The sequence below is a fragment of the Panicum virgatum genome, chromosome 5N, assembly GCF_016808335.1.
Source record: "Panicum virgatum strain AP13 chromosome 5N, P.virgatum_v5, whole genome shotgun sequence".
NCBI lineage: Eukaryota > Viridiplantae > Streptophyta > Magnoliopsida > Poales > Poaceae > Panicum > Panicum virgatum.
The window spans coordinates 18,809,472-18,880,892 of record NC_053149.1 but is presented as its reverse complement, the minus strand read 5'-3'; the positions used below and the strand labels follow the sequence as shown (position 1 = coordinate 18,880,892).

General features: G+C 48.7%; 4 protein-coding genes across 4 annotated transcripts; 2 read left to right on the top strand and 2 right to left on the bottom strand.

The window, feature by feature from the left end:
* Nucleotides 1–5,058: 5,058 nt before the first annotated feature.
* On the bottom strand, nucleotides 5,059–7,216 carry LOC120672142 (pectinesterase-like). Its single transcript, XM_039952441.1, has 2 exons — nucleotides 6,146–7,216; nucleotides 5,059–5,965 (listed from the first exon to the last, which is right to left on the bottom strand). Exons 1-2 carry the CDS (start codon nucleotides 7,140–7,142, stop codon nucleotides 5,268–5,270), a joined length of 1,695 nt encoding a protein of 564 aa, XP_039808375.1. The 5' UTR covers nucleotides 7,143–7,216; the 3' UTR covers nucleotides 5,059–5,267.
* An 8,328-nt stretch (nucleotides 7,217–15,544) lies between these two features.
* Nucleotides 15,545–35,375, top strand: LOC120673784 (pectinesterase-like). Its single transcript, XM_039954788.1, has 2 exons — nucleotides 15,545–16,647; nucleotides 34,376–35,375. The coding sequence occupies exons 1-2, from the start codon at nucleotides 15,645–15,647 to the stop codon at nucleotides 35,065–35,067; spliced, it is 1,695 nt and encodes a 564-aa protein (XP_039810722.1). The 5' UTR covers nucleotides 15,545–15,644; the 3' UTR covers nucleotides 35,068–35,375.
* A 13,178-nt stretch (nucleotides 35,376–48,553) lies between these two features.
* Nucleotides 48,554–50,845, top strand: LOC120673783 (endoglucanase 3). The gene is made up of 2 exons (XM_039954787.1): nucleotides 48,554–49,097; nucleotides 49,385–50,845. The coding sequence occupies exons 1-2, from the start codon at nucleotides 48,666–48,668 to the stop codon at nucleotides 50,450–50,452; spliced, it is 1,500 nt and encodes a 499-aa protein (XP_039810721.1). The 5' UTR covers nucleotides 48,554–48,665; the 3' UTR covers nucleotides 50,453–50,845.
* Nucleotides 50,846–69,506: 18,661 nt separating this feature from the next.
* LOC120674631 (uncharacterized protein DKFZp434B061-like) lies at nucleotides 69,507–70,339 on the bottom strand. Its single transcript, XM_039955782.1, has 2 exons — nucleotides 70,334–70,339; nucleotides 69,507–70,217 (listed from the first exon to the last, which is right to left on the bottom strand). Exons 1-2 carry the CDS (start codon nucleotides 70,337–70,339, stop codon nucleotides 69,507–69,509), a joined length of 717 nt encoding a protein of 238 aa, XP_039811716.1.
* Nucleotides 70,340–71,421: the final 1,082 nt, after the last annotated feature.

Genomic DNA, 71,421 nt, shown 5'->3' with positions numbered 1-71,421 from the left:
GGATTATTCTAGCTATTGGTGCATATTTGATTATGAAATATGGCAGATGGATGTCAAAACAGGTTTCCTTAATGGAAATCTGACCGAGGACGTGTATATGATGCAGCCCGAGGGTTTTGTCGATCTGACCAATGCTGGAAAGATATGCAAGCTTCAAAAATCCATTTATGGATTAAAAGAAGCATCTTGGAGTTGGAATATTCATTTTGATGAAGTAGTCAAAGGGTTTGGCTTCATTAAGAACGAAGAAGAAGCTTGTGTTTACAAGTAGGAAAGTGGGAGCTCTGTTGCATTTCTAATCCTGTTTGTAGATGACATACTACTGATTGAAAATAATATTCCTATGCTTGAGTCCGTGAAGGCTTCACTAAAAAATAGTTTTTCGATGAAGGATTTAGGAGAAGCAGCATACATACTTGGCATCAAGATCTATAGAGATAGATCAAAGAGGCTTATAGGATTAAGCCTAGATACTTACATTGACAAAGTGTTGAAGCGGTTCAACATGGAAGAGGCAAAGAAAGGATTCTTGCCTATGTCACATGGCATACATCTCAGCAAGACTTAGTGTCCTACGACGACTGATGAGCGAGAGCACATGAGCAAAGTTCCATATGCCTCAGCAATTGGATCAAATATGTATGTAATGATAAGTACACGCCCAGATGTTTATTATGCTCTAAGTGTTACAAGCAGGTACCAGTCAGATCCCGGTGAGAGTCACTGGACAGCTGTGAAAAACATCCTCAAGTACTTGAGAAGAACTAAGGATGTGTTTCTAGTCTATGGAGGTGAGGAGGAGGAGGAGCTGAGGTGAGCCGCTCTGCGCCGCTCCATGCGCGCTTGTCGCGCGCGCTGGCCCGAGTGCCTCCTGCGCCGGGGTGGTGGAGTCAGAGTGTCGGGGTTGGCTCCGGCCGGGAGAAGCTCCATGTCGTGACCGTTGCCGATCGCGATGAAGTCGAGGCTCCCGAATCGGAGCACCGTGCCTGCCGGGAGCAGAATGAAAATGAAAGTCAGCAGTGAACCTCTACCTGGTGCGCCAACTGTCGGTGTCCAGACCTCGCGGCCTAGCGCCAACTAGTAATCGATGTTGCATGCCCTCACCCTAGATGGTTGATGCAAGAGGTAACACAGTAATGCAAGGATGTATCCTGGCTCCGGCCGTGAGGCCGTACGTCCAGCAGGGGTGTGCGAGTGCACTGTATTATCTTCACCGAAGTGCCTGTAGTAGGGGGTACAAGCGAGGCGAGAGAGGGAGGGAGGCTCCCAAGTCTCTGCTAAGTGATTGAGGCGAGTGCCAATATTGGGGGAGTGAGTGAGAGTGATCTAAGGGATGAGTTGGTTTTTCCGTGCCGGGGGAGAAGCATGCCTCCTCCTTTTATAGGCACAAGGAGGGGCGGAGTACATATACGAGGAGATCAGAAGTCGTCATCTTCTCCCCGAATCAGGGGGAGCAGTGGATGATCACTGTTGGAAGTACACTGTGGGGCACTGGAGAGCGTGGCGTCGGGCGTGGCAGTTGTCCTGGGCAGCTCCTTGGTCTTGCGGGGATCGCGCCGGCGTCCTGGCGTCTCCTGTGGGCGTCGTGGTGGTCGCTATGGAGGGTACCGTCCTCCATGCTCGACGTGGCGGCGCGTCGAGGGTCCTGCTGGCGGGGGTCTTGCTTTGGTCAAGACCCATACCCCGTTCGAGGGTTGCGCCCATGCCCGTCGAGGGTTCTGTAGAGGAAAAAGTACAAGGAGTAGGCAGCACAATGGCAAGAGCAGTACCAGGCCCGTCTGCACAGGGTGTCGCAGGTTCCCACAGGGTTGCAACAGTGCGGGGTTGGCGGAACAGTGACCGGAGTTGGCGGACAGAACTCCGGTCACAGCTGCTGTGCGGCATGGTGGCCTGACGTCGTCTAACTCCGCACTCCGCGGTGGAGTGGTTGGCATTTAATGCTTATGTCAGACGGGCGGGTGAGCAGATGGGTTGCTAGTTCCGTCTGTCGAGGGGTAGCCTCGAGCGGGGCGGAGTTGGCCCTGCCTTCCGAGGGTAGGTCCTCTACCCTCGAACGAGGCGAAGGTGTGGTGCGCTGTCGAGGGTCTCGGCGGGGAGGTCTCGAGCGAAGCGGAGATTGCTCTGCGAGTTCGAGGGGGGCCTTGGGTGGGTCGTACCGCGGAGCTAGGCCGTGGGTTCAGTGGGGATTGGGCCTCTTTGGGACCTGGAGAGGATCTGGGCGCCGCAGGAGGGTTGCGGATGCTCTATTGTATCCGGGTGTAGAGTGACGACGAAGTTGTCATCATTGGTGGCTTCTTCCTCTCCAAGATCGCCGTAGAGTAGTCCTTCTTCCCCTTCGGATCGGAGGAAGACTATTAGCCTTGATTCTGTGACTGTAGAGTCTGACGAGGTGGCAGGCGCTGTGGGCCCGATGGCCTAATTGTGTTTTGCATTTTTTAGGGCGATTTAGTCCCTGGATTAGGGTGCCCCTAATTATGGTACCCGACAACAGTACCAAATAAAGGGGAACAGCTTCCTCGGATGGTACTAGTTCTCGCCAGCACCGAGTAACGACGACCAGAGTCGTTGAATGTGAACCTGTAAAAATTCTTCCAGAGAACAAGGCCTATATTTCAAATACAACATCACTATCTCTCTTCTAACCATCAAGGTAATACAAGCAAACTAGAGATGAGCTCATCCTAAACGGATAGAAAAAGCTTGACGCGAATGGAAGGAAAGATCAACCATTCGTAAAAGAACTAAAGCTTTCTCTACTAAGCATGCAAAGATCTAGAAGCAATTAGCATGATTAAGTACTAATTAACGTAAACTAACTAAGCATGCAACTGACAATGATTATAAAAAACAAATGCTAATTAATTTTGCCTAAACAGTTGAGTAGGATAGATAAGAAAAGCTCACTGTACTGTTGCGACTGTTTCTTGGCTGCTGAGCCTTGTGCAGAGCTGGGCTGCTTTCTTGCGAGTGAGCTGGCGCACGTGCACCGAGCCTGCTGCGCGTTTTTTTATTTTTATATTTTTCAAAATCGTTTTTTACATAAATATATTTTCAATTTCATAATTTACAGATTTTTACCTTTACCGCCCGGCTGCGGGGCGGTCGGCCCCCTGCCGCCCTCCTGCCGGGCGGTATGGACCTTAATATAAATAAAATTTATTTTTAATCGCATTTTGGCTCTTGGGGGAGGCTGCCGCCCGGCTACCGGGCGGCAGGTACCCGCCGCCCGGTGGCCGGGCGGTAGGCCAACCCGCCGCCCGGCAGGGGGGCGGCAGGCCCCTCCTGTCTCAGCAGCGTTATCCAGGTACGTGAGGATACTTACTGACTTACTACTTTGATAACAACAATTAATTCTCAGTCCATATAGGTGATGGACACCCACCTTATCAACCTCATTGAGGGACCCAGTTTAGTACCATGGCACCAGCTGCAGGGATGTCATTTCAACCAACACAGGCACCACCACGATCTTTCGGTAAACATATAGTCCATATCTTAATTTCAATTAATTTTGGTATGAAATCTAATTCCTTTTGCATTTACATATAGGATCAAAACAGTTATATGATGCGTGACCTTCTTCGTATTACCCTATGGCTACAGCAGAAGGAACGCAAGGTAAATACCTAATCCGTAGCCCAAATTTATCATGTTCTTCTTATTTCTATGAATATTTTAAATAATTTGAACGGTTTACAGGATCGCACCACCAGCTTCCTGATATGGGTCCTTCTTCGTATCCACCAACAACAGGTATGTATGATGAATATGTACACAAATCTATGACTTATAAGACGATGATTAAGATATCTTAATTGCTACTGCATAGGGGCCACACAGGATACCTTTGAGGCGAGCTTCGAAGACTGGAGTCGGTTATTTTCTACACTTAACCAGCAGGCCGATCCTACCTTCCAGACACCTGTGACCACCGGACGTCCAGGTAGAGACGTAGGGCCTCCAGACCGACACACCTACCCTGCAGACCACGTCCACGCACAGTGTAAAAGATGTCGACATGGCCGGGGTGGTTAGGAGGTGCTTCTAGTTGTTTCTGTATTTTTGTTATGGACATGTCGTCATGTTATACTTATTTCGTTCTCATGCATCACCTATTTCGTTCTCAGTTGCGTATGTGCATGAATTGATAAGTTATACTTTTCATATTCATCTACTTTACTAACGGTTTTTATTTCTATCCAAAATATTTAAAACCACATCTAATGCCGCACTGCCACACTGACGGTCAAGATTTAACCTGCGGGAGGGGCCTGCCGCCTCCTGCCGGGCGGCAGGTAGGCCTACCGCCCCGCCACCGGGCGGCAGGTACCTGCCGCCCGGCAGCCGGGCGGCAGCCTCCCCCAGGGTCCAAAATATGATTAAAAATAAATTTTATTTACATTAAGGTCCCTACCGCCCGGCAGGAGGGCGGCAGAGGTATAAATCTGTAAATTATGAAACCGAAAATATATTTATGTAAAAACGATTTTGAAAAATATAAAAAAAACGCGCCTGCTGCAGCTGTCGTGTGAGCAAGCCCTGGCCCAAGCGCAAGCCCTGCCCCAGCAGCGCTTGGGCTGCTTGCTCCGGGCTGGGCCGGCCTCACCCTCCATGCCAGGAACGCCGAGCCTGCTGCGCTAGGCCGGGCTGCTGCCCGCCTCAGCCTGCCCCACACTAGGGCTTGGCTGCTGGCCTGCGTCGCACGTGGGCTTCCTACCTCGTGCGGCGGCCTGCTGCCGCGCCTGGCCAGCAGCTGGCTCCTGTGCTGATGGCGTCGAGGCTGATGGCGAGGCGCTGAGAACTGAGAAGACACCCGCAATGCTGTCGAGTTGAGCAGAGACGCGGATGGAGATTGACTAGGAACAGACAGCTGCCAAGCCCAACAGAAGGAAACACAAGATTAGTTAGACTGTGTAATTAGTTATTTTTTTAAATTATATTTAATATTTTATGCATGTGTTCAAAAATTCGATATGACAGGTCCTGTAGGAAATTTTTTGCAAACTAAACGGGGCCTATGATAAATTTCATCGGAATCTGATACAGCTCGCATTCCAACCTACGTAGCTAATTCGGCTATGAATCGTGGTGTTCTTGCACCATTTTTTATTCTGTTGTATATATTCCTTTTTTTCTGTATACCTACCTAGCTACCACTTGCAAGTTGCAACGAATACAAACATCCACTAATTAAGGTCGACTTTGCACCGACTTGACCGCCCAATTTGCAGCGAACGATCCATCATCATCATCATCTTCATCTCTCCTCAGTTGAGCCCGCTCGTGAACGGCACGCCGGTCTGGGGCAGCCAGAAGTCCCCGAGCACCATGTTCCCGACGGTGAAGTTGCCGGCGTCGGCGGCGCTGCCGAGCACGTGGAACCCCGGCCACGCCACCCGCCTGCTCGAGTCCGCCCCCGGCCCGGTGTTGTTGTACTCGGCGTAGAACAGCGTGGCCAGCGCGAAGTCGCCGTCCCACGGCATCCACCCGGCCGGGTCGACCACCGCGTCCAGCTCCGACTGCATGATCACCGTCCGGGAGTAGGGCTTCCACGGCCGGCCCAGGTAGGTCGCCACGGGGAACGCCGCGTTGGCGGCCAGGTCGGGCGCCGCCACCACGACGCAGCCCTGCAGCGTGGTGCCCGTGCTCTGGTTCGGGTCCGTGCGGCCCTGCGCCGTGACGGTGTTGCTCTGCCCCTGCATCGGCAGCCGGGAGTAGAGGTTGCAGCCCTGGAACACGACGGCGGCGTTGCCGAACACGTAGTCGACGGTGCCGTAGATGTCGCAGGCGCGGTAGAACTGCCGGAGGGAGTGAGCGTACAGCGTGTCCTGGTACGCCTCGAAGCTGCACCGGTAGAACGTCGACAGGTCCGCGCCGGAGCGGAGCGCCACCGCCTGGTGCTTCGCCGGCCCCGCCGTGTTCCGGAACGTCATGTTCGCAGCCACGAACCCTGTCCCCAGAACAGCTGCAGAAAAGGGCCCACAACAACAAGTTAGAGCAAGTGATTTTTTTTTCAGCAGTAAGGTAAATCTCAACTCAAGTTTATCAAAAGAGTCAGCTCACTTTGACTGACTACGAAAATGCTTAATTTTCTGCCACTTGGATAATGTTTCTGCGCACCGACGACGCGCCGGACCAAACTTACCGAACGTTGCAGAGTTGAAGGTTGTCCAGCCGTCGACGACGCTCCGGTTGCCGGTGATGACCGACTGTCCGATGCCGTCGCCGATCATCATGACGTACTTCTTGCTCTTGGGCACTACCACATTCTCCTCGTACACGCCCGCGGCGACGCGTATCACGAAGTACCCGCTGCTCCCGGCGAGGTTGCTCGGCGCCGCCGCCACGGCGTCGCCGACGGTCGTGTAGTTCCCCGCGCCGCTCTGGTCCACGGTCACCTCGCCGACCACCGGCACCGCGGCGGCGGCGCCCTCAAGCGCCATCCGGCGGACCATCTCGTCGTTGGTGGCGTCGAACAGCGCCCTCCCGTGGCCGTGGTGGGGCGGCTTGCCCGCCGACGACCCCCTCGACCTCCTGCGGCCCGCGGCCGGCACCCACGCCCTGGTGAAGAGCGAGAGCGAGACGCTGTAGAGCTTGGTGCTGTTGGCCATGGGCACGGCGAGCCCGTCGCGCACGGACCACGCGGCGGCGGCGGCCTGGAGGCCGTCGGCGCAGGTCTGCTGGTTGGTCAGGATCGCCGACAGCAGCGCCTGCACGTCCTCGGCCTGCGGGTCGAGGAGCGTGCTGTTGGCGGAGGTGTTGAGCGTGGCGCCCGCGGCGGACAGGAAGTCGATGTTGAGGCCGGAGAGGAGCTGGCAGTCCTGCAGCGCGGCGACGGCGCCGGGGGAGAGGCCGCGGCCGCCGCGGGCGAGGTAGCGGTTGACGAGGCCGAGGAACCTGTTGGCGTTGGCGAGGGACCTGGCCACGGAGAAGCGGCCGTAGGTGTAGAGGTTGCTGGTGCCGTTGGACGGGAGCACGGTCCGGCAGAAGCTGGGGTCCGTCGTCCCGTTGCACGCCGTGGACGGCGTCACCGGCGTGGCCGCTGCCGCTGCCGTGTCGGAGCGGGCCCCGACGAACAGCAGGGACAGCGAGAGCACCAGGATGGCAGGGAGCACGGTGGTGGCGCGAATGTCTGCCGCCATGTTTGCTTGGTTAGTGCGAGGCTTGTGGATTAGTAACTTGTTAATGAGTGAGTGTGTTTGTGTACACTTGTTTGAGCTCGAGGTGATGAGATGGAGCCATGGACCGAGCCTTGTCCGATCCTTTTATAATGTGGATCCGAGGGCTTCATGGTAATTTTTTCGAAAAGTTGGCAGGTCAAACGTGGGTTGACTCGTGAGGTCCATGTGGGTGCGTGTTCGTGGAGCCCGGGGTCCCTAGCTTGGGAGGAAGGAAAGCGCGTCTGCCCGACGACGGTGGCGGCGAGAAACCGGGGCGGCACGTCGTCAAACTCTCGAGCTGGAGGGGGGACGAGTTGCATGGGGGAGGCCACATTTGTCTGAGTTGGGTTGGTCGGATTCAAACACACGAGCTGTTGCTCTATTCATTCATTTCCGTTTTGGGGTTAGGATGACGGTAGTACAACACAGCGTTCAAATAGGAGTAGTTGTTTAAGCTGTAAATAGTATAGCTTCAGTGGTCACGCAATTACGTGGTTAGTTCCGATATCATTTCAGTTAGGCTAGCAGCCATTTTTTGCCTCAAGTTCTGCATGCAGAAGACCAAATAATCCAACCTTAGGGCTCCAATTAGAAAGGATTATTTTGTTATGGGTAATATATGGATTGATTGTTACAGAGGTCGGAAACTTTTGCTGATTTCGACTGGTAAAAAGCTGATTGATTTCAGTTGATTCAATTGTGTTCTATAGGAGAGAATAAGGCAGAATAAGCTGAAATAAGCCAAAAGCAGACAAGCTAAAAAGTGATTGTTTTTAACTAATAATAATGCTTCCTTCATCTAAAAAGATAATCTATAGAGAAAATGATTAACTACATTGAGACATAGTTAGTATTACGTATGCAGAGGAAAATAAAGAAAGCAATGCTTTATTTTTTTGAAAGGACGAGAAGATTTTCTGTAAATTTTATTAAAAGGCATGGAAGAAAAACAGAGAAATAATATAGACCACACACAAATGACTAAGGCAACTCGACCGATTTCTTGCATTGCTATACAATGCAAGTTCAAAAATACTAATCGCCATTGATTTTATTTTAAATAATTTTTTAGATAATGTGATAATTAAGTCGTTGACATGTGGTACTTGGTACGGTGCACCATCCTAAAAATGATGTGCGAGTTCAAAAACACCATCGCATGTGTGAGGGTGAAAAGTGGGCCCTGGATCCAGTTTTCAGTGACACGGTACAGTGGTGGTATTTTCTACTTAACTGGCATACATGCGCCAGCATGTTAATTCCCAACGATAGCCTTGACATCGATGGTGCTGAGCAAGTGTCAAGCATTAAGCCAAGCCACCCACGCACCTCTCAAAAGGATGCATTATTATTATATAAAAAAAAGAAGGATGCATCAACCCATGCATGGCTGAGACCAGTAGTACTGGCTAGTGTGTTAGTGATGGAACCATCGGAGTTAATTTATTTTTGTACGTGGTGTGCAGTGTTCCACATTGTTAGGCAACCACTAAGCAGTGTGGTTGACTCCTACTGGATCCATTTATAGACGGCGATTGTTGTGTGTTTGGTGGATGACTGTATTTTCTATATCAAAATATTAGTCGTTTTGGTTTTTCTAAGTGTATGATCAAACGACTAATAATTTTAGAATGGAAAGAGTAGTTCACGACACTCATCGGATGTACAATGCTTGATGAGTTTTTTTTTCTTATCTAATTCTGTTACATGGTTTCTTTTAGAAGAAACATAGTGCGGATGCAAACACTGAGTCACTGACACACGCCCATACCTAAGATTTGATAATTAGTGGGTAGGGTGTGCAATCACCCTCGCTGAACATCAAAGTAAAACTTGATTGGTTCTTCGAAATACATGCACGCTTTACGCTTATTTTCGCGGGTTTGCCCATGCAGTTGTTAGTTCTTAACTTCTTAATGTATATATTTTAAGTTCATATATATGTATATTTTATTATACGCATTTCTAGCGAGCATCCCGCTTCTTCTTTTTCCCAAGCTAGCTAGGACTAGCAAAGCACATGGCATTTGTTTCATTTCAAATTTTAGATGTAGCATTGTCCAGGCGCGGCACGGGCAGCTCCAACCCTAGCGCCGCCACCCCCTTTCACCGCCTCCCCCAGCCGTGCCGCCGTCGAAGCTGGCCGCCGGAAGCCGGTGTGCGGCAGCAAGAATGGCGGCGGCGGGGCTTTTTGTTTGATTTGAGGCTACCTCGCACGAATCTGGCCAGCGGGGGGCGCTCGCCATGCCCCCGCTGCTGTCTCCTCTCGCTGCTGGCCGGAGCTGGGAGGCATGTCGTCGCCGTGGTGTCTAGCCGCTTCACGTGGCGGCCGCTCCGGACACGGCCCCTTCTCAGAGCAGTTCGGCCACACCGCCGTTCCCTCCCAGTGGGGGGGGGGGCTCGTTCGGCGTGGCTCGGCCTTGATGCCAAAGTGACGGCTGGATTGGGAGGCGGCAATGGCATCTGCGGCACACTGGTGGAGATTAGCCTAGGAGACTTGCTGGGCACCGACAGGTGCTCCTGTGGGCGCACGCGTGTAGAGGTGGCTTTGTAGAGCGCATGAAGAAATCTGAGTTCGACCTCACGCCAACTGGCAATGGCGACACTTTTCTTGCGCCGATTTTCTTCTTGGAGGCATTGCCGATGCGCTATCTACACAATTTGATGGATCTCCGGGTGAAAACCCATATTTGGCTTGCTGGATGAGGCGGTGATGGCGTCTTTGATGTTGTATTCTTCTTGGAGCGACATCTTGGAGATCCTTCGATTGACTTAGTTACCTTGGCGGCATCAAACGGTTCAGACATCGAGTTTCCAAGAAGACGAGTGATGTGATGGTTTGGTGCTATTTAAAGATTTTGCAAGGATGGAACATGGACGAAGGGAATGATTGAAGCCTAGTTTTCTTGATTTCTTTCTTTGTTTTACAATTTTCTTTCTTGTGTTTTAAGATCCTCATTCGAGGTCTAGAGCCTAAGAACTCTTGTAAAATTAGGATATAGGCATTCGCTTATGAATGTTTAAGGCTGGGATTATCTTAGAAAAAAAAGATGTAGCATTGTAGCTTGTACTTGATTGAACCTCTTCCGGAGGTGTGACGACATGAGCTTGAACTAGCAATCCTCCAACGAGATCCCACGAGGCAGCGTTGTGGATGTCAAGGCCTAATAATCCTTTCAAGGATCCTACTAGAAGCAGCATGATGACACTAGTGCATGGACCGATAAGCCGATCGTGGCCTTAGTGATAAATATATAAAGCCGGGCAGTGGCGGATCTAGGATTTTACTTGTGGGTAGATATGCCGCTAAAAAATTTCAGCTAACAATACAAAATTTATCGAGAAATTCGATAATAACACACAAAGTCTAGTAAACTCACCAGTTAAGTATAAATATTGCATAAATTAAATATAAATAGTGTAAACATATTAGGTCCAAAATGTACATAAAGATGAAGCGGTGATGGCTTCTTTGATGTTGTATTCTTCTTGGAGCGACATCTTGGAGATCCTTCGATTGACTTAGTTACCTTGGCGGCATCAAACGGTTCAGACATCGAGTTTCCAAGAAGACGAGTGATGTGCTGGTTTGGTGCTATTTAAAGATTTTGCAAGAATGGAACATGGACAAAGGGAATGATTGAAGCCTAGTTTTCTTGATTTCTTTCTTTGTTTTACAATTTTCTTTCTTGTGTTTTAAGATCCTCATTCGAGGTCTAAAGCCTAAGAACTCTTGTAAAATTAGGATATAGGCATTCGCTTATGAATGTTTAAGGCTGGGATTATCTTAGAAAAAAAAAGATGTAGCATTGTAGCTTGTACTTGATTGAACCTCTTCCGGAGGTGTGACGACATGAGCTTGAACTAGCAATCCTCCAACGAGATCCCACGAGGCAGCGTTGTGGATGTCAAGGCCTAATAATCCTTTCAAGGATCCTACTAGAAGCAGCATGATGACACTAGTGCATGGACCGATAAGCCGATCGTGGCCTTAGTGATAAATATATAAAGCCGGGCAGTGGCGGATCTAGGATTTTACTTGTGGGTATATATGCCGCTAAAAAAATTTCAGCTAACAATACAAAATTTATCGAGAAATTCGATAATAACACACAAAGTCTAGTAAACTCACCAGTTAAGTATAAATATTGCATAAATTAAATATAAATAGTGTAAACATATTAGGTCCAAAATGTACATAAAGATGAAGCGGTGATGGCTTCTTTGATGTTGTATTCTTCTTGGAGCGACATCTTGGAGATCCTTCGATTGACTTAGTTACCTTGGAGGCATCAAACGGTTCAGACATCGAGTTTCCAAGAAGACGAGTGATGTGATGGTTTGGTGCTATTTAAAGATTTTGCAAGGATGGAACATGGACGAAGGGAATGATTGAAGCCTAGTTTTCTTGATTTCTTTCTTTGTTTTACAATTTTCTTTCTTGTGTTTTAAGATCCTCATTCGAGGTCTAGAGCCTAAGAACTCTTGTAAAATTAGGATATAGGCATTCGCTTATGAATGTTTAAGGCTGGGATTATCTTAGAAAAAAAAGATGTAGCATTGTAGCTTGTACTTGATTGAACCTCTTCCGGAGGTGTGACGACATGAGCTTGAACTAGCAATCCTCCAACGAGATCCCACGAGGCAGCGTTGTGGATGTCAAGGCCTAATAATCCTTTCAAGGATCCTACTAGAAGCAGCATGATGACACTAGTGCATGGACCGATAAGCCGATCGTGGCCTTAGTGATAAATATATAAAGCTAGGCAGTGGCAGATCTAGGATTTTACTTGTGGGTATATATGCCGCTAAAAAATTTCAGCTAACAATACAAAATTTATCGAGAAATTCGATAATAACACACAAAGTCTAGTAAACTCACCAGTTAAGTATAAATATTGCATAAATTAAATATAAATAGTGTAAACATATTAGGTCCAAAATGTACATAAAAAAGCTCTCTTCTTTTTGTCTGGTCTGCGATATTTAAAGGCCATGAAAGTCTCAATTATATCATCTTCATCCACTTCAGCAAAAATATCCGGCTCAATGAATGTGACTAGCCAGTCATCCAAACGACTACATAGTTTTTGAAAAAGAGATGCAATGTTTTCGTTCCTCTTCATAGTTCAATAAGTCTACAAATAAATGCGCAAGATGTAGCATTAGCTGATGATGATTAATTTTCAAACAATACTACCTAAGTGTATGTATATTCTTCTGTGATTGCATGAACTTACCTATTGGCTATTGGCAATTTGATCGATCAGTGAAATTGCTTGTTCGTCAGGTACTGAGGTTGCTCTAGGAACAAAGGGCATCAATTGTCCAATCATTAAATACAATTTTGTGCCGTTAGATACTTGCATTGTGCTTTAATTTTCCTAGACAATGACATTGCGATCCCTTGCGTGAATAAAATTCACAAGGATTAGATGCAACGTGAAAGGGTCGGGAAGACAAGAACGCACCTGTATCCTGAATGTTTTGGATGACAGCAGCTAGCAGACTGCAGCTGCTGGAGATCGGATCGGAGCTATGGAGGAGCGTGAGCCGTGAGCCTCGCTGCTTGTGCTACGGTGCTGCTGCCGGCCGCCGGCCGCCGCCCGCTGGCCAGATGATGAACGGACGATGCACATAGCAGGGAGGCTTCGGTGACGATTGGATCGAATACAAATCGACGCAAAACTAAATCGTTGCGCTTGGCGCCTCGGTGACGGTAGATGGACTGAAGTCTGAAGTGCTTTTTTCTTTTCCAAATAGTCGACTACTAATACTAGGCTGGGCTGGGTCACAGGGTATGCCGCGGCCCACCCGGCATACCCTGTACTCTTCTTCTATTAAGAAAAAATAAACGTACTCTGACTCTTTTGTCAAGTAGTAGTCTAAAGGTGTATCCCTATTTGTCTGCTTCACAAAATGTGTAAGCATTTGGGGCGTCAGGATTCAGAAACAGGTGAAGGAACGGGCCACACAGTTTGTGCGTGGCCGATCTTAACTTTTTTTTAAAAGCATGTGTATATGGGATCGGCTTTGACGGCCTGACCCGGCGTGATGTGCATGCAGCATGCTGCCGGCCGGCCAGGACAGCAGAGCAAAGTGACGGATCGACCTGACCGGCGTCGAGTTTGGCAGATCCGAGAATGCAATCCACTTGCATGTCTGCCCTCTCCGCTGGGATGATACGCATAGGCATATGCAGCGGCCGATTTGGCCGAGCTGGATGTTTGTCTGTGGCGCTGTGCTGCTGTGCGTTCCGCGCGCGCCGCCCGGCCGGTTAATCCGGTACCGGCGCACCGCGCAGGCCAGCTGGAGGTCCCGGTTATGCTGGGGCGGCTAGGCACGGCCATCATTGACGGGCCTAACCAACCAACTCCTAGCTGGTGGTTGTCTCCGATCCTGCCGCTCTGCGCGGTGGGCCTTCGCGGATTCATCTCAGAGATGGGTTCATGTTCTCATGGATCTTGCAAGTTATGACAAGGCCTGCTTCGATTCGATGTGGTGGTTATGTAGACTAGACGACGGGAGGCGGATTGAAGCCCATCGGGTCCTGCCACTGCCACGAGCATGGCCCAAGAGCAGCCCGCAGCCGCCCCGACGACGACGACGAGGCCAGCGCCAGCAGGCCTGGATCGTGCGTTGCCCAACCCCGGCGCCTCGGTTACGGTCGCCGCCGACCGCCGTCATCACAAGCGTGTACCGACCGACTCGTCAGCGCTGCCGAGCGCGTGCGCCGCGCACTGGGATGGGCGGATGATGCGATCCGGCGACCGGCTTCGCGCGACCGCGGAGTTACTCGCGAACAGCGGAGACAGCGGGATGCGGCGGGGGGAGCCTCGCGATTTCAGCTGGCGCCGCGCGCAGGAATCAAACCATCGCGGCGACCCCGCGACCTCTGTCGCGGCTGTGCGTGGCGATCTGATCTGGTCGCCGCCCCGAACAGCAACAGGTATCGACCGACAGGCGACGGACGCGCGCGCACACACTGTCACACATTTATATGCATTGCATCGCGGCTCAAGGGTGATAATGGTCCAACATGTTAGAATATAGGTGAATTGTCTACTTTTTTCCGTCAGCTTAATTTTTTGGGTTGAACGGCGAGCTTCTGGCATTCTTTGTGATAGGAGAGTGCCACAAAAGTTAAAAGACAAATTCTATAGGACAGCAATTCGTCCGGCGATGTTATACGGTGCTGAATGTTGGCCTACAAAAAGGCGACATGTCCAGCAACTGAGAGTAGCAGAGATGCGGATGTTGCAGTGGTTTTGCGGGCACACAAGTAGGGATAGAGTCCGGAACGAAGATTTCGGGATAGGGTCGGGGTGGCACCAATTGAGGAGAAACTTACCCAGCATCGGCTGAGATAGTTTGGACATGTCCAACGAAGGCCTCCTGAGGTGCCGGTGCGTAATGGAGTTCTTGAGCGGGTCGATCATGTAAAGAGGGGTAGAGGTAGACCTAAACTGACGTGGGATGAGTCGGTTAAGAGAGACTTTAAAGATTGGAATATCTCTAAAGAGATAGCTTTGGATATGAGCACTTGGAGACTAGCTATCAATGTGCCTGAACCTTGAATTTATTTCTTTCGGGTTTCATCTCTAGCCTACTCCAACTTGCTTGGGAAAAAAAACTATATTATTGTTATTGTTGAATTGGTCAGTACATGTAACTTAATATGAGAGATAGACCACAACTGTAACAAATCATTTTACTAATACATATGTTATTCCACACTACACCATCCCAAACCATCATCTTTCAAAACCAAACTAAACCAAACCGCATGTATCATCCAACCAGCTAACTCCAGTCAGGCTTCGTCTGGGCTCATTTCAGGCCTCTGATGTTCACGTTTGCCTGTGCGCGCTGCATGCCTATCCAGCTGCATTAATTGGCTAGAATAGTCGCTCTTAACCAACAATAAACTTGAAAACAAAAGCTCAATTCGTACAAAACTTTTTCATTGTGAAAGAAAAACAAAACCATACCAATAGATGCCAAATAGCAAAACCAAACCATTAAAACTGGATGCACCCAGCCATTAGCAGCTTGAATTGTGGCTGGCTTATTATTACCTGCATCACCGAAATCAATTAATGGTGCGCTAACTACCAATCTAACAGTCTCCCTCATTGTTTCTCACCATGTCAGCAAAATTGATAAAGTGGGATATAATTTAATATCATGAAACTCCAATTAAGACTGGCATAATGTTCCCACACAAAAATATAAAATCTCAATAGAATCTTGTAGGGACCATATATTTTTTCTACTGGAAATCTAGAACCGAGTAGTAGTTGTTTTGGGCGAATGCTACGGATCTCAGCTCCAAGACCAACACTTTCTACCGCACTTCCTCTATATAGCAATCACCCATAAACCCCTCCTGGGAACCCCAATTCCATCACTCCTCAGTACTCACTCTCCAGCTCTCTCAGCAAACACTGCAAGCGAGAGCTAGCTACCACAGACAAGGACACAATGCCACCCTTACCCAAGAGACCCGGGCCTCTCCTCGTCCTCCTCGTTGTCGCATTCGCGGCGGCGACGGCGGCCGCCTCCTCCGACGCCGCCGGCACTGTCCCCTTCTACCCCACCGCGGAGGCCGCCGCGGCCGCGCACTGCGACGGCACGCTCTACCCTGACGTCTGCCTGTCCACGCTGGCCGACATCCCGGACCTGCACAAGAAGACCCTCCCGGATGTCATCTGCGCCGCCGTGAACCGCACCGAGGACGTCGTGACGGCCACCGCCTCCAACTGCTCCTCGTACCTCCGGGAGAGGTCCCTGAGCGCGCGCGACCGCCTCGCCATCAGCGACTGCCTGGAGCTCCTGTCCACCACCATGGACGACCTCCAGGCCACCGTGGCGGACCTGGAGTCCCCCGCCGCCCGCGACAGCGGCTCATCGGCGTCGTCGTCCGCCGCGGGGGCCAGGCGCGTGACGATGGACCACGTGATGACGGTGCTCTCGGCGGCCATCACGAACCAGTACACCTGCCTGGACGGGTTCGCGTACCAGGACGGCGGGCGCGTGCGGCGCTACATCGAGCCGACGCTCCACCACGTCTCCCGCATGGTGAGCAACTCGCTGGCCATGGCGAAGAAGCTGCCCGGCGCGTCGCCGGCGCCGCGGCAGCCGTTCATGGGGTACGGGCAGATGGTGAAGGGGTTCCCGCGGTGGGTGCGGCCCGGGGACCGGCGGCTGCTGCAGGCCCCTGCGTCGGGCGTGGCGGCGGACGCGGTGGTGGCGCAGAACGGGAGCGGGAACTACACGACGGTGTCGGCGGCCGTGGCGGCGGCGCCGACCAACTCGAAGCGGCGGTACGTGATCTACATCAAGGCCGGCGCGTACATGGAGAACGTGGAGGTCGGGAAGAAGCACGTGAACCTGATGTTCGTCGGCGACGGCATCGGGAAGACGGTCATCAAGGCCCGCCGCAACGTCGTCGACGGCTCCACCACCTTCCGCTCCGCCACAGTCGGTGAGTACGCCTGCCGCACGCTTGATTACATTCTGAATGCTTGCTGCTCTGCTCCCCCCCCCCCCCCCCCCCCATTGCTTGCTTCGTGCATTCATCCCGTAGTACCTTGACGACGTCAAATCAGTAGTGGTTCAAAGCAGCAGTTCATCATTGCCAAGTAACAAATAATTCGAATTGTCAAGCAGCGCTGTAGCTTCAGTACCTAGCTTGGTGGTAAATGAAGAAGTAATTATTGATTTGTTAGGGAAGAAAAGTATTGCAGGTGGCTGATAGCTGGTGACGGGTGTTGATTTAGTGTGAGAGAAAAATACTGCTGATTGATTAGCTGACAAATCAAGCGAATACAGTGAATCTAGTAGCCGATTGATTGGATGAGAAACCAAGCGAACGCAGTGAACCTAGTGGCCGCTAGGTGGTAGTTGTACATATTAATTAACGCGTGCGGGATACAGAATTGGGGTTACTGGCCGGCAAAGTACGGGCGGGTCCCACCAACCAGGCATACGATGCAGAATTAAGCGCTGGCGGATGAGAGCATGCAGAGCACGATGGACGCTATCGTTGCCAACTTGCCATTGCTATCCGACCAGATCGGCTGCTGTGCAGAGGCTGAAAAAAATGCTCGGTTCCTGTAGCCAGGAATTAATCGCACCAACTTGGCCAGAAACGCACGCGTGGTCCTGTAGTCCGTGCACATCTTCGAGTGGATCAAATTAAGGCCGCCTCTTGGTTCTAGGCTAATCCCGGCGTACCCATTTTCACCACCGGAAAACAAATTAAATAGAGTGCCGGAAAAAGCTTGTGCCCGTTCACCGTGACAGATATATACGATTCTGAACATCCTCTGGAGTAGTTATTTTGATTAGTGCACTAGTACAGATCGGATCTTTAGTCCCGATCCACAACTCCTTTTAGGTCCATTAGTCCCGGCGATCTGAATGCCTGCCTGGCGATCTGACCTCCGAAATAAAGACCACCAGTGAATGCACTGATCGAGCCAAATAAAAGATCAATAAACCATGCCATGGCATGTGTTATTGTGTGAATTAGATAGATCTCGATCTTTATGGTAAAAAACACGCAGTCAGGTTAGATCAGGGCAACTCCAACGTATAGTGCAGAAAGATGAGCTATTATCTGACACGTCAGGTGGTGTTAGCTTGTCATATTTTACTTCAACATTTAGCAATGTCTAGCACCGCTTTGGATCCACATTAGGAAATAAATGTGGGACCGAAGCCGGCGACCAGAGGGAGGGTGAATGGGAGCCGATCAAAATTTCTTTCGAAATTCAAACCGTCGGCCTATGTCCCGAAAATCACCCAAGCCCTCATGCGTTCTGGCCAAAGTTTAGGATAGCTATTGAAAAGCTAAACCAACACAAAAGGCCTCGAACGAACGAGTGAAATCCCAAAGTAATTCGGAAGCGATTCGGGAAAACAGTTGATCTGAACAGCCAGGACCGGTCTGACCGGTGCGATGGACCGGTCTGACCGGTCGTGTCTGTTCAAAAATGAGCAGACCGGTCTGACCGGTTTGTCCTACCGGTCTGACCGGTAGCACCCAGAAAACCCCCGAGAAATTGGATTCAAACGGTGAATCTTTGAGCAAACGACCACGAAAAGCGGTGAAACTTGGGGGATTGCTTCGCCCCTACCCCGTGAACATATTCCCAAAAGATCTCAACCTAAATATCAACGAATCTAGAGAATTATGGGGGAGATCAAAAGGGATTGGGGTTTTCTCAAATACTCGAAAACTTCAATTCTGAAGAGCTCATGATTCCAGAGTGATTGATACGAAGCTAGAAGCACAGGAATCACTCCAAAGAACCCTACAAACCGTCGCAATCAAGTTCATCAAAACCAAAACGAAAATCCATCAAAAAAGCACAAGAGGGACGGGATTGGTTTGATTCAAAAGCCCAGAGGGCACAAGGAGGATAGGGCCTCCTTTCCCAATCAAATCCAATACAAACTCTCACAAATCCATGGACAAATCTACTTTAAAGAGAGAAACAGAGAGAGGAGAACACAGGGGCGGCGGCCTAGAGAAACAGAGAGTCCACGAACAGATTACAAAAGCCGCTATTAACCTAACACAAGTGAAGGGGTATTTATACCCGCGGGACCGGTCAGACCGGTTGGTTAGACCGGTCAGACCGGTGCCAGGGACCGGTCAGACCGGTTGGCCTGCAGCACCCCCTGTACACGATCTCATCCGACGGCCGAGGTTCTTTCTTCGAAACGAAGTCTTCTCCGCGATGCCGCCGTCTTGATGAAGATCCAGTCCGCGGTTTTGGAGGGTCCGCGAAACCCGGGTAGGTGGCCGGTTTTGAGAAAAACCGCCAAAACCTCACGCGCGGGAAGATTCCCGCCTCCGCGCCGTGGCCCTAGACGCCGTTCCCGCCTCGGCCTTCTGACGGCCCTAGACGCCGCCCGACGCCCGTCACCTCTTCGCCCGCAGCGAGGCCCTAGACGCCGTCGACGCCCGTCGCCTCCGTCAGTCCCAAGACCGACGCCCGTGCCTCCACGACTTGGCGTCTTCAACCGCCGTCCGCCTTCTTGGTTTTGTGGCGCAAAACAAGAAACCCGCCTTCCGTCGTCGCTTGCGCCCTCGATCCAGGAGTGGACGCCACAGCTGCCGCCCGGTCCGAGCTCCGGTCCCGGCTGCCCTTCACCGCCGTCCACTGCACGGTCCATCGGCCACAGCACCTCCACGGCAGCTCCCCGTCGACACTCGACGCCCGTGTACCTGCAATCCAAAGACCAAGCGCACGATCACACCGCACGGTTGACAATTCACTCATCACAAGCAGGATAGAGTACTCAACATTCCTCAATCTCCCCCTTGATAAGTGCATTGTCAACACACCACCTGAAACCAGAGAAGTGATAAAAAGAGAAGCAAGAAAGTGAAGAACTCAAACAAGTGACACAAAGCTCAGAAAGGCAAGAACAGTCACTTACTCAAGCACAGATCGATCCCCTAAGACAAGGGCAACGACTCGACGCAATCGATTAAAAGACAAAACATGACTCCTCAAAGACAGAGGTAACGCTCGACGCAGTCATGCAAGCAGCAGAGGGAAAGCGAGAAAACCAGGAGCCAAAACCAAAACAGAAACTCCCCAAGCAAAGTTTTTCCCTCTCACAAGTGCAACTCTCCCAAAATGATGCACTCACAAAGCCCTGTGCTCAACAAGTTTTTCAAAAATCAAACAACTCTCCCCCTTGTTCGATCACTTCTCTCAAAATTCTCCCCCTTGTTGGCACATGCACACATCAAAGCTACAAAGACCTAAAGCTCCCCCTGAAGCTGAGACTCCCCCTGAACAGATGCTATGCAATGAATGCAATGCAGGAGGTGTAAGTGAAAACATTCAGGGATACAAAGATATGAGCAACATCTAGTCTCAAGCATGTGTGCATCCATAAACAAGACCTGCATCTAGCTCAACAGGGTATATCAAATCAGTCTAGAGCTAGGCAAGTTCAGTTTAGGAGAAATAAAAGCATCACCCATGATCTAGCACTAACAAGTAGGAAATGGAAAGCAGTGCTACTCAAACTCATATAGGTGAGCCAAACCTGCCAAAACATGTTGCGAACATTCATTTTTCAATTAAATTAGTATCAAGCAATTCTTAATGCCAGGGGTTGAAAGCTTGTCATGCTTTACTTAGCAACGAGGCCAAGCTTATGCCAAAAGACAATCAGAAGCTTAAAGCACTCGTTTCAGTCATGCACAGCCTTGCCCGGGTTCTCACAAGTGCAAAGTGAGCCGTCCCGAAGGCTCGATCAGTGCGACAAGCAATCCCACCTGGATCTTTTCAATCCATTTCATGAGCAGTTCAAGCAATTTTTATCAGATTTAGATCATTCCAAGTATGAATTGCTGAACGAAAAGGCACACTAGCATGAATAAGATAGCAAAGCACATCAACACGCCCTAACATGCTAGTAGCCAAAACAGGGTGATCATGTTTTCAGATTTTCAAATCAAAATAGCTTAACTCAGATGATGTCATATACACAATGGAGCAAGCTATACATGATCAAATTTATCAACTCACACTAGCAGGCACTAGAAGATCATAGCAATGTATACAAGAATGCTAGTGCAAGTGAGACAATGCAAAATGCAAACATGTACAATGCATATGCACAATGTAACTACCAAACCTAGAAAAACAAAGAGAAGCAAAACAAAGACCTACCAAGCTAACCAAAACAAAAGTCAGCAATCAAAAGGGGTAACAAACCCCAAGCGAGCAAAGGTGTCCTGCTCTAGCGGTTTGGTTAGTATATCTGCGGTTTGCCTCTCTAAAGGGACATGGATCAGGTCTATATGTCATCTCTCCTCTCTCATGGTTGTCTCGCAGGAAATGGAATCGGATGTCTATGTGCTTGGTTCTGGAGTGTAGGACAGGGTTCTTTGCAATGCTAATGGCTGACATGTTGTCTACAAAGATGGGAACCCTACCGAAACTCAAGCTATAATCCTGCAAGGTTTGTTTCATCCAAAGTATCTGGGAGCAGCAGCTAGCAGCGGCAACATACTCAGCTTCTGTGGAAGAAAGCGCTACACTAGCCTGCTTGCGAGAGGACCAAGACACCAAAGATGTACCGAGAAACTGACAAGTGTCGGATGTCGACTTGCGATCCAACCGACACCCACCGAAATCAGCATCAGAAAAACCCACCAAAACCAAAGAAGAATCCGCAGAATACCAAAGACCAAATTCAGGGGTGAATTTCAGATACCTGAAGATGCGTTTCGCCACCTGCCTGTGGGAGGTGCGCGGAGAAGCCTGGTAGCGCGCACAAAGGCAGACGCCGAACTGGATGTCCGGTCGCGTCGCCGTCAGGTACAGGAGCGAGCCGATCATGCTCCTGTACTCCTTCTGGTCCACCGCCTCACCGTCCAAGTCCTCATCAAGTGTCGTAGATGTGCTGATCGGAATCGGCTGAGGAGACAAGTCACTCATGTCGAACTTCCGCAGCAAGTCTCTAGTGTACTTGGCTTGATGGACAAAAGTGCCCTGAGGAGTTTGCTTGATCTGCAGCCCGAGGAAGAACTGCAACTCACCCATCATGCTCATCTCGAACTCCCTAGACATCTGCTCAAAAAACTTGGACACAAGAGCGTGAGAAGAGCCACCAAAGATAATATCATCCACGTATATCTGAACTAAAAGAAAATCAGTGCCGGATCGCATGAAGAACAAAGTCTTATCAACACATCCCATTTTAAAGCCCTGAGCCAGCAAAAAAGTTTTCAATCTATCATACCAAGCTCTAGGTGCCTGTTTCAAACCGTAAAGAGCTTTCTGAAGTTTATAAACACGGTTTGGAAACTTGGGATTTTCGAAACCAGGGGGTTGCTTTACATAAACCTCTTCTTCGATAAAACCATTCAAGAAGGCAGATTTAACATCCATTTGGAAAACATTGAAACCCTTGGAAGCAGCAAATACAAGAAAGATTCGAATAGCTTCCAAACGAGCAACAGGGGCAAAACTTTCCTCAAAATCAATACCCTCTTTTTGGCAAAACCCCTGGGCAACAAGACGAGATTTGTTTCGAACAACCAAACCATCCTCACCCTGCTTGTTTTTGAAAACCCACTTCGTTCCGATGGGATTACAAGCAGGTGGAGGCTCGACCAAAACCCAAACTTGGTTTTTTTTCAAAATTTTCAAGTTCCTCATGCATGGCATTGACCCAATTAGAATCAGAAAGAGCGTGTCCAATATCTTTGGGCTCAAAAGAGGCAACAAACGCTGAATGAGCAAAGCCAGCGATACTCGTTACCTTGGACCTGGTGACTCGCTCGTTGAGATCACCTAGCATCTGTTGAGGTGGATGGCGACGCTGAATGTGTCGCGGTGCTTCCCGTGTCGAAGTCGCCTCCTCCTCAACCAAAGCTGGTGCCTCCTCAGGTGCAGCTGGTGTAGCCTGAGTCACCTCCTCGAACAGCCCCCGGGAAGTAGACGTAGTCGGGTCGGGGCCGTCGTCATCGTCCGAGCTCGTAGCAGAGATAGCTGGGTCCACAGCACGCGTGGTAGCCTCAGCCTCGCCATCTGCAGCTTCTTCCTCCTCATCTTCAAAGATGGAGGTGCCGAGCTCATCATCTCCTGCAACTTCAAAGACAGAAGAATTACACGGTGCAGTCTCGTCGAAAGTGACTTCACAAGTCTCTCTGACGATGTTAGTATCAATAATCAGCACACGGTATGCTCTAGAGTGAGAAGCATATCCGAGAAAAATACCGTCAGACGAGCGAGACTCAAACTTATCAAGATTTCCATCTTTCAGCACAAAACACCGGCAACCGAAAACTCTGAGATGGTCAACATGGGGCTGGCGTCCAAACCGCAACTCATAAGACGTCCTGTGCATGAAAGCACGCAAGAAGATGCGGTTGGACACGTAACAAGCGGTGTTAACCGCCTCAGCCCAGTATTTGCGAGGAGTCCTATGCTCATCGAGCATCGTCCTCGCCATCTCAACCAGTGTCCGATTCTTCCGTTCTACAACTCCATTCTGCTGTGGAGTGTAGAGAGAAGAATACTGGTGTTCAAGACCTTGATCACTGCAAAAGACATCAAAACGAGCATTTTTGAATTATGTGCCATTGTTAGAGTGGATCGCTCGCATGGCCTGGGGTAGCTCGTTTTTCAATCTCAAGATCAAGTCTCGAACAAACTCGAAAGCCTCATCCTTGGTTCTCATGAAAAAGACCCACGAATAGCGAGAAAAGTCGTCCACAATCACAAGCACGTACCACTTCCCACCAACAGACATCACCCTGGAAGGACCAACAGTGTCCATGTGTAGCAACTCTCCAGGGTGAGAAGTCATCACCTGATTAACAGGCGGATGAGAAGCGGCAATCATTTTCCCGTGACAACACGGATGGCAAACAAGGTTCTTCTCAAACTTCAGTTTGGGCAATCCTCGGATCAGGCCAAGTGAGCTCAATCTCGACAACAAATCGAAACTCAAATGTCCTAGTCTCCTATGCCACTTCCACAAATCAGAAGAAGGACCAGCCATCAAGCAATGAGAAGGGCCAAAAGGAGTTCCAGAGAAGTCAACCAAGAAAACTCGATCGCGAGGTGTAATCTGGCAAACCAAATCTCCCCTGGAATCCAAAACACGCGAACAGCCCTCCTTGAAGCGAACCTCAAACCCCTCATCAAGAAGTTGCAAAACAGAGAGCAAATTAAAACCAAGATTTGAAACCAAAGCAACTTCTCTCAGGGTAAAGCGATCAGAAACTCGAACAGCGCCAAGTCCATGTACCTTTCCTCTTCCATTATCCCCGAACACAATGTACTCTTTTGAGCGCATCGGGGTGAGGCTGGAGAACCATTTGTTATTTCCGGTCATGTGGCGCGAACAACCGGAGTCCATGATCCACCTGTTCTCCAAGCCTCCGACCTGAAAATCAGTAGTGAGACAAAGGGTGAGCAAATGTCTCAACACTGGGGTTAGCAAAGTGAGAAGCAAACCAGTGTCGAGCCATTTGCTCTACAAAAGGGTTAGCAAAACCAGACAAAGCGTATCCCCCGTCCCGTCTACCGCGTGACTGACGAACACCACCGCGAGGAAAGCGTGGAGCCTCAAAACCTCCTCCAAAACCTCGGTCTCGTGGTCCATAGCCGTATTGAAAACGACCAGGAGCACGGCCGGCAAAGCGACCACCTGCTGGAGCATGGTAACCACCACCGTCTCCCTGACCTCCACCTACACGGTGCACCCTAGCATCTCGCCTATCACCACGCCGAGAAGGATCATGCACCCGAACAGAGTACATGTCCGCGTTCAGTCTCTCCTGCTCTCTCCTCACAGCCCGCTTCCTTCTGAAGCAAAACTCCTCCAGGTGACCTTCCCTGTCACAGAACTCGCAGTGGTACCTCACCTCACGCTTGGGAGGTGGAGGCCTAGCCTGCGGACGGGGAGGAGCAGTCCTCTTCTTCTGGGCAACCTGGGCTGTGGCAGCAGGGAGCGTGTCGAGGGAGTTCCTCAGCTCATTGGGCTTTGGAACCCAAACCTGCTTCTGCGGAGGTGCTTTCGGTGGTTCTTTAAGCACACCATCCGCGGGGTCAACAAGCGAAGGCTGCGTACTCGTGCTAGCAGTGTTTCCAGCAGTCTTGCCAATCTTACCATACAATCTATCAAAGTCTGACTTCGTGTATGTGTAACCGACCCTAAACCCATCATCACGCTTGAACTGCTTAATCAGCATGCCCAACTGCGGCTCACTGCTAGAGACCCAACTCAGAATCGCCCTAAGATAGGTATTCTCATTCTCTAAGTTGGCTTTCTCTACCGCAAGACTATCTAAATCAGCAATTAAACCAGGGCAAACAGAGCAGTCAATAGGTGGGCTAGACTCTACGACCTTAGTCTTTCCAAAAGACTTGATCAAAGCGTTCTTCTCCTCTAGCTCCAACCTAAGCGTGGGACAAAGCTTACAAGCGCCAAGCAAAACTGGCCTAGACTTCATCTCCTCTAGCTCGCACACAACAGTAGCAAACTTGGACTGCAACGAAGCTAGATCGGACTTAAAGATAGGACGCTCCTCGCATTCAAGCACATCGCTAACAATAGGAGCATCCTTAACCAGTTCTAGTTCATGCTTGGCCTTAGCGAGCTCATGTGACACGTCGGCAAGCGAAATCTTAGCAACATCTAAGTCCGCGACGTTCTCATCATGCTTGGCACGGAGAGCAACAAGATCGTTCATGTGAGATATGCAGCCAGCTCACTCATCCTCACTAGACTTCTCCCTAGCACAAGCCAGCTCAGCCCTAAGCTTTCTACGCTCTCTGGCTGCTTCCTTAAGCAGCCTCTTCTGGTTGTCGAGAGCGGCGTACAACTCGCTAACCTCTGTATCAAGCAGGTCGATCGTGGAGTTTACCTCTAAATCGCTCTCAGATCCAGGAGAAGAGCCGGAGTGCGTCGGTGTAGCGTGTCCACCTGAAGACGCACGAGCACCATCAGCTTCGCCCGCCATGGTGCAGAAGCTCTTGCGCCGACCGGCCGCCAAGCAAAGGCCGATGAAGCCGGTGGCTTCCTTGTCCCGCTTCTTCTTCTTCTTGTCGTCATCGTCGGAGGTCGGTGAAGAAGAGCTGTCGGTGTCAGAGCTCTTGTCGAGGTCGCTGAGCTGCGCCAGGAAGGCCTTCTCCCGCTTCTTGGCCTTGTACTGGAAGCGCTTCTTGAGCGACTCCTTGTCGAAGCGTCCTCCCCGGTCACGACTGCGGTGCTTGTGGCGCCGACGCTCCTTGTTGGAGCCTCCCTCGTCACGGTCACGGTGGCGGTAGTAGTCGAAGGAGTTGTTCTGGCCACCGCCGGACTTCTTGGGGCAATCGGCGATGAAGTGGTTCAGATCGCCGCAGTTGTAGCACCCGGGGTTCTTCTTCCTCTGCCTGTTGTGGTAGACGCGCTGGAACTTGCTGATGAGGAGGCACAAGTCGTCGTCGCCCAGCGTCTCCAGCTGCTCATCTGAAACAGAAGGCAAAGAGGCAAGAGAAAAGCCAAGAGCAGAGTTAGCGTTAGAGCCCGATCCACCACCTGGGCTGGTCACAAGAGCGACGCTCTTGGAAGGAGCGGCACGATTGAGCTTGGCTCGTGTCTGGTTATCCACCTCCGTGGCCTTGAGCTTGCTGAAAAACTCGTTCACCGTCAGAGTATCATAGCCAGCAGACTCAATGATGGTGTTCACCTTGAGATCCCACACAGAGCGATCAAGTGCGTAAAGCAATTTGAGGGCCTTCTCGTGCTCTGTGTACTCAAGGGCACCAGCAGCTCTGTTCGCATTGACCTTGTTCACAATCGACTGAAAACGACTGAAAATCAGGTCAATGCTCTCACCCGGCTCCTGTGTGAAGTTCTCGTACTCACGCCGGTGAGTCTCGAACAGTCTGGCCTTCACCTGAGGTGTACCCTCGTGGTAGTTCTCAAGGCACGTCCAAATCTTGTGAGCTTCCTGAAAACAATGGACGCGTGAGAACTCCGCACGAGAAACGCCAGCGAACAAGGCATTGACGGCCTTGGCGTTAGCCTCGTGCTGGGTCACCTGAAGAGGCGTGACCCGAACAGCCAGCACCTCGTAAAGCTGGTTCTTGGTAATCTCCCAGACATCGGCTCCCATGCTCTGCAGGAAGGCTCTCATGCGAACCTTCCAGTAGGCATAGACCTCGCCGGAAAACACCGGGATCTTACCAAGACTCGCCATGGTCGCCGAGTGGTTTTTGAACCGGTTAAGATACTGAAAACCTCAACTAAGCTCTGATACCAATTGTGGGACCGAAGCCGGCGACCAGAGGGGGGGTGAATGGGAGCCGATCAAAATTTCTTTCGAAATTCAAACCGTCGGCCTATATCCCGAAAATCACCCAAGTCCTCAAGCGTTCTGGCCAAAGTTTGGGATAGCTATTGAAAAGCTAAACCAACACAAAAGGCCTCGAACGAACGAGTGAAATCCCAAAGTAATTCGGAAGCGATTCGGGAAAACAGCTGATCTGAACAGCCAGGACCGGTCTGACCGGTGCGATGGACCGGTCTGACTGGTCGTGTCTGTTCAAAAATGAGCAGACCGGTCTGACCGGTTTGTCCTACCGGTCTGACCGGTAGCACCCAGAAAACCCCCGAGAAATTGGATTCAAACGGTGAATCTTGGGGGATTGCTTCGCCCCTACCCCGTGAACATATTCCCAAAAAATCTCAGCCTAAATATCAACAAATCTAGAGAATTATGGGGGAGATCAAAAGGGATTGGGGTTTTCTCAAATACTCGAAAACTTCAATTCTGAAGAGCTCATGATTCCAGAGGGATTGACATGAAGCTAGAAGCACAGGAATCACTCCAAAGAACCCTACAAACCGTCGCATTCAAGTTCATCAAAACCAAAACGAAAATCCATCACAAAAAGCACAAGAGGGACGGGATTGGTTTGATTCAAAAGCCCAGAGGGCACAAGGAGGATAGGGCTTCCTTTTCCAATCAAATCCAATACAAACTCTCACAAATCCATGGACAAATCTACTCTAAAGAGAGAAACAGAGGGAGGAGAACAAAGGGGCGGCGGCCTGGAGAAACAGAGAGTCCACGAACAGATTACAAAAGCCGCTATTAACCTAACACAAGTGAAGGGGTATTTATACCCGCGGGACCGGTCAGACCGGTTGGTTAGACCGGTCAGACCGGTGCCAGGGACCGGTCAGACCGGTTGGCCTGCAGCACCCCCTGTACACGATCTCATCCGACGGCCGAGGTTCTTTCTTCGAAACGAAGTCTTCTCCGCGATGCCGCCGTCTTGATGAAGATCCAGTCCGCGGTTTTGGAGGGTCCGCGAAACCCGGGTAGGTGGCCGGTTTTGAGAAAACCGCCAAAACCTCACGCGCGGGAAGATTCCCGCCTCCGCGCCGTGGCCCTAGACGCCGTTCCCGCCTCGGCCTTCTGACGGCCCTAGACGCCGCCCGACACCCGTCACCTCCTCGCCCGCAGCGAGGCCCTAGACGCCATCGACGCCTGTCGCCTCCGTCAGTCCCGAGACCGATGCTCGTGCCTCCACGACTTGGCGTCTTCAACCGCCGTCCGCCTCCTTGGTTTTGTGGCGCAAACCAAGAAACCCGCCTTCCGTCGCCGCTTGCGCCCTCGATCCAGGAGTGGACGCCACAGCTGCCGTCCGGTCCGAGCTCCGGTCCCGGCTGCCCTTCACCGCCGTCCACCGCACGGTCCATCGGCCACAGCACCTCCACGGCAGCTCCCCGTCGACACTCGACGCCCGTGTACCTGCAATCCAAAGACCAAGCGCACGATCACACCGCACGGTTGACAATTCACTCATCACAAGCAGGATAGAGTACTCAACATTCCTCAATAAAATACTCCCCTACTCAGCTTTTTTCCACGCCATGTGCTGCTCCTCGATGAGAATGAATGATTTTTTAATGTTAGCACCGGGTGCTCAGTTAAACTACCGGTACCAAAGATTTTTAAGCTAGCACCACTGCTCCACCATTTGGCCAAGGTGGCAATGCTTTCTCTCACCTGCTAGCACCTCCTTGGCAACCATGTTGGAGCTACCCTCAGTAACAACGATGCATCATGTTGCAAGTCTTGTCGAGAAAAGAGTAAAATGCATCAGAGGTCCACTAACTTGTAAGAGTATGCCATTTAGGTCCACGAACTCCAAATATGCATTTTTAGGTCCATCAACTTGTAATTTGTGTCACTTAGGTCTATAAACTCGGAAAGTGTATTTTTAGGTTCATGAACTTCATCTATGAGTAATCGTGTGGCTATAGACCCTTAAAGGTCACCCCGATATAGCGTCCATGAATATTTTTCAAGCCCTCACCGAGAACCATTCTAGGTTGATCCAAGTCTAACGTTACCATAAGATTTTTCGCCACAACATATTGCACCGCCATATCTGGCCACCCACACCACGGAGGATAGAATATCCCCTACTATGATACATATGTTGTTGAGTCCCTCTATAACCTTCTCTATCTTTCCAAAGCAATCAACCCCTACTCTTCACCCATATCACAGGGTTATATCTGGATCTAAACTCCAGAACTCACCAATGGCCGTCCGGAAGCCCCCTTTGAATCCCAATACATATCAATAACCTTCAAAATAAATCTTTCATCCCCCTCTCCTCTCCCTATGCACTTGATTTGGAGTTGGGCTCAAATTTTACCATTCTGACGAAACTCCAGCAATGTGTGAGAACTGTGTAGCTAGATTCATGTTGGTGCGATATCAGTGCAGAAGGCTAGGTGGAGGGGTATGGACTTAGGTGATATAAATTACAAGTTTATGGATCTAGAAATGAACTTTCAGAGTTCGTGGACCTAAGTGACACAAATTATAAGTTTGTGGACCCAGAAATACAATTTTTAAGTTGATGGACCTAAGTGACACCCTCCTATAAGTTGATGGACCTCTGGTGCATTTTACTCTCGAAAAAAATAAGATCGTGTCAGGTACTGCCGGCTGCCGCCATTGCAGTGGGCTACCAGCAAGTAGTATTGACTGTGTTTAGATCCCTGAAAAAGTAGGAGAAAAAGCAACATCGGATACTGCAGCACACTGTATCACTTTTCGTTTATTTGTGGTAAATATTGTCCTACCATGATCTAACTAGGCTCAAAAGATTCGTCTCGCAACGTGCATTAAAACTATGCAATTAGTTTTTTATTTACCTATATTTAGTACTCCATGCATTAGTCATTTGCTATATTTAATGTTTCGATGTGATGGAAAGTTTGGATTTGGAGGGTTTGGGGATCTAAACACACCCACTGTGTTGTTCGTAGGGACCTCGAAAACCTTGTAGCTGTAGCGCGTGCAATTGGACCCCGGTGCATGCATGCAGTCACGCAGGACAGAGGAATCGAGCTGTCCAAAGTCCAATCTATCATTCCCTTCCTTTCCGGCCCTGTGCCGGCACCACCACGGCACCACCACCGTCTACGACTTGCCCCACCGCTGCCAGTACCGTACCGGTAGCTAGCTCTGCGCAGATACAACCAGGGAGCAGGAGTACAATGAGATGCAGTCACCAGTCACCAACCAACTACTCTCCCGGTCTCACCTCGCATGCGTACTCGCATGTACAAGGTCCGAGATCTACGGTGGTTAAGTTTACAAGAATTTACTAGCCGCGTACGCACGCTGTAGGCACGATCGACTCGGTCACTCGGGGCCCTGAACATCTGCAGGTAAATACGCATGCAGTAAACCTAGCCGTACATACGGGCCCTTTTTAACTACATTAACTCGACTCGGTTGACGTGGGGTTGCTAGCTTGCAGACAAGAGGGTCGGCACCCGTGACTCTCCTTTTTATTCCTTGAAAAAAAACACAATGTGAGCGCGCGCGCATAGCTCTACTACTGTTTTGCCACGGTACGTAAACATGTAACCACGTACTTCCTCTATTCTCTTTTGATAGTTCTATTTTAAAAACTAAAATATTTTAAAAACTAAAATATTTTCAAATAATAGTCCTATTTACTATTGGCATGGACTATAACAATAAATAGCACTTGTAACGAGAAATTTCCAGATAAAACATTGGTTGATCAACTAAGAAGTCTTTGTTGTATTTATTATATAATAAGTAATGTTGTTTTCCTTGGTTATTGTATTAAGGTGAAATAAATCTATCAAAAGAGAATGAAGGGAGTAATATTTTAGAGCCTGTACGGTAATAAGGCTTGGTGTAGCAATTTTTTGAAATCGAGTTTGAAAAACGTTCTGGCAAAATGGTTTCATCTGTTTTTTATGAATGGATTGAAAAGAAGGAACCGGCTGGAGCTACATTTTGTGATTCCACCATCACAATGTTCTGGCTTCACTAAAATCTTCTTGTATGGAGCCACTACATGACCACCCGTGATTCCACCATCACAATGTTCTGGCTTCACTAAAATCTTCTTGTATGGAGCCACTACATGACCACCCGTTTGGCAGGGTTTTGGTTGAGCTGTTATTTTAAATCTGTCAAAGGGCTCCTAATATATTTAGAGCTCGTTTAGTTACCAAAAAAATTTTGCCTCCCCTTTTGGACACATGCATGGAACACTAAATATAATTAAAAAACAAAATTAATTGCACAGTTTGGATATACATGACGAAACGAATCTTTTTATCCTAACTAGTGCTTGATTAATCATAAGCGCTACAGTACTAATATATACTAATGATGCGGTCAAAGGCCTCAACAAATTATTCTCGTAGTTTCCAAGTGAGTTCTGAAATTAGTTTTTAATTAGTGTTCGAAAACCACTCTCGACATTTGGTTAAATATTCGATGTGACATCAAAAAAATTTCGTTTCACCAACTAAACACACCCTTATCATTTTAGCTAAGAGGGATGAATCCTTGAACACGAGAGACGGCGGGGAAGTAATATATTTGCGACATAGCACGTGGCGCGCCAATGCTGCAACGCACTCTTCCGGGCGTATGTGCACATGTGACATGCACGTACAGTGGGCTGCTTCGAAGTCAGTGCTGCTTGTCGTGTCACTGGCACCACAAGAGATATCCTCAGCTTTATCTAGCATGCTGACGTGCCTTCGCGTGGACCTAGGTAGCGCGGTCGCCGTCGCCCGCCTCGCGCGCCTGCCTCGTGCCGTCGTGTCGTCGTGCGCGTCCGCAGCCTCGCGTCCCGGGCGGCCGCCTGTGCTTCCCGGAATGGACTGGCATCCAAAATTGAAATACTAGAATCCAACGAAATCAATTGTTTTCAGCACGCAGTCCCCTTCCCTTCAGGCTCCCCTCCCGGCCGCCGCTCGCCGGTGACCCACCCGGACCCGGCGACCATCCCTCGAGATGGAAAGCTCCTGCTCACCATGATCTTGACGAAGTCGTACTTGGAGGAGGCGTTGCGGGAGGGAAGCGCCTGCTTGGCGGAGGCAGCGGTGGCATCACCGCGGTCGGGCGGCGGGTCTAGATGAGCGACTATGGGTGATGGTGTTGGGCCCAACTCCAGCAGCTGCTGCATCGCGTGGGGTTGGGATCGGAGGATTTGGGAGCGATGTGGTGGATCGAGCGGAGAAAAAGAGGGAGGGAGAAAGAGGAAGAATCCTCACTCGGCCGCCAATCCTTCTTTGTGGCCCGCTTGAGTCGACCTCAGGCACAGCCATGGCGAGGGCAGCACAGTGATGCGGCGGGTGTGGTGCTACTCGGCTCCTGTTCATGTGTTCAGGGAAGTCCAATTCATGTTGGATTATCCATTATTTTTGTCCTACGTATCAAGGCCAATGGATTTTCAAATGAGTGGATGTCCAAATCCAATTAAATTCAAATCCAACTGATCCAAGTGCATAAATCCAATTTGGACATTAGATTAGAACCAATCCACTCCTAGGAGTACCCACCTGCATGTGGGCGCAGCTTTCCATGCATGCGGAGCCCTCGTCGCTCTGCTCTGCTGGCTGCTGCTCATTGCTGAACGCGACGGATGAAAAACTTGCGTGCTCTTCCATTTCGCTTGCCAGTATACAAACGATGCCATACTACGGCTGCAGGCACCCACACAAGCCCATAAAGCGCCCTGATTGTTCTCTTGCTCTTACAATCGGTACAAGTAGATTATTTATTTGAAACAAGTCTATTTTACCCCTGAATTTGTTAAGGAATCCGAAAAACCCCCTGAACTCGAAAACCAGACAAACTGCCCCCTCATCTCTTCAAACCGGGCAAACTACCCATTGGAGTGGCTTTCTACTGTGGTCCCCACAGGTCAGCCTCACAGCCCCCATCTCTGTCTCTCCCGAGCTCACCACCGCCGCTGCCGCCGGTTCCTCCTTGCGTGCATCCGGCAACAGAGCGGGCCGGCGCGGCGGACCTCGAGCGCGACCGCGGCGGCAAACCTCGCGAGAGGCGGCAGCGGCGGAACGAGCGGCGGCGATAGACCTCGCGCACGGCCGGCGGCGGAGTGAGCGGTGGAGCAGGTCGGAACCACTCGCGAAACACAGCACCGCTCGCCCCTCGCGTCGCGCCCACATGCGCTGTGCGCGCGACACTGCAAGTCACCTGGCCGCCATTGGAGCCACCGGTCTCGATTCGTCGTCCTCCAGGCATCCCGCTTCGATTCCGCGGGCCATAAGTTCCCTCACCACCTCGCCAAGCTCCTCGGCTCGCCGCCCCAGCCGACCGACCCCCGGAGTCGCCCCAGAGCCGTCCGCAGTGCCGCCACCATACGCCGACGCCGCCGACCCAAGCCTACCGGTGAGGACCACCCTCCGCTCTCCCTTCACGACGATAAACGACATGGGCATGTTGGTCACGATCTCGCCGGGCCGGTGTGCACGCTAGCCCGCCGTGTTCGCCGCTGCCGCCAACTCTCATCACCACGCAGCCGCCTATCCGTAGCCCGCCATCGCTCGTCGCCGCCTAGCTCCACCGTAGAGCCGCCTCCAGCCACCGCTGCGCCGCTCCGTCGCGCACACGAAGTCCACCCTCCGCTGGTAACGAGCTGCAGCGCCGTGAGGCCGGCGGCCAAGTAAACCCTCCGCCATCTCGCGCACTTGCCGCCCCACCTCGCGCCGTGCCCGGCCCGGCTTTGCCCTGCTCCACCACACTCGCTCGCTGGGGAACCACACCCGGCTCCCTCCGACCTGAGCGGCGCGTGGATCCCCGAGCGGCGAGCTCGCACCATGTGGATCCGCGAGAGTCGTGGGTGGCTACTGGCGGAGGGAGGCGTCGGCGGCGACGGGCGGGGAGAGAGAAGAGAGAGGAGGGGCTGACATATAGGGCCCACATGCTGAGACGTGGGGCCTATCGCTAAAACCACCATGAAAACCAGCCTGGGAGGTAGTTTGCCCGGTTTTGAAGAGTTGAGGGGGTGGTTTGCCCAGATTTCGAGTTCAGGGGTGTTTTTCAGATTTCTTGACAAGTTCAGGGGTAAAATGGATTTGTTTCTATTTATTTCCGTGTTTTGATATTTTATATACTCCCTCCTACCGATCAAGTGTTTAATTCATCGTATTTTGATATCTCTGTTTTTTTATATAGTCAATTTTACAGATCTTGGGTTTTTAGAGATCTTGGTGTTCAGTGTTATACATGATGGGCCAGGTCGAAGAGAAACATATGAACTGGGCCAGCCCTCTTCAACAACCATAAATGAATAAACAATTTTTTTTGCCGCTGACGATCTGTTTATATATCCTGGGCCGCATGCATGCAGCTGTCGTGGGCAACAATTTTCTGGCCCGCGACCTGACGATCGAGAACTCTGCTGGCCCGTCGAAGCACCAGGCGGTGGCGCTCCGCGTGGGCGCCGACCTCTCCGCCTTCTACCGCTGCAGCTTCGTGGGGTACCAGGACACCCTGTACACGCACTCCCTCCGCCAGTTCTTCCGCGACTGCGACATCTACGGCACCATCGACTTCGTCTTCGGCAACGCCGCCGTCGTGCTCGAGAGCTGCAACCTCTACGCCCGCCGCCCGCTGCCCAAGCAGAGCAACATCTTCACGGCGCAGGGCCGTGAGGACCCCAACCAGAACACGGGCATCTCCGTCCACCGCTGCAAGGTGGCGGCGGCGGCCGACCTCGCCGGCCGGGAGGCGTCGACGCGCACGTACCTGGGCCGGCCGTGGAAGCAGTACTCCCGCACGGTGTTCCTGCAATCGGAGCTGGACTCCCTCATCGACCCGGCCGGGTGGCTCGAGTGGAGCGGCGACTTCGCGCTCGACACGCTCTACTACGGCGAGTACATGAACACGGGCGCCGGCGCCGGCACGTCCGGGAGGGTGAAGTGGAAGGGGTACCGCGTCATCACCAGCGCGGCGGAGGCCAGCGCCTTCACCGTCGGGTCCTTCATCGACGGCGACGTCTGGCTCGCCGGCACGTCCATCCCCTTCAACACCGGCTTGTGAGCGCTAGCGATGCATCGTCATTATTCAGTGATGCATGCTGATTCACATGCAGTGGGCCGGGGAAGATCCGAAGATGTGTGGCAAACAATAAATGGGTGGTGGCGTGATCAAGTTGCATTGTGAGGTGGAAAGGCACCGATGGTTCGGTCGGTCGTCGTGTTGCGCAGCTGCCGTTGATTCTTTTTGTGTCGTTCCGTCTGTATACATACGTGGCATTGCATGAATGAAACTCGGATCGGTACACGCGTCAATGAATGAACCTAATACTACTCCGTATAGCTACGTTTAAATCTGGTGTACTTTTCTCTCATCGATCTTTTATTGGTGATCGATCGAATGGAGTCTGTGCATCCAAAGGTGGCGGAATCCGGTGCAGCCGGTCAGGGCAAGTATTATGGGTCCTAGTCATCAGGTTAAATAGCTGTCCATGTTACAAATGAAATTCTAGCTAGAATAGAGAGGAAGGAAGTGTAGAGTAGCATAATCGAGGATATGTCTCAGCGCAAAAAGCGAGCAGCATGCATTGGCGAGGTCGTTGGACGGCAGAGCACCAGGACCACCTCGGGTTGTGTGCATGTGAGGGGGGTGGGCGTAGCGAGAGATTTTGCGCTATTCACTGATTAAAAAACTGTTTTGGCTGGCGACATCGCAGACCTTTGGAGGAGGCCTTATATTTGAGGAGGACAGAAGGAGTAATGTATAGCACGAGGGCTTCGAGATAAGCAGACGGAGAGTAGAGTAGCGGAGGAGATGGTGATCGTGCGCGCCCATATGCAACTGCTGGCGCGCCGTACATGGCCCAGGATCCCCGGTCCCGTGCCTTGGCGTCGCCCTCCGGCTGATCTCGAAGCCAGAGAAAGTCCTGGGAATATCTGTTGCGCGGGCGAGGCTCTTGGGATTGGGTTCCCTCCTCGGGGGGTTCCCATGGGCCACGGTCACATGTCCACCACGCACTGCTGGCCCGTCTTTTTTTTTTTTGCTTTTTGGCTCTTTTTTTTAAAGATTTAGGCCGTGTTTAGTTGCGCGTTGTAAAGTTTTTGAAAAGACATCTTTCTACATTTGAAGTACTAAACATAGACTAATTAAAAAATAATTACAGAACTCGTCTGTAAATCGCGAGCCTAATTAATCTGTCATTAGAGGTTATTTACTGTAGCATTACTGTAGCAATTTAGCATCTAATTACAGCCTAATTAGGTTCATTAGATTCGTCTCGCCATTTACAGACAGCAGTCGCAATGTGTTTTTTATTTCGTCTAGATTTAAGTCTCCATGCAGGTGCCGGAAAAAAATTTGGAATTTTGATTTTTGTAACTAAACACGGCCTTACACATTCAGACTTTTTTTTGAAACGATTTGCGTTTTGGACCCTGGACCTCGGTGCCACGGGTCGTGGCGCCAAGGTTACACGTCTCGGTGCCACAGGTCATGGCGCCGAGGTCTCGGCAAAGAACCAGCGTGGCATCCAGTGTGGTTCGATGTGGCAGGGAGATCGGCGCCACAGATTTTGGCGCCGACCTCAGCGCCACAGGTCTTGGCGCCGACCTCGCTGCCATTTACCCTGCGCCCTCTTCCCTTTTCCGAGCGTGCCTCCATTGTTCATCATCCCTTCTCGGTTTTTCTCTCCCTCTCAACTCGCCCAACCATCTGATTCGTCGTATTTGACCGTGAAAACTTCGATTTTATTCGTAGATTGTCAAGAGCAAGGTATTCTCTCTCACCTCCTGAATTTGTGTGTTTTGATTTGGTATATTGTAGATGTATTTTCGAAATGTAGGATCTTAGGGTTTAGGGTTTAATTGTTGTAACATATATTATGCAACTAGGATGTCTGGAAGGGGGAAATCGAAGAAACCGCCGGTACAGACTGGTGATGCTTATGTCCGTTTTCCGCTGCCTAGTGGAGTTTCTATACCGATGTGCTTCTGCGGTGATCCTTGTAAGGTAGATGTGTCCATTAAAGAGGGCACATATAGACAAAGATATTGGATGTGTGCCAACTATACCTTCGATCCAACACCTCGTCAGATCCGCATTGGGTTGCTGGTTAGAATTTTTGTTTGGTCTTCATTTACTTTGACATTATTTGAAATTGTGTGTGAATATTGTGTAACAATGGATTGTTTTGTAGACCCCTCCCCCTCTTTGTGACTTTGAGCAGTGGATTGAAACTGAGATCAAGGAGGAGGACAAGAGGTATATGGAGATGTGCAAGAAGTGGGAAGCAAAGCGGCTGGAGAGGGTGGAGAAGAGACGCCAGGAGGAGGCAACAGAAAAGGAGCGGCAGGAAGAACAGCAAAGGAGGCTGGCAGCTGAGCGTAGGGAGGAGAGGGAGCGGAAGCTTGAGCGTGTTCGCCGTGCCAAAGCCGCAATGGAGGAGAATCCAGATGCTTTGAGGAAGGGGAAGTGGCCTCATTGCACACAGTAGAATGCGAGTTTACCTTGGGCAACTCTAGTAATGAACTATTCTGGTCGACTGTTGTTGTGCTATCATGTAACGAACTATTAGGTGTGCTATTTTTTAATTTAGTTTGAATTATGTGGTCGTCTCTTCTTGTGTTGTGATGTACTAAACTATTCGGTGAGCTATCATGTACTCTAGTTTTAATATATTGTCATCATTGCATGTTTGAGTATACTTTTGTGTTTTTATGGCACTTAAAATGATCATTAGTATGCGAGTTAAATAGTTGACATAATCTGATTGAATTAAAAACATTCAATAGGAGACATTACATAATTAAACATAGACAACACAGGAAGTGGCATGTCTGGTGGTGAACAATATTAGGATGATAAGATTCTGGACTAAACCTGACATGCCTTATTGCACTAAACGGGACAAAAAACATTGCATGTAGCATCGGAATGCTACTAGGGTACTCTAGTAGTGCGGCCACCTAGCATATTATGTTGCACCTTCTCCATAGTATGCTTCCGTTGCATACGGTGGTGGTGGCGGTGATGGCGATGATGGAGGACCCTGGTTCTTGTGACAGGGGCAGCTGCAATTAGGAATAGTGCACCTTTCCTCTGGGGAGACGCCATCATCTTCCTCCTGGGCAGCGGTGCTTACTTCAGCTTCTAACTCAAAGATACGATTCTTTAGGTGTTCGATGTACTCCTGATGCAGATCAATTGGTGCGGGATCGACCCACCTAGTGAACCCACAGTTCTCGGGAGCATCTGAAGACTACAACATAAATCTTATGTAAGTTATAATGGCAGTACAAAGAAAATGTAAATATATTTGATGGTAATAGTTACCCAAGTGCGCGGACATTTCAAGAAATGACGATCTCCATCCATCCCATCGGTGCACATCTGCACTAAGCAGTCCTCACCATGCCTACATTTTGGCCAGTCCTCTTTGCGGTTATCATACTGCCTGAGAGGTGTTTCTCTGGTGAACTCTCTTTTATTCTGAGCTGGGAACTCAAATATCAGTTCCGGAAAGAAGTCTGGACCAAGAGGCCCATCCCACACTACCGGAGGTCCCTTTCTTTCCCCCTTTCCTTTCCCACTGCCGAAACCCTTCTCGCTAGACGACCCTCCAGACATTGCTACTCCAGTGAATGTGAAACTCTTAAAAAGGAATGGGTATATATAGCTGGGGAAAGGTTCATACCGGTGTGTGGATGTGTAAATGTACATCGAAAGTCGGATTGAATTGAGTTGTCACTGGATTCTGAAAAGGCTATTTACTATAACTGAAAAGGCTATATGACAGATCAATTAAAATGCTAGTTTAGATAGCACTGAAAAGGCAAGATTCGACAACTCTGAAAAAGCTAGCTCTAAATAGTCTGAAAAGGCTAGGTTCGATAGCTCTGAAAAGCCTAGGAAAACTAGCTCTGAATCGTCTGAAAAGGCTAGGTTAAATAGATCTGAAAAGCCTAGGTACGATAGCGCTGAAAAGGCTAGGAAAACTAGCCCTGAATAGTCTGAAAAGGCTAGGTTAAATAGCTCTGAAAAGTCTAGTTGCGATAGCGCTGAAAAACCTAGTTTGCAATCATGAATTATGGCAACAAGCCTACGAAGTAGATGTGTGATTCTTGATCTAACCCAAAACCTTAAAAGAAAAAGAACAAGAGCCCGTCACAAACAAGTTTTCCTAGTAGCGACAGATCAGTGTTGTTTTTCACCGGCAAAAACTTTACAGCAAGGTTCACATCACGTTTATAACTCCAACACGGAAATTGACGACTATTCATAACATTATTTCAATTAAATTGTCTTTGCACCACGGAAAAAAATGGCAATAACTTTTCTTGTTTTTCGACGCAGGGACAATGATAACAACATATCACAATTGTAGATTCATGTAATAGACAATAGGACACTAAAAATGAGTAGGACATAGTTAACAACATATCCACACATTAAGTTCATATAGTCCAATGAATCCATACATAGTTCATCACACACAAGCACATTCTATACATAAAATTCATGTTACGTACCATACACAAAAGCATAGTCCATGAAATCCATCTACTCCATGCAGTCACCCTCACTGCTTCCTAGTCTTACCCTTGCCCTTGGCACCAAGAGCGTCGGTGCCTGGAGTGTACTGATCAGGACGACGGCGTCACCTATGTGCTGGAGGCTGTGACGTCTACGTGGAAGGAGCGTCCTACATCTGGGACAGTCCAATCTCCTTGGCATGGTCCCCTGCATCGTCGCTACCGCTCACCAACAAAGTAGACCTTGTAGACAGCGACGATGTGTGGGCACCCGACTATGCACCCTGGCGCGAAGAAGAACCATGGCTAGCACTGGTGTCGTATCGCCGTGTCGATGGCCCCTGTACGTTTGTCCTAGTCATAGTCCTGCAGCCACAACGAGCGACAGCACGACGTAGCCTACGTGCTAGTCGCTGTAGGTCAATGTTAGATCGGTGGATCATTTTGAGTAAATAGATGTGTAATGTAACTGATCACTAAGAACTTACGCCAAGAAAGTTGCTGAGTGTCGGCTCATCCACTCCTGTTCTCGTGAATCGCTCGATGTCAAGCACCGACTGCTTCAGCGCGTTGCCCTACACACAACAAAAGTAAGAAATCATTACCACACTGGTCACAGGCTACTATATGAGATAAGTTTTCTATGTTGGTACAACTTAACTACTATATGAGATAAGTTATGGCTGCTACGACAAGTCGAATTAATACATTTACTGTTTTGATACGTACCACTCGATCCAAGATCGGGGTAGCCTCCACAAGCGTGCCGCTCCTAGTCGCAAGGTCGTACGACCTATCCTCGTCATCGAAAGACTAAATTTCCTCGTAGTCCGCCTGAGTCTACTGGCCCTTGAGCTTAGCCCATATAGCACCCAAGTACCAAGACAGGTACGCTTTAAAGTTGTAGTTCGTATGTGGCTCGTCGGTGAGAATAATGTTCTCGGTGCCAAGGTCCCATTCAGCTATGTACTGGTGGTGAAGGGTTTCGAAGTCAGTTGTCTTTTTCTGCTTCTGACGATCAATCCTGTGCCACAAATGATTCAAATTGTCAACCCATATTCATATGTACGATTAAATCCTACGGCACTATTGAATCAAAGTACAATAAAATATCGTCCATTATAAATGACATGTAAAATACTTACTTGTGCAATTTCACAGACGTAGAGAATGGAGGCGCAGGCCAGTCTTGCCTCAATCCAAACTGCCGTGCAACCCTGTGCGTCAGATGGTACTCCACAACGTAGAAGCAAATCAGCGGGCACGCCATCGTGTACATGTCCTCGTCTGCGAAGCACTCGTTGCTAAGTGCAAGCTGCTGGGCTTAAACCTCCTCATACGGCTCCCAAATAACCTGCAATGGATATGTTTGCATAAGGCTACATTTGATTTCTCAACTTGTGGACAACCACATCCAATTCTGGAATTTCATTGTTCTTAACCATCTTGAAAAACTTCTCCCATTGAACCTCTGGCGCAATTGTGAGCAGCCGCCTAATAGTAAACTTGACCCATTTTACCATACTGAAGAACCCCTTCAATTGAGACTGCTTCCTCATGTGAATTCCATTCAAGCTCATTTCGAACCCTTGCAGTCAGCTCACTAAACGTCGGCTGCGAATCGAATATCAAAGGGATCATTTGCATTCCAATAAAATAGACATTGCTAAACCGATCTAGCTTCACACTTCCTCCATGGTACAAGGTGACTACATTCTCCATCTAGTTAGTATATGCACAACGCAAAAGTTATTATCGTTACGTTATCCAAAACAAGAATGAGCCGACAACTACTTGTACTCAAAACTTGGTGTTCAGATAGACAATATAAATTGCTAAAATTGCTAAAATAATAATAAAGTGGTAGCTACATTTCCTAAATTCATAACTAAATTGGTACCTAGATAACTACATTGCACTAACTACATTTCCTACATTGCTAACTAAATTGCGCTATCTAAATTACCTAAATTGCTAACTATGTTGTACTAACTAAATTTTCTAAATTGCTAACTACATTGCTACCTACCTACCTTAATTTCCTAACTAACATTGTCTAACAAATCCTACCTAATCGAAATTGAGTAAACAAATTGTACCTTCAGATTTGGGGTGGGGGAGGAAGCGACGAGGGCGCTGACGGACGGGCCGGGTGCCGCGGCCGTCCCAAACAACGGCGGCGGGGCCGAGCACCGCGTCAGCACCAAGACCCAGCGGCCGGGCCGAGCGCTGCGGCCGGCCCAAGCCCTGGCGACGGGCACGAGCGCTGGGCCGGCCGGGGGAGCCCCGCGCGCTTTACGATGGTGGCCGGGGCGGCCGGCTGGGCGGGCGGACGGCGAGGGCCCTGCGGCGGCGCGGACCAACGGGGACGGGCGGCGCGGCCGGACAGCGAGAGCGGGGTGGCCGGGCAGCGACGACGCCAAAGAAGCGAGCGGACGGGTGAGCGGATGGTAAGCTGGGCGGGCGCGACAGGACAAAACGAAGGCGGGCCTTTATGAATTGGCCTCTGCGCCCAAATCCATGGCGCCGAGCTCGGCGCCAAGATCTGTGGCGCCGAGCTCCCTGCCACGCTGGAAGCCACGCTGGAAGCCACGCTGGACTGCCAAGACCTCGGCGCCACGGTCTGTGGCGCCGATCCCAAGGGTCTAAAAACACAAATTGTATCAAAAAAGACTTGAATGTGTAAATCTTTAAAAAAAAAAAGACGGCACGGCTGGCTGGGGTTCCCCGCTCTGCTCCCATAGTCGATCTTGCGCTTGCGCCTATGATGGCCAAGGAGGAAGGAACGACCTCCCGGAGCGCTGGAAACTTTGGGGATGGTGGCCATGGACGATGACTGGACGACGCCCCGGCACCGCGCCAACGCTGTAGCACGGGCGGTGCGTGCCCCCGCTCGCGGAGCTCATGCCACGTTCCCCCGCTCCAGCAGGCGCAGCCAATGGGTGGAGCGGGACCCAAGAGGGTTCCTTGTGACAAAATTTCCAGACGGTTTGGTCATGTTGAAAAATACTTCGGGCATAATCATTTCAGAATAACCACCCCAATTCAATGACCTATTCTATGCCTTTTTAGGGGGTTGTAATCTTCTTTTTTTTCTGAAATTTTTGGGATTGTAATCATGTCATTATTTAACCCGACTTATATGTTTTGTTCTCATTTTCTACCGAATTCAACATGTTTCCTTTTTTTTATGGAAACACAACACATGGGCAGATGCTAACGTAATAAGAAAATGCATATTCACCTCTCTAAGAGGCGCACACATAAAATATACCCATGAACGTCTCCAAGAGTAGGGATGAAAACGGTTGGGAACGGTTGGAGAAACCTTCTAGCCACTTTCGTTTTCATATTTTTATCCGGGAACAGAAACAGAATCAGAAAAGCTTGGTTGGAAAAACGAAATCTGTTATACGGGATATCAGAAACGATGCAATTCAATCAGGGACAAATCTATTGCGGTCAGGAAACGATAATTAAAAGCGGAACACACCAACTTGCATAACCATTTCAAACATTTAACTCGATACAATGGATACAAATATATATAGTATGATAGATAAGTAAATAACACTATAAATAAGTTCACAATCGATACAACACTTGTAATTTGTGTTCATGTATAAGTATACTAGGGAAAATGTACGTGCCACAGGCATGTATTTAATTTTTCTTTCATCAGGCAATAATGTTATTTATTTTATTTTCAAAAATAATACACATATTTCTTTTCCTTTCATAAAACAATGATGTCAATTAATATCCTTCCAAAACCATCAAGCAACTATACCATTTATTTTTTTAAAAAAAATAATACACGTCTTTCTTTTCCTTCCATAAACAATTATGTCAATTACTATCCTTCCAAAAAAATAACATGAATTATGGATTAACATATGTGCAAAGAAAAGTATGTGTATACTAAAGGAAAGTAATATGTTAATACACGTCTTTCTTTTCCTTCCATAAACAATGATGTCAATTATTATCCTTCCAAAAGAAAAAATGACGTGAATTATGGGTCAATAAATCTGCAAAGGAAAGTATGTGTGTGCTAAAGGAAAATAATATGTGGGTACAACAGGTGGGTATAGGAAATTGCTGGTGTAAAAAGTAATAGGATTTTTGGTGGAAAACATTGACGAAATCAATCTCCCCTCCCTTTCGTCAAACCTTTTGGCCTGACAAGTGGGGCCTCCGTGAGGGGTACGGTGGGCCTAATGTTGGTGAGAATTGTTTTTAATTGTTTCAATTTTTATAGTGTATATATATATATATATATATATATATATATATATATATATATATGAGTAAATGTTATGTGCCCCTTCACATGGCTTATTCCTATAGAAAATATAAGTGAATTTACTTTATGAATTGTCATGAATATAACATAAAAAGGAGATAATTGTAAAGAAAAAACTGAAATAAGAAAAAGATGAAAAGGGCCAAACCTGCTCAGCTGTTACGTGCTCCTTAGAAGTCATGCGCGCTATAAGCCAGCGTGCCGCGAGCAGCCTAGGCACAGAGCAGGCAGCGGTGTGCAGGACGAGGAAGCAAGCAGTTTTAGAGCTGCTCCATCCCACGGGTAAGTTATAAAGGGGCTGGGTGGGGAAAACCGTTTTGATGGAAATACGGAAATTCTTGATTGAAAACCGGAATTTCTGGCTAAAATACGGGATCCGAGTATATGGTCGGGAAATAGCCTCCTCTGATTTTGCTGAACTTTTCTAGTTTTTTTTCTTGTTTTCTGAATTTCTCGATCGGTTTATTCAGCATATGATATCGGTCGGTAGGGTATTTTTCCGTAATTCCTTTCATCCCTACCTAGAGACAAAGCCGTATGTTTTACTAAGTTGTAAATGACGCATAGATGGCAACCAAGAAACTGCCTACAAACTAAAATGAATAATTACTTTTAAATACAACCAACTATGTTCCCAAAATTAGGAACTATGCACTAGAACCATCACAAGTAGGGCTGGAAACGAGCCGAGCTCGGCTCGGCTCGCTATTTTTGCGAGCCAGAAAATCAGGCTCGGCTCGGCTCGGTGGAGGCTCGCGAGCCGGCTCGAGCCGGCTCGCGAGCCACACTAAACAATGTGAACTAAACTCAAAATAAATTAATTTATTTTTTTAAAATGATAACAATAATTATGTGGCATATATTTCTTATGTACATACGAATTGCTATGTTATGTGTATAAATATTAATTTATACCACTAATGATGAAGAATTAATTCATCAATTATCGTGAAATTATTCTTAAACTGTATTGGGTCGAGCTCACGAGCCGGCTCGCGAGCCTGAACGAGCCGGCTCGGCTCGGCTCGCTATTTTTGCGAGCCAAAAAATCTGGCTCGGCTCGGCTCGTTTGAGGCTCGCGAGCTGCTCCGAGCCGAGCCGAGCCGAGCCGTTCCGAGCCCGAGCCGAGCTACGAGCCACGAGCTATTTTTCCAGCCCTAATCACAAGTAATCTTACCTCATCAATTTATCCTTCTAGTTTATTCAACACGCTGCCTGATTTAGTTTGTTCTTTTCACAGACGATCTGTTATAGTACATAATTGTACAAGAAAGTTGATGTCGTCATACTCATAGTGACAAATATTTACTTTTGATTATACATTTTGCACCTTATAAATAATATGTTAATGTAATATTTTTTGGTGTAGAAGCTTTTAGAAAAGCATAATGATTACTTTGTTTTTAAAGGTTATCACAAGTTTTTTGTGGTGTAACCCCCCATTCAAGTATGGGTCTTTTGCTAGACAGGTGATTGCATTTGAAGCTAATTTAGTTTTCCAATGGGAGACGATGTGCATGTCAGAGATGCACATGCCGTGACTTCGCCAGCACTTTTTTCATTTTTATATTAAAAAAACAAAATTTCAAAAATATATGCCGAATAGGGAAAATTTCAAAATGTGTGCCTGTCGTCCCCCTAATGGGCGACAGAGTGCCTGTCGTCCATCTAGTTGGCGACAGGACCTAAATGTTAAAAAAATTGATATAAAATCATATAAAAATCATAAAAATACAAACTCAAATATTCTGGATTTTGTGAAACAAGATCTACAACTTTTGTTACATAAAGTTTTTTATTTGATTAATGTATCTTGCTCTATTTTAAATACTAGTTTAATACACTTTTATTTAAATCTCAAGATCCATCCTTTGGATGCATGTCATCTTTGGCCAGAGTATTGCATATGGTGAGCATAGGCTTGTACAAAATTGGTAGGCCCAGAAAACATTTCTAGGATAAGTTTCTAAATTAGATCTTGCAATATGTCTAGTTTAAATGGGTTATTTATCCATGCTGCTATGCTGAGTATTATTAGCCATAACTTTTATAATATCATTATTTTATTTCCTAAGAGCTATAAAAAAAGTTTGGTAAATTTTAGATAAGCACAACTAGACCAAATGAATTATTTCAGATTTTTTTTAGGTACAAGAACTATTTTTCTTAATTTAGATACATTGATCAAATGAAAAATTTTATGTAATAAAAGTTGTAGATCTTATTTCATAAAATCCAAAACAGTTGAGTTTGTATTTTTCCGATTTTTCTATGATTTTAAATCAATTTTATAAGTTTACTGTTTAATGCGCCCTGGGTGCCAGGACCTAAATGTAATTTTTTTCTTGTCGCCAACTGGATGGGCGACAGGCACCCATTTTTGAAAATTTCCCTATTTGACATATATTTTTGAAATTTTGTTTTTTAAATATAAAATTGAAAAAAGGCACGTCGCCAATCTCAAATTCTTGTGGCCCAATTTCTCGAAGATATTCATACTGTACCAGTGAGCTAAATGGAAGCTGGGCCGCGCTGAGCCTGTTCACCAGGCCCAAAAAGATAACAGGCCAAGATTTGCTCTTACTCCATACATACTGTACTAGTGACGAAAGAAAGTGTGCATCTTGTGAGGCTCAAAAAAGGGCTAAGAAAAAGATGCTGATCCCGTGGCTTGATTGCCGGCGGTGATCGTTGCACGGTTCCCTCGTCTGATCAGTCATTGCTGCGGCGGCGGTTCAAGCTCATACGGCATGATTCCAACCAGCCCTCCGTTAACCAAATTCGCCTTGGAACCCCAAAACCTGACCGTACATGGCAATTTGCTCCCTCGATCGCACTGCGCTCAAGGAAAAAAATTTTGGAGTAAGGCTGTCCGCAGCGGGGACGGTACCCCGTCCGGTACCGGACCCTGCAATGATAGCGTTGGGCGCCGAAACGGGAAATACAGCGGCGGTGGCGGAGGCCCGGTATCCGCCACGTCGGTCTGCTCCCGCGCCAGGGAAAAAAGAGAGGAGGGAGGGAGGGGAGGGACCGAGGGACCGAGGGAGTGGAGGGAGTGCCGGTGGCGGTGGAGGAGGGCGTGCCGGCGTAGGGAGGGAGGGGAAGAGCTGCCGGAGAAAGGGCGGCCGCCTCGCCATCCCAACCAACAGCGTACGCAAGCCGCGCGCCGCTCTCGCCGGGCCGCCGCGCTCGGCCGACCGCAGAGGGAGCTCACCACGGCCGCAGAGGGAGCTCGTCATCGCCGCGACATCCGGCCGCCGCGGGCTCCGCCGCCGCCCAGATCTGCGGGCACTCCGGCGAGGAGAGCTGGCGGGGGAGGCTCAGGTCTGCAGTCACGCCGCGCAGCGGCCTGGCGCCGCTCCGACCCGCATCGCCGAGCGCCGCCACCCGCCTGGGAGGGAGGCAGCCGCGACCGCTTCCGCTTCCGCTTCCGCTTCCCCGGCGGCGGCACCATGTTCCCCAACGGCGTCGGCGCCTACGTCGATGCCATGCGGGTGCTCATCCCGGGGATGCGCTACGGCACCGTACGCACCGTACTCGACACCGGCTGCGGCGTCGCCAGCTGGGGCGGCGACCTGCTCGCCCGCGGCATCCTCACTGTCTCCCTCGCGCCGCGGGATCCCGCCGGCCGCCACGCCCGCCTGGCCGGAGGCCGCCGCCCCGGCCGGAGCCCGCCCCTGGTCGGATCCCGCCGCGCCGGATCCCACCGGCCGCCACGCCCACCTGGCCGGAGGCCCCCGCACGCGGCTGCCCAGCCCAGGGGCTCTCGCCACTCGCCCTGCGCACGCCAGGGCTAGAGCTTGCCCACGCCGGCACCTCCATCTCCGAGAGAAGGAAGAAGCAGTAGGCCCGCCATGGCCTCCGGCGCGGGGCGCGCGCGAGCGAGCAGGGGAGCGGCCGCGCGCGCAGGGGAGGGGGGCAGACGGCCGGCGGCGTCTCGTCTCGGGGAGCTCGATCCGTTGGCGCAAGTGAGGGGGAAGGAGGCCAGCCGCAGGCGCAGGTCCCGGCCTCGCCACCGCCGCGTCCTCCATGGCCTTGGAAGAGAGAACGGAGGGAGGGAGACAGGGGCGGCGCATGGAGAGAGAGGAGGGAGGGAGAGGGGGTTGTGGCGGCGGGGTGGTAAAAAAATAAAAAAAAGAGACTGACATACGGGAGTTAGTATAGAGGATGTCTATACAGTACGAACGAGTGTAGAAAAACTGAATGTAGATGAGAAAATATTGATGATCAGAATAAAATATATTTTTTATAAAATGAATTTAAAATATGACGAGGACAGACAGCCTAAATTCCGAAAACTGCCGGCATTCAACCACGCATTTGCAGGGCGGCGTCATCTTTGTAGCTTATCCCATGTTTTCACGCGCCGAAATGATCTTAAAAAACAAGAAAAACTGTACTGCTTCTGACGGCACGGTACCATACCATTTGCTTGAAGCCTTGAAGGAAGCAGCTCGAGCTCAGTGCTCACTGTCACTGCTAAGCTCGCTCGTGCTCGCGCTGGCGCCGGGCAGCGGCCATGCCCCCATGTCCATGTGAAGGAGCTGAGCGGAGCTGCGCCGCCGCGGCTCTCGCCTCTCGGGGCACGCGGCCCTGAGAAAAAGTAATGGCCGTCCCAAAACCGAAAAAGGAAACGACAATAAATATACGGCGCGAAACAGTGGCGCGCCTTTAAAAGCAGCGCGGCGAGTGCCCATTGGCAGCCAGTGAGCAAGCGAGCTCGCTTCAGTGAGCCAGGCCAGCCAGCCAGCCAGCCAGTAGGCGCGGCGGCGAGCGGCGCCGGCCCGTCATTGTCCAGTGGGCGAAGAGCTCCGGCGGCGGTGGCCATGGCTCGCCTCCTCTGCGCGCTCGTGCTGGCGCTCCTCCTCGCGCGGCTGCCCGGCGACGCCATCGCCGGGCGCGGGCACCACGGCCCCGCCGCGCACGACTACAGGGACGCGCTCGCCAAGTCCATCCTCTTCTTCGAGGGCCAGCGGTCGGGCAGGCTGCCGCCGTCGCAGCGCATGTCCTGGCGCCGGGACTCGGGCCTCAAGGACGGCGCCTCCGCCACGGTGGACCTCGTGGGCGGGTACCACGACGCCGGCGACAACGTCAAGTTCGGGTTCCCGATGGCGTTCAGCATGACGATGCTGGCGTGGAGCGTGGTGGAGTTCGGCGGGCTCATGAAGGCCGAGCTGCAGCACGCCAGGGAGGCCGTCCGCTGGGGCGCCGACTACCTGCTCAAGGCCACGGCGCACCCGGACACCATCTACGTCCAGGCAAGCCTCTGCTTTCTTCTTCTTCTTCTTTCCTCACGGTCAAACAGAATCCTCACTCACTCACTCACTCATGCTAAGAATCTAGTAGTACTTACTAAGATCTTGTGTAAAGAGGAGTACTTACTAAGAAAAAACAAATCCCTGTACCTGCAAGGTTCAGCGTTCACACGCACACACACCATGTGGACACTGAACTTTGCAAGCGGTGTGCTTGGACTGTGCACTGGTGGGGCGCGTCCAGGTCCAGCCATTGAGCTGATCGATCTCTCGTCATCATACATACATAGGTTGGCGACGCCACCAAGGACCACGCGTGCTGGGAGCGGCCGGAGGACATGGACACCCCCCGCACCGTGTACAAGGTGGACCCCGGCACCCCCGGCTCCGACGTCGCCGCCGAGACGGCCGCCGCGCTCGCCGCCGCCTCCCTCGTCTTCCGCAAGTCGGACCCGGCCTACGCCAGCCGCCTCCTCGCCCGGGCCAAGAGGGTGTTCGCGTTCGCGGACAGGCACCGGGGCTCCTACAGCACGGGCCTGGCGGCGGACGTGTGCCCTTACTACTGCTCCTACTCCGGGTACCAGGACGAGCTCCTGTGGGGCGCGGCGTGGCTGCACCGCGCCACCCGGAGCCCCGCGTACCTGAGCTACATCCAGGCCAACGGCCAGGTGCTGGGCGCCGGCGAGGCGGACAACACGTTCGGGTGGGACAACAAGCACGCCGGCGCCCGGGTCCTGATCGCCAAGGCGTTCCTGGTGCAGCGCCTGGGCGCCCTGCGCGAGTACAAGGCCCACGCCGACGCCTTCGTCTGCTCCATGGTGCCCGGCACGCCGACGGACCAGACCCAGTACACCCGCGGCGGCCTGCTGTTCAAGCTCAGCGACAGCAACATGCAGTACGTCACCTCCAGCGCCTTCCTCCTGCTCACCTACGCCAAGTACCTGGCCTTCGCGAGGCAGACGGTGAGCTGCGGCGGCGGCGGCGCGGTGACGCCGCAGCGGCTGCGCGCCATCGCGCGGCGGCAGGTGGACTACCTGCTGGGGAGCAACCCGGCGGGGATGTCGTACATGGTCGGGTACGGGGCGCGTTACCCGCGTCGCGTCCACCACCGCGCGTCGTCGCTGCCGTCGGTGGCGGCGCACCCGGGGCGGATCGGGTGCTCGCAGGGGTTCGCCGCGCTGTACGCCGGCGGGGCCAACCCGAACGTGCTCGTCGGCGCCGTCGTGGGGGGCCCCGACCTGCAGGACAGGTTCCCCGACCAGCGCAGCGACCACGAGCACTCGGAGCCGGCCACCTACATCAACGCGCCGCTCGTCGGCGCCCTCGCGTACCTCGCGCACTCCTACGGTCAGCTCTAGCTGCCCGCCTCGTGATTGATTGATTAGTGGAGGGGTTAATTAGAGTGGGAGTTGATCGTGATTGGATCGAGGAGGACCCCAGTGCAAGCAACAAAAAACCAAGGGCGCTTCGCTTGTGGGTCTTGATTTGTTATCATTGACACTACTAGGTGCTAAGCACGCCGTAGTGTGATCGGGTTGATGTACCGGGGTGACACCAAAATGTGTGCTCCACCCCAAGTGTGTATTGCTACTGCTATGGTTGCATCTCGCAACTCCAATTGATTCTGTTAAGTGCCACTAGTCCATTCAGCTTTATTCAGCGACATTTTCGTCTCTTTATTTTTTTTTTTTTTGCCAGGCATTACATTGTACTAGGTCACCAATGAAACAGTATCCTTAACCGTTTCAACAGAGGACAGCCACAGAAAGCAGGAACGGCGAGGCTCACGTCATCTCAGCTGCTGTAAGCATTGAGCACTTTGTCGTCCTTTGTCATGGACCGTCAACCGGGCAGCAATGTATACAGTGGCCCTGTTTGGTTCGGCGCCTCCATTCTAGAGTTGCTAGCCCACACGTTTCTCGAGAGAAGAATCTCGTATGCATGTAGTACTAAATGAAGTCTATTTGCAAAATCTTTTTAGAGATGGGTGTAACTTTTCACGACGAATCTAATGACAGTAATTAATCGATGGTTAGCTACAGTCATACTACAGTAATCATCCTCAAATTACGAAGTCAAATGCCTCATTAGAATCTTTAGGGTTCCTAGCGCGGAGTTCTGAAGTTGGTTTTGTAAACTGATTTTGTTTGACACCGTAATTAGCGGTCCAAATGTGTTCTAGCCCATTTTAGAAAAAACCAAATAAGGCCAGTAGCGTGCATTGTCCAGGGCTTTTGTGGGCTTGTGTGACGTTTAGGCAGGCAAGATGTGTTTTTTTATAATAAAAAATCTGGCTGCCAGGCTTTGAGCTCAACTCGAAATACTGTTCCATGGTTGGTTGGGGGCCTGGGGGCTCGCGTGACCCGCATGGCTGTGCCCCATGCGTAACTAAGGCCCTCTAGTTCCACGGGATGTAAACGATTATTTTTTTTCGACACAATCTTGCCAATTTGAAATACTAAATGAAGTCTATTTACAAAACTTTTTGCACAGATGGGTTGTAAATCGAATAGACGAATCTAATGATGCTAATTAATTCATGATTAATTAATAATTAGTAGATGGTTACTGTAGCATCACTATTGCAAATCATGAATTAAGTAGGCTCATTAGATTCGTCTCGCGATTTACAGCTCATCCATGCAAAAAGTTTTGTAAATAGACTTCATTTAGTACTTCAAATTAGCAAGATTACTTCGCAAAATTTTGCGTTTTTGTGTTTACGGGTGGGAACTAAACAGGGCCTAAGGTCTTCCCACTCTATAAACCCCATAAACCCCGTAAACGCAAAAAAGCCGTCACATCGAATATTTCGACACATATATGGAGTACTAAATGAAGTCTATTTACAAAATTTTTTGCATAGATGGGCTGTAAATCGCGAGACGAATCTAATGAGACTTCAAATTAGCAACATTCCAACACAAAAAGTTTTTGCGTTCCATCGGACCCTAACTTCCCAACCGCTCTGCCGTATAAATGAGGTCGATCACTCTACGGAAGGAATCCGAGATGATGCAGAAGCCTAGTACCTGAGATTCCCGTATGAGATCCAGATCCTTTCCGACCGTATAGGAACTTCGTAAAATTCAATCTTGCATGACATCATACCAGATATCTTTATCGATATTTTTATTCTATTTATAAAGAGCAGATCATTTCTGTTGTGTTTTAACTTGGGGGAACTATTCCCCATTCTTTCTTCCTTGGCTGCGCCGCTCGCTTGCCCCCGCCTCCGCCGCTTTTCCGCCTGCCGCCTGACATCGCCTGCCCCGCTGACGCCACCGCCTGCGCCCCCGGTCGGCCACATCCCGCGCACAAGCCCGAGCCCGGAACAGAGTACCCTTGGATGCTCGCCATGTACCCCGCGCCGCGAACCGCCACCCGCCGGGCAATCCTCGACGCCCGTGCCCGCCGGAGTCCCTGCCGACGCCTATAAGAACCCCCGGCGCCGCCACTACGAAACCCTAGAGCCCAATTAGGGTTTCCTCTCGCACCACCGCCGAAATTGGGAGAAGAGGGGAGAAACAGAGGAAGAGTAAAGGAGAAGAAGGAGCCGTTGTCGCCGGAGATCCTCTGCCGAGCCTGCGCCCGTACATCGTCATCGACGTAGCTGCGCGGCACGACACAGCTTCAACGCACTTGCATTACCTCGCCACTACGCCAAGCCCCAACGTCCCCAAGCCCGTCGGTGAGCACCCACCTCCGCACCTTCCTCTCCGCCTCCCCTCTGCTCCAGTGAGCCTGAGCCGCCATGGCCGAACCCAAGGTAACCCTAGGACACCCCATACACTTTGTGTGCCGCCTGCAGGAGCCCCGACGCCGATCGCTGCCCTAACCCCGCTGGCATCGTGCCTGGCCTCCGCCATGCTAGATCTGCTATCGCTTTATATACTGTTGAGTGAACCTGCATGACCTGTTTATATACCTACTCCTTGACCACCTACTCCACCCTTACATGATTAGGAGAACATGAGTGTACTGTTTATGAGTGGGATACTGGGATATGGATATATTCTTGGCATGAGTAGGGTGCTTTATATAAGAAGAAGGTGGATAGGGTTATACTGTGGGAGCGAACAACTTAACTCGATCGCTGATCGAGGGCTAGGGGCATGTGTTGGGCATGCCCTACAAGTACATTGGCAGGTACAAGTGTTCCTGATGGCGAAACTGATCCTTCGCGATCTGTGGTAGCGTAGGGAAGGTGTACGAGGGGCAATACCTGTAATGGGTGCCATTCACGGACCGTTGTGGCGGAGACGCACTTGTGACGAAGATGCTCGTTCGGCAAGTAAGGATCGAGTTAGCTGGACCTAGTGACAGAATGTTGTCTACGTGCACACCACTTATCCTTTATGAGGAAGGATCTGGTCCGAGCTAGCTACTCGCGGCACCAAGCCTGCAGGAGGATAGAGATCAGTGCAGGGGAGGGTCAATACTGACGTGAAGGGGTATTGGTCCTCACAAACCCCGATACAACAGAGAGAGGCTTCACAGTTCCGGGACGGTCTCTCACAGGAGATCGTACCCAGACCCTAGAAAGCAGGATGGTGGCCGTAGCCATTAGTTTCGTGATAGTAGACCGTTGTCTCGTTATCCGGGAGGGTCATTCCCGACTGGCTACGATTCGAGTGGGTCTAGGTGTACAACCCCTGCAGGGTGTAAAACTATATGTATAGCCGTGTAATCGGTCATGTACGACTCTTGATCCGGTTTCACTAACTAGAGTAGTGTTACTGAACTTCTACCTCCCCCTAGTAGTGTTTTCCTGCCGGTGTGCAGCTAAGGTGCGAGGAGAGGGAGTTCTCGTACCGACTAAGTGAGTGGGAATGCCTAGAGGTGTGAGTGATCCGAGAGTCCGGAATGCCGGAACAGCCCGTGATGGGATGATGGATGAGTTGTGTATGTAGCTAAGGTACTTTTATGCATAGAAAACCCCTTACCTTTCCTTGGCTATAATTTTATACCGATGCATCCACTAAGCTTGCATACAGATGGTGATGTGAATCTATCTCGTCCTTGGGGATAGCTTGGCAAGATGCAGGATCCGATGAGGAGTTCGACACCAATGACGACGAATGGTATGACTGAGGCTCGGGCTACGCTCAAGTCTGCTTGTGGAGGAGGAGTCCCGAAGATGGAGGCCTTGATGACTTAGTTCCGCTGTCGCTTTCTGCTTGCTCTGAGAATCTAGCCCGGCGGGCTTGTAATGGGAGAACCATACTGAATCCCCAGAATTTATGTAATAATTAAACCCATATTTGTACTGTTTAAGTGGTATGACTTCGATATTGCTTGAAATGATGAATCTGTATGTGATATTGTCTCATCCAGGGACTATCACAATGATACTGGGGTCGGGATCACCTTACGGATCCCGGATCGTTTCTGATAGATTGATGTTTTTGATAGTGCATACTATCCTCTTCAGGTAGAAAGATATTGTTTGTATTTAACTACTCCCTTGTATGACCATGAAACCGATTGGAGCATGCTAGCCTACAATTGAACATTGTTTGCATCGCTGACCTTTCTATGAATAATTAACCCACAACTTATTTTAATAATAATATTCGGTGACCCTGAAAGACTAAAACTTATGAGGCTGTGACTATTCGAAGCTCATATCTTTCACATTTATGCTCTATTTCTATTGCACTTTCACAAATCATATATAGCTCTATAGTACGATAACATAACCATTGCAACACACGGGCATATGAACTAGTATAAGTAAAATGTCAATGACACAAATGGATCCATTTCAATTTAAAAGAAAATCAAAGTTAGCTAGCCTCATGGAAACTTCTCTTTGTGTAGTATACCTAAATTTCAGCACGACCTTTTCCACTCCATAAGTGCCAAGCATTTTAATTCTACCTTTTTTTCCTCCATTCTTTACTTTTAGAAATTTTACGTCCTAAAGGGACCCCAAAAAGATATAAACTCTATATGCTACTTAGATGTTAGGTTGAAATGGAGAATTCAATCAAATGTATAATGTGTGGTTAGGTCCTTCATGTTGATCAGAAATAAGTTTGGAGGGAGGAAACTTTACTTGTATCAAATTCAACCTGCATTCCCAAAAAACTACTGTCAAATTGTGTCAGATCAAAATATATTGTGTCGGAGAGGGGGGAAAGGAGGAAATATCTCTTGCGGATCGATGTAAAGTTGCACAGCTCACTGTGATTTTTATATAGAAAAGTGCCACTGTGATCGCAGTCGCTACTGTTATTTAGTACTCACAAAATATATAAGATAAAGTTCACTAAGCTAATGTAACGAGCGTATGCTACTCACAAAATATTATGGACGTACGGAAAACCAAATAGCGTCGCAAAATTAGTACCGTCTTGGATAAAACTTTCAGAGCAGCGTCAATATTCTCGTAATTATTTCAATCTAACTTTTCAGAACAGCGTAGCAAAATTTATCTCTAAATTAGTTTTGTTTCAAAATATTGCAAAACTTCGCAGATGTTTATAATAATACTAGTTACTAGTGGTTGGTGCATTGATGGTACCACATGGAAATCTAAAACAATACTAGGCCGTGTTTGGTTGCGCGATGCAAATTTTTTGAAAAGACATCTTTATACATTTGAAGTACTAAACATAGACTAATCATAAAAATAATTACAGAACTCGTCTGTAAATCGCGAGACGAATCTAATGAGCCTAATTAATCCGTCATTAGAGGTTAATTACTGTATCATTACTCTAGCAATTTAGCATCTAATTACAGCCTAATTAGGTTCATTAGATTCGTCTCGCCATTTACAGACAGCAGTCGCAATGTATTTTTTATTTCGTCTAGATTTAAGTCTCCATGTAGGTGCCGGATTTTTTTTTTGGAATTTTGGTTTTTGCAACCAAACAGGGCCCTAGGAGCCTAGACAACTAACCCAGCGATTTCAGAGGCAGTCAGCTGCAAGCCCTGCCACCCTATTGCTCGTTAGGTTTCTCTGAAAAGCGGGATCACATGGCGGATGGCGGTTTCAATGCAGCATCTCTGCATAAACAACATGTCGTCCTTTCCTTACTGTGACCTGCACGGTCACGGCGACTCGTATTACAGTTCTCTCTTACTAATCCGCATAGGAGAACGGGAATGTGCAGTACGGCTCTCGTTGGGTAGCTAGATAACTAACCCGAAGTAAAGCTGCCCCTGTCCGCCAGAAAAGGGGATAAATTTGAAGGCGGATAGGATGTTAGTTCATGATGCTCCCAACGAACCCTTCCCGCCAAAGTGGTGAGAGAGAGGGAGAAGAGAGAATGTCTCCGGTGCGCGCGCTGGAGGGATTTGGGCGTGGTCAGCGCGGCGCGTTTGACTCGATGGACGGACGGAGCACGCTGGTCACCACGTAAACCGGCGCAGGCGGCCCGGGCGGGCTCGCGTGCGTTCAGGTGCAGCGAGCCGCCGGGCACTGGTAGAGTGCGGAAGTTATTAGGTTACTGAGACAGTTACTAAACTGCTAAACTATGTAACTGTGTCAAATAAATTTTATGGTGATAAAACTCTTCTCATATTTCATAAAACTCTATCATTCTCTCTCCTTACTATGTCAGCAAAATTGATGGTATTTAATGCTATAAAACCTTTTATGAAACTCCCATTGAGACCGACCTTAGCGTATCTCCGTGCAGCCCAAACTGGGCTAGCGCGTGCGCCTGCGCATGCCCTCGATCCACGGCCGCCCTGTTTGGATAAAAAAGTTCTATGATTTGTAGTAGTCCCAGCTTATAAAAGTTAAATCTCTATCTGTTTGTTTCAGGAACTTAAACAAGGTCTAAAGTTATTAAATAGGGGGATCATGTGAGGGAGCCGCTGAAAAAATCCCAAGAAGTCTTTTTGTTTGGGTTCTAATAAGGGACTTTTATAAGTCCTAGTTACCAAAAAGTCCCTGAAAACAAACACCACAGTGTTAACCGTTGGGGGGTGGAGGGGGTGAACAAGTACGTACATCTACAGTATACTCATCAATCAAGATGAGCTCGATATCGTCGTCCCCTGTGTTCATGGCTGGTACCCATTGTATCCGATACAGAGCAGATATCCGGATTATTCGATATTCATATCCGCTTAAACATCAATATAGATATCCGTATATGTATTCGAATTTAATGTGGTAGTAAAGTGGATATATCTGAATCCGATTTTCATTGATTTTCTCTATTCGATTTCACATTCGTATTCGACAATATCCGACACTATCTTTATTTGTTTTCATTCAAAAAACTATTTAAAATTATATTTATTTCTCACCACCATATTATTAATTTTTATAATAAAAATATAAAAACAATTAAATTTACTTTTAAATATTCTTATTTTATCTTAAAATTACTTCTATATTTTTTATTTATATATAATAAAATTATTTATATGTTTGTTGCAATATTTTTTATTTTATAATTTTATTTTTGTGTATTTATTTATTAACATATTTTTTGATAAATAAATTATTTTTAATTAGATATGTTTATTATATCATTATACTTTAGTTTGTACATGTATAACAGTTTTATAATCTAAAACTACTAATAAAGAAAATAGCTGAATGTTAGCTCATACATCAAGTTAATATCCGAATTAGAATTTGAATCCGAGGCATCTGTTTTGCATTCGTATCCGAAAATATCCGAATTCATATCCGTATTTGATTTAATATATGGTAAAAAATACTATCCGAATCTGATTCCATGCGAATTCGATCCGTTTCTATCCTTACATGCAATGCAAAGTAGCATGCATGTTCCCGACTTCATCGTCGCGACGCTAGCTAGCTCCGCAAAGGAGCGCACACATTCATGTATAGTAGGGATCGCTAGGTAGCGCTGTGTTCATTGGTCAGCTTCGCCCTGTTCATGCTGAGCAAGCCACATGGACTGGACCAAAGTGCGGCCAATGGACGATCGTCAGGCTGCTAATGCATGCGGCCGGGCCGCCGGAGACCGCATGCAGGCACCAGCCACCAGGCAGGCAGGGCGCGTCTCCTACTCTCCTGCTGTCCTGCCACCCGCAAAGCTCTTTCGCAGAAACGCCACGGCGCACCGGTTCGCCGCAGAGCATGCGACGAGCTAGCCTAGGAGGCTAGCAGGACTGGAGAGCTGCTGCTGCTGCCCGGCCAGTAGTGACCGGTCAGCCAAGCAGGCAAGCAGCGCCCTATCTAAGAATGGCAACGGGTCGGGTGGTTCGGATCGGGTGGAGTCTCCGTGCACCCAAAACCGAAACCCGAAATCAAAACCCGAACCCGAACCCGAAACCGATTCGGGTGGAAATCTATCACCAAAACCAAACCCGCGGATACCCGAAACCCGAATGGATACCCGAAACCCGAATGGATACCCGAAACCCGCAGATAAATATACACATATTCACATGTATAAACAAGAGGCAACAAATAATAAATATTTTCATGACTCAACTTTCTATAAATTTAATAGTCTAAGTAAACAAATTATCATTAACATATTATAAAACATGAGTTTTAATTCCAAATAATTTATTTCGGATATCCATTGGATATCCACAGTTGGAAACCAAAACCCGAAACCGAACCCGAAACCAAACCCAAACCCGAACTTGAAAACCGTGGTCGAAAAACCAACACCAAACCCGAAACCCGAAAAACCGAAACCCGTGGATATCCGCACCGAACCCGATCCGCTGCCATCTCTAGCCCAACCACGAACGAGGCATGCATGCATTATCATTGTGAACGCGGAGGAGACAATGGCCTCGTTTCATTCACGCTGCGCTATTCCATTCTATAATAGAATCTTCTATGCATAAAGTAGTAAATGAAGTCAATTTGTAAAACATTTTCAGGGATGTGTGTAACTTTTCGCGACGAATCTAATGACGGTAAGTAATCGATGATTTGATATAGTGATGCTACAGTAATCATCCTCTAATCGCAGGGTCAAAGGCCTCATTACATTCTTCAGGGTCACCAGCGCGGGGTTTTGAAGTTGATTTTGTAAACTGACTTTGTTTGACACTGTAATTAGTAGTCAAAATGTCACTATTTATTAACACGCTAGAATCCAAACGGGGCCAATGAACTAAACTGATACGCGTAGTTAGTAGGAGTACTATAATGTGCGGCCGTCCTGGCTTATGGGAAGCTTATCATCTCGTACCTGCGTGTGTACAGGGTCCAAAGAGCTCATAGACCAATAGACCATGCGAGGCCATGCCGCATCTGCATCGCATCCGACCCTGACCATCTGCATGCCTAGTCTGGATGGACATGCAAGTCATCAAGTAGTAGGGCCGGACCCGTGCATGCGCGATCTGAGTGGCATGTGACCAACTCATGAAGAATCTACCTATCTGTATGGCTTTCACAGGCATGCATGTCTGGCCGCACCAACACGTAATCCACTGCCAGTTCTCCGTGCGTAGGCTAGTTCTCTAGATGGAAACCGGAAGGCCATATCAAAAATGAATATTTGAGATATCTGAATATATATCTATGTAAATCCAATTCGCAAAGAATGGAAATGGGAAAGAAATAGGGAGACGAATATCTAAGATATCCGAATCTGTATCCGTACAATTCATCGGCTTCCATCCTTGATACTGTACACCAGTTTACACACCCGACGTCCATTTCATTGCACCAGGCAACGTGGTTGAGGCGTTGAGCACGCACGGCATCGGCATGTACTGATTTCTCCACTGTGAAAAATGTACAATGCCTGACGGATTATACATGAATACTTCAATGTCCACTCTGGCGTGTATGGGCTCAAGGGGATTGGCTGGCTGGCGAACCAGTGCCCCCACCCGTCCCCTCGTGCCGCTCCGACTCTCTCCTTTTGAGGAACATCTAGCCTGGTGCTCGATGCCAGGCCACCAGCCAGCGGTGCAGTGCAGTGCAGTGCGTGCAGCTACGCCTACGCCCATGCCCATCCATTCCTCTCCGACGAGCGAGATGAGGTCACGGTCACGGGCAGCTGCGGCGTGCGGTGCGACCCCTGAACGAACGGCGGGGCCGGACGGGACGAGTACAACAACAACCCAGGCCGTCAGGGCTGCACTGCCCTGCAGCAGCGCCACGAGGTCCCTGTTTGGTTTTCAGTAGTAATAGTAGCACAAAAATTTTGACCAATAATTAGGGGTACTAAATAAAGTTAATTTATAAAACTAACTCCACAACCTTGCTCTACTTCGCGAGACGAACCTAATGAGGTCTTTGACCGTACGATTCGAGGATGGTTACTGTAGCATTACTGTAACCAATCATCAATTGATTACTATCATTAGATTCGTCGTGAAAAGTTACACCCATCCGTGAAAAAGTTTTGCAAATAAACTTCGTTTAGTACTCCATGCATTGAAGATTTTTTTTTCGGGAATCGTGTGCTAGTAGTACTAGGGAGAAACAAACAGGGCCGAGGCCACGAGGGGAACTGGCCCTCGAGCATGTGGGTGCGAGGCGACGGAGACAGGCCGTGCTCGTAAATCGGAATCCGACAGCAAAGACCGTCCTCGGGCCCAGGAGGCCGCCGCGCCGGATTATTGGCCGTCAAACAACGCCCGGGGGCGGGAGACATTCTGCCCATGTGCCTCCAAAATTCTCAAAATTTTTTACCGACGCACATCACATCGAATCTTACGATACATACATAAAATATTAAATATAGTTAAAAAATATAACTAATTGCACAGTTTGGTTGTAAATGACGAGACAAATCTTTTGAGACTAATTACTCCATGGTTGGACAATAGTTGCTAAATAAAACCGAAATGTGCTACAACAACTTTTTCGCAAACTTTTCGCGAACTAAACACACCCATCATCTATCTCATTCATCATTCTTTTTAAAGGCTGTGTTTAGATCCGTAAAATAGTGGTAAAAAGGGTCGTATTGGACAATGTAGCACAGTGTAGCACTTTTTGTTTGTTTGTGGTAATTGTTGTCCTACCATGATCTAACTAGGCTCAAAAGATTCGTCTCGTCGTGTACATCAAAACTATGCAATTAGTTTTTTTATTTAACTACATTTAATACTCCATATATGAGGTAAAAGATTTGATATGATAGGTGAATAGTGAAGTTTGGAAAGAAAAATTTTTGGAACTAAACACAGCAAAACTCAGCTGGACTGTCTGTCATAAGTAGTAGCAAGTGGCCCATGTTACGCTACTATCGTCACTGCAATGCTGTCAGACGATGCTATTAGACTGTCCACAGCGAGAAGAGCAAATGAAGGAGCAAATGTACTGTTTGGCACTGTAGATGTACTGTTTGGCACTGTAGACAGAGGGGGCGTGGAAATCGAGGAGGAGATGCTCCTGAGTTTGCTCGGCCCGTTGTGGACGGCCTTACCGACCCAAACCCTCAGCTAGTTTGAAATCTAGCAATTCGAATTCTGAATTAAAAACAGGCCAGGGTTCTTTTTGTCAAAAAAAAAGGAACATGCTGCCAAGGTCATCAGGCCGCCTCCAATGGCTGAGCTACTGCACTAGATCTAAACTTGTCCACATCATAAAGGAGATAGTAAAAAGATCACATCTCCAATAGGTTGTCTTATAACATATTGTTTAAAGAGTCCCACAATCTCTCTCTTATTAATAAAATGGACTGCTCACTTTTTCTCCATGAGCTAGCTCTTAAAGAAGTAGAGATAGTATGTTCTCTCTTCTTACCTTCGTTTTCTTCCATGTAACCAAAATGATGAGTTGGATTGCTATGAGCTAGCTGAGGTGGTTTTGTTGAAGGAGACCTCAGCATGAATAAAGTGGATTGGTTATTTATTACCGACGAGGCAATAAATAGTGGATTGGTGTCAAGGTATATATGTATGTATGTGTACTACGCCGTAGGTGAAGAATGTTATTCTACACCCACATTCTATTACTAGCAAATTAATGTCAAAATACTAAACTAAATTTACCAAATTACTGAACATGTTCAGTAATAACTCGTCGATTACTGAATTACTGAAAAGTTGCTCAGTAATTCTGCTCATTTTAGCTATTGATGTAGAATAAACTGCTACACCTAAGGTGCAGAATAACGCATGTGTGTGTATTACGGGTGCAATAACGAAGTATTGAAAACAATAAGGAAATTCATTAATAGCAGCATAATGTTAAATTTTAAGTTCAGGCTCCATCTATTACTTATTGCAATATATTCATGGTACAAGAGTCGCAAAATAGTATGTATAAAGTAGGCAGATGACACCTGTGAAGAACTTCATTCATTCAGTCAATCATTTGTCATCTATCATGCCCCAAAAACCATCCTCATCATTCCTATTTTCATTTGAACCATCCAAATAGGGAATAGTGGCTTGACAAGGACAATAGCTGCAGTCTGCAATAGAGGCCACTACCAACGGCAGCTAGTAGCTTGCATTGTTTACCAGGAATCAAAGGCCGTAAATAATAAATACAAATTAAAAATAAAAATAATTGTGTTTAAAGTCATATTACCTGTGGCGCCTACAACCGATATCTGGATCACATAACTACCCTAGATTAAGGGACCAAACAATGTCCGCTTCAAGCATTGAGAGCAATTGACATATAGTGTGATAGGTGGGAGAGTGGGTCCACATGTCAACGACTTTCAATAAACTTGCGATGCTGCAGAGGATGCTTGTAAGATTCTTGTGACAGTGGCACCATCCATCTTGTATGGTTATATTTGTTTGCCTATGAGATTAAGTAATTCAGCTTAAAATCTGAAAAATAATCTCACATGGAAACAAACACTCCAGCTTATTCATATTATATAATCTACACCTTTAAATTATAATAATCCATAAATGCTGAAAATATATTTATTTCAGATTATAGTAATCTAGACATCAAATAATCTACGTTGCCAAATAGCTCATAGATTATTTCTTTCAAGTTTATAATAATCCAGTCATTCAGATTATATAATCCATCGTCTATAAGCTAGATTATATAATCTTGCTGGTAAACAAACAGGGCCTATATTGAATCTAGTTGTTCTCGTTTTATTGCATACATGGTGTACATGGATCATGTCATTCTTCTTTAATTTTATATAATTTTAAGCTAAAAATATTAAGAGTCAAATTAGATTGTGAAGAAAGCATTAGAAATTTAGGACCATGGCATATTACCATCCCTATTGACATGTGACCCGATCTGACCACCGGATCACATCTTTTTTTGCTTGAACCCGATCAATGTGTATCCATGTCGAGTAAAATCTGCTTGTTTTCCTATCAAAAAAATCTGCTTATTTTTTTAGATTTTTCATGTTGGGTGGGATTTTTTTCGGAGTTTGGTTTAAAAAATCAGCTCATGCCCGGCTCGGTTTTTATAGCAGGCTGCAAATCTCGGCCAGAGCCCGCGCAATAAATTTATCGGATCAGATCGAGTTGTGTTCATCGGATCAGGCAGCCCGTATTTAAGGTTGTAGTGGATGGAAAAAATTTCGTTTCCATCCATCCGTATTTCTATATATTTGTTCTACATTTGTGACTAAATAGAAATGGGATGGAAAATTGTGGAAACGGAACAAAAGTAGGGTAGGGATGGCCGGGAACGGGCCAAGATACGGAAGAGGTATATCCCATCCATATTTCCAGAATTTCGTTTTTGACCGAGACGACCCGGGAAGGATATATATAGCGCGCGTTACACATCAATACACCATCGCCCGAAGGAAAAGCTAATTGTAATTTGGCCCCATAAACAATTTTAGCCCAAAATCTTTGGCTTCAACCACACGCACATATATAATATATTTTGCGGACGCTTCCACCCCACGTTTCTTCCGACGCTTCCCCACATGTAATTTGCTTGTTGCATGCATGCAAGCACCATGCAACACATAATACGCTAGATATTTCCAAGGCTTCGGTATATTATTTGTTCACTTTATAAATTAAATTGTTATGTGATGTTGATCTATTTGTTCGTGATATTTATTTTTTTATTATTTATCCTATACAATTTAAAGTTTGCAATGTGTAATATTTTGTTCGTTGCACATTACTATTTGTTCGTTATGTTTAACTTTTTTGTTCACAGAAAATAATAATTGTTTGTTTTCTTAAAATATTTGTTCTCAAAATTAATTATTTGGTATTAAAAATATTTTAAAAAACATCATGCAAACATAGGCAAGTGTGGTCTTATTTTGAAGATCTTGCAATAAAAAAAATAATGGTGCAATTCAAATTTTATTTGGATGCTCATTCTAATAGTTATAGCCTTTTTAAATTTTGAAATTTGCATGCAGCGGATGCCATCATTAATGCAGTGATGAAGAGCTCTTGTGACAAATTTTGTTGGTCTATGCAAGAAGAAATAGTCCGACGAAAGCCCCACACGAAACAGTCCAGCTACGGCCCAACAACCTGAGATTGTTTTGGCCCAGCGCAGTCTGGATCAACCTTCCGCTTCCGCCTTCAGGTGACAGCGGGCGATATCCAACCACTTTCGAGATGGATCCGTATTCATTCTGTTTTAATTTAGCGGTTTTTTCTTTTTTATATTTAAAAAAAAATAAAATTTCAAAAATATATGTCGGTTTTGGAAAATTTCAAAAATATACCCAGGTCGCCCTATGGGGGGCGACAGGGCTCAAATGTAATTTTTTTTTCTTCAAATTTGCAACGAAGTCCCTGGAGAGAAAAAAAGAGGGGGGCCTGTCGCCCCCCCAACGGGCGACAGGCCCCTGTCGCCCACCCCAGGGGCGACAGGCCCCTGTCGCCCGTTGGGGGGGCGACAGGGTCCCCAATGCAAATTGGAACAATTGCTTCCGTTCTTTTCTTTTTTCGAAAATTCACTACAGTGATGCCTTTTTTTTCATATGTAGTTCTTTATTTGTCAGATTATTATGCAACTTTTGATATCTAAAGGAGTTGTGTATCTCCTGCTCTCTTCTGACAATGATGGCTTTACACAGAATTTTTACAATATCAATGTTCGAAAGGTGCAATTATGAAATTACTCATTTTGATGGAGATTTGTAGCATCATTCAAGTAAATACAAATTGAGATCGTAGAAACATGAGCTTGTGATATAGCTACACCTAATTCCAGACCTGTTAATGCTAGAACTATAAATAAGGAACCAAGATCTCCTATGAAATAGAAAATATTATTCAGAAATAGCATAGTCCAAGCAAACCCACTTAAACCCTGGCCACCATTCGCCGCCATTCCCTTTGTCATTTGAGCCTAAAAATTCAGAAAAAAAGAGAGGGGTGAGGAGAAGAAAAGCGGCGAAGCTCTGCCGAATTGCGTACTCCTGATCTACAGGTAACTTAAAAGCACACATGTAATTAATATAACGATAAGAAATAAGAACTAAGAAATGCATTACGTAATGTGAACCACCAAATTTTACATCATAATACAACGATAATGAAACACACATCACACATGCAGTGGCATGTCAGAACCCGTTGCAAACTACGGTAAACAGATTCCGGACTAACCTAACATGCCTTAGGTAATTTAAAAAAACAGAATAAACACAATGATGCAGCATGTCACTAGCACTAGGGTAGTCCTAGTAGCCGTACCCCCACGTAGCAAACTGCGTTGAGCCTTCTCCACAGTATCCACCCATTGCAGGTGGTGCAGGCGGTGGTGCCGGAGACGCATGGCCCTTCTTCTTGTGACAAGGTCAGTTGCAGTAAGGAATAGTGCATGGTTCATCCTGTGAACCGGCTGCATTGCTGGTATCATCAACTTCGTCGTCTTTGTTAGCCTCGCTCACTTCCTCATAATGGTTCACCTTGCATTCCAGATCAAAGATCTTTATCTGGAGGTACTCGATGAACTCCTGAACAGAATCAATTGGTGCAGAATCTACCCACCTAGTAAAACCACAGTTTTCTGGAGTATCGGAAGACTGCAAAACAAATTCCATGTAAGGTGTCTCATTGAAGATAAAGAAATGAAACAACCGAGTATTACCCATGCGTGTGGACATTTAAAGAAACGCCGACCGCCATCCATCCCGTCGGTGCACATCTGCACTAAGCAGTCCTCACCATGTCTGCATTTTGGCCACGGTTCTCTACGGTTATCGTATTATCGAAGAGGAGTTTCATTGGTAAATTCACTCTTGTGCTGTGGCGGAAACTCAAACACTGGTTCCGAAAAGGAATCAGGTCCAAGAGGCCCCTCCGGGGTCTCCCTTTCTTCCCCCTTTTCCTTTCCCAAAACCATAGTAATTCTTCCCGCTAGACCCACCTCCAGACATTGATTATACAATGAGGTTTGATGTTTGAGTTGTGCTGGGAGTTCACAAACTTGGGAGTATTTATAGGCGCACAAAGGTCTGATACCCGGAGTGTGGAGTGTAAATGCACCTAAAAAACCTACATGACAACACAGTGAACAGGCTAGCTGACCTAACACTAAAAAGGCTAGATTCGATTCTCGAAATGACTACTCGATGCATCTCTGTGCATGCAGACTCACAGCACTGCATTACTGCCGCTCGGTCGATCGCGCCTAGATGCCGCCTTCCCCACTACACGCCACAGACTTTCGCTGTAGAATGACAGGTCCGTCGTCCTCGCCAGAGAGACTGCTTTGAAGGTGAGCTGGTGTGGTTGCCGTCTTGTCACATCTTTTTGAAATGTTGGAAGAGCACTGCTATTGGGTTGTCGTCTTTTGTCACGTATGTCTGGGCAAACAATGCGACATTTGGGAAACCCGTGATCGCCGTGCTGAGCAGTGGCAACCTGTGATCTCGTACTCGCAGCTAGATACACTATGGTTCCTATTTTGAGCTATTCGAGCTTTTTAGCAGCAGACCCTGATGTATTTCTTAGTTCTTAATTCTTATCGTTATATTAATGTGTGTTTTTTAGTATTCTATTGACATGAAAAGCTCCGAAAATATAAAGGAAAAGCTCAAAGATTTTATAGACTCCCGGCTACAACTGCAAATTAATGGTAAATGCTACAACACACAGAGTTAAGCTCTCAACTTAAAACATAAACAACTAATTGCAGTGGCATGTGCACGCGACAAGATAATTTCTTGTTGAATCTAAACCTACCATGCCTTATGGAATGTAAAATGCCGGGATTATATGGTACTACTCTACTGAGTGCACCTAGGATATTTGCCCTTCCTAATTGCTTCGGGCCCGGCTTCCTTCGCACGGCGTGCCCTCTCTCGCTTTCTCTCCCTGTCAGCTTCACGTTCGGCCGCCGCCTTACGATCCACCTCCTCCATCCTCTTGCGGATCTCTTCTTGCTTTTTGTTGCGCTTCTCCTCTTGCTGTTCCTCGTGCTTCATTCGGCGCCAACGTTCTGCAGCCCATCTTGCTTTTTGTTCCACAATGTCCTTTGCCTGCTGCGACTGCACGGTGTCGAACCACTGCATAAAATCACAAAGAGGCGGAGGAGACTTTGTCCAACACAAGTTAGAATCATAACTCAATGTTAGGTCATATAGAAAAATAGCGTATGTTGTCCTGCTACATTGGCCCGATCTTTGCCATATCGCTTAGGTGGATCATATTCGTAGTTCTCACACATAAAGAACCTCATGCCGTAGTCATCTCCTAAAACCTCAGATTGCATGAACTTGCATAACGAACCGCAGAAGCACATTGGCACATCAATTCCTTTGGGTACGGTGGCTTTACACTTGCTCCACGGAATGTAGGTTGATCCTGACGAAGACATTGGCGCTATAGTGTGGTGCGCCAAATAACAAACCATAATTTAAGCAATGCACATATCGTATACCAAATCGATGCGTGAAAATATATGTACTGTTATAATTCTATTGTCTTATACTGCAATATCAATAAGGTACTACCATAATTCTATTCTAATGTATAATTATTTTATTTGAAAAAGTCTGTAATAGTACTCAAATTGTAATACTAAACCAGTGTTCTAAAGCACCAAATCTAATTCAGGTAATCTGCTAATTAAATTAAATTGTTATACAATATCAACGAATTTATACGAAAATTACCGGTAGATCACAAGTGTGAAATTCGGCAGAGCTTCGCCGCTTCCCTTCTTCTCACCCCTCTCTTTTTTCTGGATTTTTTTGGATTTTTTGAGGTCAAATGAGAGGAGGGAATGATGGGGAGGCCTTATATAGGCGGCCTGACCCGGTCGCCCGTGGGGGGGGGGGGCGACAGGCCCCCCTGTTGCCCGCAGGAGGGGCGACCGGCCCCCCTGGCGGGCCCACTGGCCTGTCGCCCGCTGGGGGGGCGACAGGCCCCCCTCTTTTTTTTTTCTCCAGAGACTTCGTTGCAAATTTGAAGAAAAAAAAATTACATTTGAGCCCTGTCGCCCCCCATAGGGCGACCGGGGTATATTTTTGAAATTTTCCAAAACCGACATATATTTTTGAAATTTTAATTTTTTTTAAATATAAAAAAGAAAAAACCGCTTTAATTTATATATGGGATAGGCCAAATAACTTGGCCCAACATCTTCAATAGGCCCAAGACGTAACATGCCTCTCAAATTAGGAAAAAGTCCTCCCGGCCTCTCTCAACTATTGACATTATTCGATTTACCTCCTTCAACCTGAAAACCGAATATTTGTGCCCCTCGAACTATTAAAACCAGACAATTTACCTCTTTAGACGGTTTTTAAAACGGTTTTGGCTGACGTGGCGCCGCACCAGTTGTCCTATGTGGCACCACGTTAGCCATAAAAGAGGTAAACTGAACTTTCTAGATTGTTCAGGGAGATCCATTAGACTTCAAAAAAGTTATAAAATTATATTTTTAAGAAAATCAAATATTTTTTCTAGAATAAACATACATTTTAAAATACTAAAATCTTATTTAAACAGTATAAAAATCATAGAAATTTTGTTCTAAATCAAAAAAATACGAATCACTACACATCACCAGAGCCCATAGAGGGCATTCGCATAACAGCGGTGCCCAAATCGCTACACGCGCGACGCTCTTGGCCCACTGGCCGCCTCCGCCGCCGCCGCCCCGCTGCCGCTCGCCTGCCAGGCTGCCATCGTACGGGGCGCGGACGCGCACGCGCCTATGCGTCGCTGCTCGCCCTCCTGCTGGTTAAAAACTTTTTATCCTGCTGGTTGCTGCCTACTAGATGCAGTGCAACGTGCATAGTACAGTACCCAACTGCCTGTGCTGATGTGCTGGACGTACTGCGTGTGCAGCTGTCCTTGCTCCTTTGTGCTGCAGGCCTGCTAGAGAGGAGCTAAAAAGTGGCCTCACCGACTTCTCCTTGCTCCTTGAGCTCTAAAGTGTTCTTAGAATTACTATATTGCCATCAAGATACCAATTTGCTAAATATTTTTATAACATAAATTTGACTAAAATTGGTTTTACCATTGAAGCCAAAGCTAAAGCCATTTTAGAAGGATTTGAAATCTTACAAAAAAAGCACGATTGCAGACAACTCCGCGTCCCTCGCGTTGCTCCGCCTAGGGGCGGCTCGGGCGGAACCTCACCCCTAGCGCCGCCGCCACTCCCCAGGACCGCTCCACTATCTCGCCGCCGCCCGAATGGCAGCCGAAAGTCCGCGCAGCCGTGATGAAGGCGGCGGCGGGGCCCCAACCCCACTCCTTCTCTCCTCCTCCCCCCTCTCGGTGGTTGGCCCGTCCTTGGCGGCGGCGGTTGCCCTCGGCGCCCTGCGGCCGGATCCACCTCGCGGGCGACCGGATCCACGCCCTCGACGGCCGGATCTGCTCTCCCAGTGCCTCGGCGCGGTGGGGTGCGGCGTCGGTGGCGGCATGGGCGCGGCGGGACGCGACATCGGCGGCCTGGGTACGGCGGCGGCGCCTGCTGCGGCCGGGGTGCAGGCGGGGCACGGCAGCGGCGGCCTGGGCGCTGCGACGGCGCCCGTCGCGGCCTGGGCACGGTGTCGGCGGCGTCTGCAGCAGCCCCTGCGGCTGCGGGAGCCTGGGGCGCAGTTGCAGCGGCGTCCGCGGCCGGGGCGGCCGGTGGGGCGCGGCTACGGCGGCTTCCACGGCTGCGCGCGGCTTGGGGTGCGGCGGCTTCTGCGGCCGGTCGGCGGTCGCTTTCTGGCCTGCTGCCGTTTCTCTAGGGCTTGTCCGAGGTGCTGGCGAAAGCTTGGACGGCGACGTCTGTGGACGCCACTCCCTCCTTGGAGGCGTCCTTTTACACCTCTCCGCCTATCCATTCCGGATGTTGCGGGTGAAAACCTAACCCACTGTGGGCTGGCGTCGGCGATGCTTCGGCGACACGACCTTCTTGAAGGCGACGCTAGGCAAATCCGGATGGCGGCAACGGCCATCGACAGGGTGTTCTATCTTCCTTTCTTCTTTTCTTTTAAATTTTTTGGCCGTTGCTTGTGTTGGTACGGCTCGCGTCGAGGACCCAATCCGACCGGGCAGGATGTGCAGAGGCTCTGGTCGACGACCCAATCCGACCGGACAGAGGGAGTTGGGGCCTGGGTCGATGTCCCAATCCGACCTGGGCTGTGGGGATGAGCCGTGTCTCTGGAGGCTTTCTGTCCGCGCAGGTGGTGCAGCGGAGATTTCAGCGGTGGCACGACGAAGGTGAGGTTTTGGAGTGGCCTGGTAGTACTATGTCACCCTCAATGGCGAAGCAAGTCCGGATCCCTGGAGAGTCCAGCGGCGGGAGTGGCGAGGCCCCCGTGCGCTTTAAGGTGGTGTCCGAGGAGTGGTGTGCGGCTGTGGATGTGGCGAGGCCCCCACGCGCTTGAGTTGTGGTCTGGGTCGATGTCCCAATCCGACCTGGGTGAGGAGTTGTCTCGGAGTTCCAGGATCCAGCGCGGTGTTTCGGATGTTTGGGGTGCGTGGTGCGGCAGCGGTACTTCGGCGAGGGGCCCTGCATGGTAGTGGCTCTGTCGGTGGGGTGCGGTGGGCTTCTCTGCTTGCTTCTGCTAACGTACGGCCGGAGTTGGGAGATCGGCGATCGTGTGTGTGTGACCTAAAGACAACAGCGGCATGGTGGAGGAGTCGTGGTGGATACTTGGCTTGCAACGGACTGCGGCGACTGGTCCTACTTGGCAGCGGCTGGTTGGCGTGGGACATCGTCGGGGACGACGACGCTCGCTAGGTGGGCCGCTTGTCAGCTTCTTCTTGGGCGGTGGTATGGAGTGGTGGTTTTGTATGGAGTCGAGTTGAGTTGCGCAACTGTGTTGATGTTCCATTCCAACCGGTTGTTGTTTGAGTTGAGTTTGAGAGGAGTTGTACGGTCGTTTTGGCCGGTGGTGGCATCGTTGTGTTTGTTGTGGTGCCCAGTCTGGGTGTTGTTCCTCTTTTTAATATAATCGGCAGCTCTCCTGCCTGGTTCGTTTTAAAAAAAATCTTACAAAATAGGTCATTATTGTGCAATTTGGAGAGCATGACA

Coding starts and splice junctions, on each gene's coding strand:
- LOC120672142 (XM_039952441.1), bottom strand. CDS start 7,142: ATGGCGGCAGACATTCGCGCCACCACCGTGCTCCCTGCCATCCTGGTG. Junction 5,966..6,145: donor CTTCAACTCTGCAACGTTCG/GTAAGTTTGGTC, acceptor CCTTTTCTGCAG/CTGTTCTGGGGACAGGGTTC.
- LOC120673784 (XM_039954788.1), top strand. CDS start 15,645: ATGCCACCCTTACCCAAGAGACCCGGGCCTCTCCTCGTCCTCCTCGTT. Junction 16,648..34,375: donor CTTCCGCTCCGCCACAGTCG/GTGAGTACGCCT, acceptor GCATGCATGCAG/CTGTCGTGGGCAACAATTTT.
- LOC120673783 (XM_039954787.1), top strand. CDS start 48,666: ATGGCTCGCCTCCTCTGCGCGCTCGTGCTGGCGCTCCTCCTCGCGCGG. Junction 49,098..49,384: donor CGGACACCATCTACGTCCAG/GCAAGCCTCTGC, acceptor ATACATACATAG/GTTGGCGACGCCACCAAGGA.